This window comes from Zingiber officinale, chromosome 8A (assembly GCF_018446385.1).
Source record: "Zingiber officinale cultivar Zhangliang chromosome 8A, Zo_v1.1, whole genome shotgun sequence".
Taxonomy (NCBI): Eukaryota; Viridiplantae; Streptophyta; class Magnoliopsida; order Zingiberales; family Zingiberaceae; genus Zingiber; species Zingiber officinale.
The window spans coordinates 19098561-19169377 of NC_056000.1; the positions used below are offsets into that span (position 1 = coordinate 19098561).

A 70817-nucleotide genomic window follows, 5' to 3' on the forward strand; every position below is an offset into this window, starting at 1 on the left:
CACTCGGGCAAGACAGAAGACACTAAGCGACAACAAGGTCAGGGAATCGTAACCGCTTGTCAGAGAATAACTGCTATATGTCATAGACTATTCCAATTGTCTCCGGTCATCTGCGAATGAAATCTTCTTCCAGTCCATGGGAGGGTGCTACGCGTCCTCCATCACTTGACATGTCCTGACACCTGACATTCTCTGACATCAGTCAGACTCCAGAGGTACGCACGGTCATATAAAAAGGGAGGTCCTCTCCCTTGAATAAGTACGCTCTTTCGCACTTGTCTTCTACAGTTCTTTTTCCTTCGTATAATATTCTTATGGGGGAAAAGTACCTGACTTGAATGTCGGAGGACCTGCGCCGAGGATTTTTTTTTTCTCTGGTGTCCGGTCTCTAACATTCTGTGTGCTTGTTTGAGTGTGCGCAGAGCTTAAAGTACCGAAGGTCCATTCTTTTTTCTCTAGCATCGTCGGCTCAGTGATCGCCGTTTGTCAGTGCCACATGAGGGTCCATTCTCTGGGACACGTATAATAAGACTATCCTAATCATTTCTTTGTTAATATCAGTAACAATTCATCTAACTTTCGTCTAACTCATATTCCGAATATGATTATATATATATATATATATATATATATATATATATATATATATATATATATATAAAAGTTCGTTATATAATAAACGTTATATAGAAGAGATATCCTAATACAAATCATGGGCAAAAGAGATTTCTACAGAATATGTATTCTTGTAGCTCAGTCTCCTCCGTAGTACTCTGGCCAACTATCAATGGCCATGCATCCCATCACAAATAGCATCAAAGAACCCCACCAAAATCAGCGACTTTGAATACAACCACTAATTTGAAGTAGTGCCACAGTTTCTGGGTAGATTATTTTTAATGGGAACCTTTTAAGGCCATTTTTTTTTAAATATTGTATTTTTATCAAGAGTGCAATTTAAAAATATTTTAACAGCATTCAAATATATTTTTCATTTTAAAGGTACTAAAAAATTATTCTAACTTATTTAAAATTATTATAAATATATAATAGGGTTATACTAAAATATTCTTTAATAAATCATGCTAACTGTAGCATATCACGGTTTGTCCGAGCATATCTTTTTTATGTTTTATCATTGTAATGGTAGTAGTCATGATTAATTCCTCTAAGACGAATTGACGAAAGGAATTGATTTTTGCTACATTTTGTAAGAAAAAAAAATGCTTCCTAGCACCGAGAGATCAAATAAAATTCCCATCTCGTGGAGGACCATGCTCGCCTTCCAAACATACAGCCATTGTTGAATCGGCTGCATGGCGTTGATTCAGCTTTATCACCTTATCCTCCTCTGCTTATTGCTCCCCTTCTCCGCCTACGCCGACAACCCCATCGGCTACTACTGTGCCAACCCCTTCAACGCCGGCGGCACCCAGGCCCGCATCAACACTGTGCTATCCGACATCGTCGCCCACGCCTCAATCGGCGGCTTCGCCACCTCCTCCTCAGGTCGTGCCCCCGCCACGACAATCTACGGCCTCGCCCAGTGCAGAGCCGACGTCAGCTCGCAGGACTGCTCGGCGTGCCTCCAAGACGCCGCCAAGGCCCTCCCGGCGGCGTGCCCGCACCAAGCCGACGCCCGAATCTGGTACTGTTGAACTTTGTACTCCGGTATATATATCATTTTAAAATTAATTGACGAATTAATTAAATTGTTGTTAAGAAAGAAAATAAATTTATGGATTTGTGTTCTCAACAGGTACGACTACTGCTTCCTGAGGTACGACGATGAGAATTTCATCGGGGAGTCAGACACCGGCTACTCGCTCATCCTGTACAACGTGGAAAATGTGACGGGCGACGGCGACGCGTTCGACGCGGCGGTAGGGGAAGTGATGAGGAAGGCGCGGGCGGCGGCGGTGGCGCCGGGGAGCGGAGGGCTGGGGAGGGAGACGACGGGGTTCTCGCCGTACGTGACCATCTACGGGCTTGCGCAGTGCACGCGGGACATCGGGGAATTGGCGTGCGGGCAGTGCACGGCGTCAGCGGTGGAGAGGTTTGCCGACTTCTGCGTGCATCGGAAGGGATGCCGTGTGTTGTACAGCAGCTGCATTGTGCGCTACGAGATCTACCCCTTCTTCTTCCCCATCGACTCCAGAAGAAGCAGTAGCAGCGGCAGCAACAGCATCAAAAGCGAAGATGAAGTTGGAAGCTATTCCATGGTCATTTTGTCACCATAAAAATAGTTTATCGGTTCTAACTCCTCTGGTCATCTTCTTGGCTTAATTCTTCTTCGATGATTTTCATCACTACGAAGAGTGAACAGGGGTCAAATAATCCTTGTAACTTTGTCATGTTGTTTACTGGATCATCCTTTTTTATTAAAACCATAAAAAAAACATTTATTTTTAAGTTTTCATCAAAAGAAAAATCCCTATTTTACCCTAAAAATTTAACACATTAATCAATTCATCCGTTTCTTCACCAAACATGCATGCTCCTCAGACCTCAGTCAACGCATCCATCACAATGATGCAGCGACATCTTTTTTTTATTAGACGAGCACAAATTAAATTGTTAGTTCACGAAAAATGAACGCCGGATAGATAATTTTGAATTGTTAACTGTAAGAAGACTCCTAAGGAGAAACACTTCAAAAGGGGGTCATCTGTAAGATCACAAGATGGTGGAGCAAAAAAACAGGAGTGTTAGCCAGCATGCTAGGGGATCTCTTGGCACCATCAGTGAAATAGAGAAAAACATGTGGAAGATGGATAGTAGAATAATACAACATGCGTGCGAAACACATGTACATGTGCCACCTATGCGGGTGGGACTTTTTTTATATTTTCGCATTAATTAAATGTCATATTAGAGTAAGGGATAGATCATATCTTTATTGTATTGTGTAATCTCATTGCCCATACTAGATAAAGATATGGTTTCACGTGCCTTTGACAATTCTACGCGTAATATTAATTATGGAATGAACTCTTGAGTTGAAAGATTCATTGGACCTTCTAGCCCGATCTAAATAGTGGGATAATGAATCAGTAAAAAACGAGTCTAATATTTGATCATAGACTGATGGGTCTACTTATAGGCATGCCCATCTTATAGAGAGTTGAAAGGTATTGAGCCCTGGGAGTCGGAGTTCCGATCGGGACAATGAGAGGGAGCATAGCCCATGCGGTCAGGATGGTCCAATCGAGAGGATAAGGGGGAGCATAGCCTCTGCGATCAGGATGGTCCAATCGAGAGGATAAGGGGGAGCATAGCCCCTGGTATCAGAATAGTTCAACCGAGAGTATGAGGGGGAGCAAAGCCCCTGTGGTCGGAATGGTCCAACTGGGAGGATGAAGGGATGCAGAGTCCTTGGTATCTGGATGGTCCGACCGGGAGGATGAGGGGGAGCAAAGCCCTTGTATCAAGATGGTCCCGTCGGGAGGATGAAGGGGAGTAGAGCCCATGCGATCAAGATGATCCGTCCGAGAGAATGAAGGGGAGTAGAGTCCTTGTGGTCGGGATGATCTGACTGAGAGGATGAAGGGGATAAGAGCCCCTGGTATCAGGATTGTCCAACCAGGAGGATGAAGGGTAGCAAAGCCCATGCGGTCGGGATGCCGGGAGGATGAAGGGAAGTAGACACCCTGCGATCGAGATGATCCAACTGAGAGGATAAAGGGGAGCAAAGCCCCTGCGGTTGGGATGGTCCTACCGGGAGGATGAAGGGGACCAAAGCCCCTGGTATCAGGACAGTCCGATCGAATATATCTCTCAGATGGTCCGATTGGAAGACCACTCAAGTGGACCCATTTAGACGTTGACCTCCACCTTAGCGGAAAACTTGACCCTTTCATTCTAAGTGGGGTTCCTATATCATCCGTGCTAGTTTCCATGAGGTTTTTAAACCTTAATTGAGGGAAGTATATATCTTCTTCGTTTGGCACATCCTCAACTTCCTCGATATCCTCCTTCCCAGCCAACGTGGTTGTGTCTTCACCACATATAGAGTTCTCCCTAAAATAGTGATGGCTGCAAATCTACAATTGATATAACGAATAAAGTAGGGCCCCCCGAGTCTGGTCAAAGTCTAGGAGACCGGCTGACATGGCAATTAAAGTCAAGGAGGGGTCAGCACTCGGGCCAGCGTAGTCAATCATCTAGCCAAGAGGTTATCCGACCGGACCTTTGTGTCGGTCGGACATTGAGTCACTCAGTATTGATGAAACTCTAAGTCGAGTCAGTACCATCCAGAGCTAGGTCCTCTTCATCACCCAAAGATAGCGCGATTAACTATTTCAGCTGAGTAATCTAGCTAATCGAACCTATGGTCCAATCGGACAAACTGGACACTTGGTTTGACTGGGGCGCCTGAGCGAAGGACGAGTCCTCGAAAACATTCCTCAAATCTGACCTGATCGTTCCTGTGAGCGACAGTCAATCGAACTATGGAAGGGGCTCCGTTGGTTTGCTAACTAAGCATGTTAAGGGCCCCTTAACTCAACGGTCTCACATTCCTTTTAGACGCTTTATGTCACAGATGACATAGAATATTCCATATATAAATTGTACTCTAAAAGCTTCCACTTTGCCAAATACAGAGATTGCAAGTCTATTTTAGGAAAGATGTCAAAGCATCTTTATGATTTTTCCCCTTTTCAAAAATACTTTGAGATTTGTGCACAAATAAACAGTAATACTATAAAAGGGTTTTCCATCTACATGTGCATGTACGACTTACACATCCACTATACATTACGCAAATGTTATACACAGGCTACATTACGCATCCACTGTTCATCTATTGTTTATGACTTCGATCGGTTACTGACTTGAAAATTGGAGTGCCTATGTTGGAAACCCATTCTTTGGCCTGGTTGCTGACATTATTTTTGACACACAAGGCTACTTAGAGTTATTTTTTGCTAGGTTAGAGTCTTTACACGGTTAGAATCATAGCCACCTACCCCGCGTATCATCTTCTTTGCTTTTAGACAAGATAAAATTTGGCATCGTTTGTAGGAACTCTGTTTGCATCTGAAACGTGAAGATAGATGAGACTAGATGACTCACTACAATAACTTTATCACAAGAAGATTTGGAACTACTCATAGCCGCCCGAGCGGCTAAATTGGTGCAACAACAATAAACATTGATCGGATATCCTCTTTCCAATGACCCGGTTGTATCTATGACTAGCCCTCAGGCCGAGCGCGGGACCCAAGTGGAGGGCCCGACCATATTCCAACCGATTCATCCTCCCCCTGGCTAGGTACAAAGACAAATGGATTGTACCCATTTTTTGATTTGTACAACCTGGTTCAGTTGACTGATCCTGGTGTTCAGTCTACCAATAACTTCAGTTCTTGTAAAATAGAGTTAAAACAAATACTTCTGTAAAACAAAGTTAGTACAGTGATATATGATGTATGAGTAGTAATTGACAGTAAAACTTGTTAGCATCGATTTGTGCTAGGGGGGGTGAATAGCTCGTTGTGCTTTGGTTGCTTGCTTTGTGATGATGATGTGCAGCAAAAAGAACACGAAACAACAATACAACGCTAACATGTAGGTTTACTTGGTATCCACCTCAAAATGAGGTGACTAATCCAAGGATCCACACATACGATGCTCACTCCATTATGAAAAAACTCCTTCTTGGTAACTACTGGAGGTGGAAAAACCTCGTACAAGCTCACACAATAAGATACAACTCTAAGAAAGAAGTAAATACAAAAGTGTACAAAGAAAAAACCTCTTCTTACTTGATCTCTTGTTGATGAAGATGTCTCTAGACTAGCTGGAAAGTGTAACAACACTTATCTTCCACACTCGAAGTCCGGCGAACAGTAGTAGTGAAGAATCGTGTAAACGCTGAGGAGAAGAAGCACGCCAACAACTATATACCTCATGCTTCTAGGGCTCTCAATTGATTGGGTATACTCCCAATCGATTACCACGTCTGATCCGCGCCATCCCAACTGTTCATCGCTTGCTACATGTGCAACGGTCACTTCCCAATCGATCGGCTAATCGATTGGGAGGCTTGAATCGATCAACCGATCGACTCAACCTCTCTCGCGTCCATGCGCGAGAAACACCACCCAATCGATCGACTGATCGATTGGGAAAGCTTCTGTGCCCGCGATAATTGCTCCCAAACAATCGGCTGATTGATTGGGAAAACTTCTGTGTCCGCGACAATTGCTCTCAATCGATCGGCAGATCGATTGGGCTGCCATTTGTTGCAACACTGTGCCTAATCGATTGGATGATCGATTGGACTTCGGTTTAATCGATCGGCTGATCGATTGACCTCCCTTTGACTTGCTTAACTCAAGTCTAGGGTCTTCAAATCCAACATCCGATCAACCGTGACCTATTGAAACTCCTCATGCCTAGCATCCGGTCAACCTTAACCTGCTGGAACTTCTTCGCCAAGTGTACGGTCAACCCTTTGACCCACTTGGACTTTTCTCCTCGTGCCAAGTGTCCGGTCAACCTTGACCCACTTGGACTTACCGTCTCGTGCCAAGTGTCCGGTCCTCCATGACCCACTTGAACTTCCACCAGATGTTTGGTCACCCTTGACCCATTTAGATTTCCTCGTGCCAAGTATCCAATCAATCTTTTGACCTACTTGGGTTTCCCAACACCAGGTGTCCGGTCAACTTTGATCCACCTGGATCTCCACGTGCCTAGCTTCACTCACCAGGTCTTTCCATCTGCATAGCTTCACTCACTAGGACTTTTCATCTGCTTGGCTTCACTCACACTCACCAGGTCTTTTCATCTGTCTGGTTTCACTCACCAGGATTTTTCATCTACCTGGCTTCACTCACCAGGATTTTTCATCTGCCTGGCTTCACTCACCAGGACTTTCACCTAGCTTCACTCACTAGGGGTTTCACCTGACTTCACTCATTAGGATTTTTCCACTGTTAGGCTTCACTCACCAGGACTTTCACCTGCATAGCTTCACTCACTAGGTCTTTTACCTGACTTCACTCATCAGGATTTTTCCTTGCCTAACCTCCAGTTAAGGCTTTCTCAGTCAAGTATCCGGTCAAACCTTTGACCTACTTGACTCTTTTTTACATCTAACTGTCCAGTACTTGACCAAAGGGGAATTGTATCAATAATCTTCTCAATCGAACGATTGCATCTGTAATCTCCATGTATTGTCAAACATCGAAACCCAAATATCAAGACTCAATCTTGAGCCAACTCAAGCTTAGTCACCAGGTCAACCTTGACCTAGGGATATTGCACGAACAAAACTGTCTTAATCTCAACTTGGAAACATTTCCAGTTTCTTCAGTTGGATTAGTGACCTAAGGTTTGTCTCTTCCCAGGATATGACCTCCCTATCGCTCCACTCCAGTTTCTTAAACTTAACTTACCTACCAAACATTTGGTCCTCCAAATCTGTTTAGACTTTCTCTGCTCAGTGTCTGATCAATTGACCCGCTAAGACTTTTTCTGTAATACTAAATTAGCTAACAATAATAATGGTAATACAAAATACTATAGTAAAACTAAACCTAGATTTACCTAGATTTGCTGGTCTGATCTACCGTGTGCGGTTGACCGAAAAACATCCAATCAACTTTGCTTGGAGTTCACTTCTCCAAGACTTCTCTTTACCTAAGGTTACCTCCTCCTAGGATTTTCTTCATATGGCTTCACTCACCAGAACCTAGAGTTATCTCCCTCTAGGGTTTTCTCCACCTGGCTTCACTTACCAGGACTCAACATTGGATCGACCCACCAAGGATTAGATATCGGGTCCTCCAGACTTACCAAATTCTTTTACATGACTTCCACTATCCGCTGAGATTTTCCTTGCCTAATCGCAACTAGGACTTCCCTTGTCAAATCTAAGTTAGGACTAGTCACTCAATTGACTTCTCACCCTTGTCTAGCCGCGACTAGGACTTTCCTTGATCAAGCTCTATTAAACATATTTGTCGGACATTAAAATCTGAGAGGTTGATTGCACCAACAACTCCAACTTCTGAAAAGATAGGGATAGAAGCCTCTCCTCACTCGGATGACTAGAGAGCAGATGGAGTTTTAGTGGGCATTTGTTATGCGGGTGTAGCCGATCAATGTCTCTTATGTCGCTGGCGGTGAATCAAAGGCCCATCAAAAGTAGCAGACTCAGAGGGGATCACCATTGGCAATAAAGACAATCGAGGGGGTGGTAACTCCTTAGTGTTCGTGGTTGCATCACTCTCCGTAACTCGGCAAACTTCGTCTTTGCCGATCGACTCCTTGTCCTGGTCAATTGGCATAAGCCCATGGCTCTCCAGCTCAGCTTCTCAACGAGCGTTCATCTCCTCATCTACTAGCTTCATGGAGTTACTCAATAAAGCTTTCCACATAGTTTTGGTTGTAAAACAGAAAAGGAAATCAGTTAGATTCAACAACCAAAGGAGGTTGAATTCCTTACGAAAGCTATCGAACAATCGGACTCGGATTGGAATCAATCTAAACATGTACAATACACCCTCAGTTAGCAACTTGTGGATGTGGTATTTCAGATCAGATAGCTGAGTGGACGCTGTGAGGTAGACCAGCTCCCATCGATACATAGCCAACTTGGGAGGGTTGAGCAATTCCATTTGACACCTGGTTGGGAAGGGCATTGGAGGGGCCGATCGAAGATAGAAGTAGTGAGACTTTCATCCTTTATTGGATGAAGACATCTTATGGAAAAACATCGCACCCACTCGAGTTTGGAAGATGAAGATGCCCGGCTCGGACTTCTTCGGGTAATAAAAATAGTGGAAAACTTGGGGTGTAGTGGGACTTGATACAGATGGAACAGTACAATAATCTCGTATAGTAACCTAATGAAATTAGATGCTAGTTGTTGCAAAGGGATATGAAAGTAAGAATAAACTTTTGAGAAAAAATAGTGAAAGGAAAAAACCAAGGCCGGTAAAGAGCTGGTCTTTAAAGAAAGTAAGATAGTCAGCCAGAGGAAGATTAGGGAGGTCATGCCAAGATGGGATAATGATGTGATGGTCGGGAGGGAAGTGATAGATGAGATGCATCTGGTCCACCTCACCGCCATTGAAGTTAGAGGCGGTAGAGGTGTAGAGCCCATGAATAATGATAAGGGGATTGGAAGCCATGAAAGAGGAAGAAATTTAAATGAAGGACGGAAGAAAATGAACTTATGATGAGAATAGAAAGCTTGGAGAATCACCGACGATAGCAGAAAGGAGAAGGCGAAGAAGAAGATGATTGAGAAAACTTTAAAATGGGTGAACCTTAAAAATTCTAGTGATGGCCACTCACAACCGTGCGATCAAGAAGATGGAGGAGAGAGGTTCAATCTATATCGTTGAATTTAAACTGCCAACAGTTACATCAAATCTCAATAGTCACCTATCACATCAGATATTCCTTATCACAAGTATGTGACACATGACAACAAGGCATAGGTTGTATTTATGAGGATGTGAGACAATAAGTAAGCTTATGATAAAAGGCATGCTCATCATATCAAATATTAATTATTAAATGACGTGTTAAGATTCAATTAAAGTCCTATATTGGAAAGATTTAGAAAAGATCATGAGTTTAAAAGGATATTCATATATCTCCATAATGACATGATATTGCCCACTTTGGGTCTGAACCCTCATGACTTTGCTCTTGGGCTCTACCCAAAAGGTCTCATTCCAATGAAAATATCTTACATCCTTTTAAATCTATGATCTTTTTCAAAATTTTCTAATGTGAGACTTTGATTGAATTCCAACAATCCTTCTCTCAAATGAAAGATCACTATTACTCTTATAGTGTAAGCCTCCCCATGAGCATTTGGTCAGTCTCGCACTGCTCTAGATCTCCCCGCGAGTATCCAGTCACCCTGACTTCCATCTAGTGTCCTCGATCCTAGGATTTCATCCGATGTCCTCAACTTGCCAAGACTTTGCTCAGTCTCATGGACCAGGACTTTATTAACTAGTCACAACTAAGACTTTTCTCCTGCCTAATGCCCAATAGGACTTCTTTGTCTAGCCTCAACTAGGATTTTCACCTTATCTAAGATCACTTAGAATTTTTCTGCACACTTAGTTAGACTTATTAGATCACAACACAACTTAACTTTGAACCTTTGCCAAGTATCAAAATATAAGTTTGATTAGCTAGTGTTTCCATCACCAACATAACGTGCCCATGTTTCCTAGGTGTCAGAGCAACGTCAGCTCAAGCCAAGCAATGGTACAAAGAATGAGCGTCCGATCAGGAAATACGAGATGCGAGAAACACCATCAACTAAGTATAACATTAGTTAGTGTCAGGAGTCGGAACAAAAGAGTGGGCGTCTAATTATAGGATAAAGAACACAAACAAACACAAGTGTCTAGTCAGTCAAACCTGCGCCTCTTTCGACTAGATTTGAAGGGGAGACTTGTGATATGACGAATAAGATAGGACCCTCGAGTCGGGTCAAAGTCCAGGAGGCTAGCTGACATAGTAGTTAAAGTTAAGGAGTGGTCAACACTCAAGCTAGTGCAGTCGATCATTTAGGCCAAGAGGTTATTTGATCGGACCTTTGTATCGGTTGGACACTGAGTCCCTCAGTATTGATGAAACTCTAAGCCAAGTCAGTACCATCCAGAGCCAGGTCCTCTTCATCAACTAGGGATAGCGCGGTTAACTATTTCGACTGAGTAATCTAGTCGATTGTACCTATGGTCCGATCAAACAAACTGGACACTTGGTCTGACTGGCACGGTTGAATGAAGGATGAGTCCCCGACAACATTTATCAAATCTAACCTAGTCGTTCCTATGAGCGACAGTCGATCAGACTATGGAAGGGGCTCGTCGGTTTGCCAGCTAACCATATTAAAGGCCCTCAACCCAACGACCTGACATTCCTTTTTAGCATTTTGTGTCATGGATGATAGAGAATATTCCATATGTAAGCTGTACTTTGAAGCTTCCACTTTGTCAAACACAAAGTTTGTGGGTCCATTTTGGGAAAGGTGTCAAAGCAACTTTATGATTTGTCCTTTTTCAGAAACGCTTTGAGATTCATGCATAGACAAACAATCACTATAAAAGAGAGTCTCCATTTACAGGTACATGTACGCTTACATAAGCAAACGCTATACACAAGCTACATTACGCATTCACTGTTTACTACTATTTACAGCTTAAATCGATCACTAACTTGAGCGTCGGAGTACCTACGCCGAGAATCCCCTCCCTGGCCCGGTTGCTAACATTTTTTTTGACACGTAGGATTGCTCAGAGTCATTTTTTGCCAGCTTAGAGTCTTTACACGGTCAACATTAGAGTCACCTACCCAGCATGTCATCTTCTCCACCTTCAGATAGGATCAACAATAATATTGTCCAAACGAGCATGACTGTAATGACATGACTCGTTGTTAAAATTATATCAATTTACCCATCTTCCTGATTGGACTTTCAATTTCATCGCCTTATAAATAGTATATGATAGTAATATGTAAAATTCATCATCCAACGATCCCATATGATCGATCATGACCATTTATAAGGAGGAAAATTGAAAATCTATAATTGACTAGTATAAAAAAACTTTTTTTTTTCACTTTACTGATATTCAAACTCTTATCCTATAATAATAATAATAATAATAACTTTACCTCACCCAAACCAACTTAATCTTACTCCGAGAGTTGCCTTGTAAATCGTACAGAACATTATGCATGAGGTTTGACTTGTCTCAATTGTCCCGAAGGCTGAAGAACTACATGCAGTCGCCTAGACAAAGATCCTTGGACCTCTTTTCGAATGCCAAAATATTCTTGTGATTAACCAGATGCCTTTGGCCAAAAGGCATCCACATGCTATGTCCTCGCTTCTCTTCCCCAACCATATCTCCACAATGCATCGTCCAAGTTGTGGTCAACTCCCTCTGTCATGGAGTCTCCATGAATCGAAAGCTCTCCATATTATAAGGTATAACTTGCACTCTGCTACAAGAGTCAACGTCAGCCAAACTGCATCGCATGCAGACGGAGGATAGTTCAAACCAACTCACTGTTTCAAATGAGACCTGGCCTCCACTTCTGACAAAGTCCAACGCAGTTTTGGAACCTTGTAAGCTCTGGCATCCAAAGTTGGGGATAAAATGATGAATTTCAGCCTCTGATATATTTAGATCCATCAAGATAGTATCACCAAATCACCTTAATAACTCTAGTGATTTTTTGTTTGAAAAAAGGTGTCTTCTAAAAATTTTACTTTAGGTTTTTTTGTGGTGCAACTTTAAGAAGTTAGTTAGCTGCAGTAGCTTTCTGCTAAAAGATGTTAGCTTGGACTACTGATGCAATGAACCAGGCCTCCTTCAACAAAATCTAGTACAATAGATTTGATATCTAGATGCCTCAGCTCAATCTCGTGATGCTACTTAATCATGGCCATCACTTTAGATTTTATACAGATGAAACCAAATGGCCCACGTCATTCCCTGTTCATTCTCCTCCCTTTTAATCAAGTTGAACTAGTTGCTGAGTAGGTCCACAGCTTCTGCTATTAATTAAGCCTCTCCCTCTCTTTGGCCACTGTTATATTGTCACTAAGTCAGATTAAAAAGAGCTGAGTAACTTGACAGAGCTCAGAGATCTTCATGGGAAATTGCTGGGCTAAACAAATCAAGGCGGAGAGCCCCGCCGATGCAGCCTTCAGTTCCGGTACTAAACTTCACCTTTTTTCTGGCTTCTGAGCATTTGAGAAAATTCTTGTAGGATCATAATGTCTTTTCTTGTAGGTGACTTAAAACATGGCACTAGGAAAGCTAATGTGTCGAGCAGTTCCAGCAGCAGGATCATCTCTGCTTCCTCTTTGTCTCGGACCGAGGGCGAGATCTTGTCGTCTTCGAACCTGAAGAGCTTCAGCTTCAATGATCTCAGAACCGCAACGAGGAACTTCCGGCCGGACAGTGTTCTCGGAGAGGGAGGCTTTGGCTCTGTGTTCAAGGGTTGGATTGATGAGAACACGCTTGCAGCAGCCAAGCCTGGGACTGGAATGGTCATTGCCGTGAAGAAACTGAACCAGGAAGGGTTTCAGGGTCACAGGGAGTGGTTGGTGAGTGGCAGTTCCTTCCTTCAAACTTCATTAACACTGAACATGGTGGTTGGATTTTAACTGCGACGTAAATTAAAAACAAATTCAACGTAACTCTTGTAGGCTGAGATTAATTTCTTGGGTCAGCTGTCGCACCCAAACCTCGTAAAGCTTATCGGATACTGCCTGGAGGATGAACAAAGGCTTCTGGTGTATGAGTTTATGCCGAGAGGCAGCTTGGAGAATCATTTTTTCCGGAGTAAGTCTCTGTCTCTGTGATCTATGCTATTGCAATTCTAGTCTCATTCCTCATGCTTGTGTTCCTGAAGTCTTGTGCCTGCTTGTTTTTGTTTTGTTCGTAGAAATAGCTATTCCTGCAGTGGCAATGTTCTTTCGCAATCCTTCTTTTAGCTTTTCCTCCTTTCAAACTCATCAATAGTCTCAGAATGTTGTTCCTTTTTTCGAACGGAGCAATACAAGAGTCTCATTTGTCGGAATTGTTACTCACGGGTTGGAGTTATATCGGTCGGTTACTGAATCAAGCCAGTGTTTGGTGTTCTATCGCAGTGAGCCACAGTGTTCTGCAATTCGACCTTGAGTTTGGATTCACCTATGAGCCTGCCTCATCGTCCAATATCCGGACTTGAAAGTGATCTTTTGGTGTAGATAAAGGTTCATGGCTCGTTTTACATCATTTTTTGATGATGAATCAATGATAAAATCCCACTTTTTTTATTGGATAAATCTCATTTCCATTGCTTTTTTTTTTCTGACTGTTTCCTAAGAGTAAATTAAGTACAAGAGGTTAAAAACTCTCTTCTACAATACAGGGAGTTCATACTATCAGCCACTCTCATGGAATCTTCGCATGAAGGTCGCTCTTGGAGCTGCAAAAGGACTTGCTTTTCTGCATAGTGACAAAGGCAAGGCGGAAGTCATTTACCGCGATTTTAAAACCTCCAATGTGCTTCTTGATTCGGTGTGTAGTTCATTACGGTCCCTTCCATTTGAATGTGTTTTCACTCACTTTGAATGCTAATCTTTGTGCCTTGTATTGTTGTGCAGAAGTACAACGCAAAGCTTTCTGATTTTGGATTGGCGAAAGATGGTCCGACCGGGGACAAAAGCCATGTATCTACGAGGGTGATGGGTACATATGGTTATGCTGCGCCGGAGTATCTAGCAACTGGTAGTTTGCTTCACCTTTGTTATCTTAAATTTTTGCAGAACTAGTCACAATACTTTCAATCAGTTTAAGAATTTCCGACATATCTTGTTCCTCACCGTCCCTATTCTTAAGAGATGTTCATGCTTGAGTATGTTCTTAAGAGATGTTCCAACTTATTGATTCACTCTTCTTCTAACAGGTCACTTGACTTCTAGGAGCGATGTGTTTAGCTTCGGAGTTGTTCTTCTCGAAATGCTGACGGGACGGCGTGCAATCGACAAGAACCGGCCGGCAGGACAACACTATTTGGTAGAGTGGGCGAAGCCTTTGCTTGCGAGCAAGCGAAGTACTATGAACATCTTGGATCCCAAATTGGAAGGGCAGTACTCGCCGTCAGGAGCTCGGAAAACGGCACTTCTTGCGCTCCAGTGCCTATCCATGGAAGCAAAGCAAAGGCCAACGATGGATCAAGTTGTCACTGCTTTAGAGCAGTTTCAGGATGCTAAAGACATAGGGAGGAGTCCTAAAACCAAACAGAAGTTGAGCAGCTATAGAGGAAGCACAAAAATGCCTCACGGGAAGTGAAAAGATGGAACTCATACAGTGTTTTACATTTAGCAACTTACGAGTGTGTTGTGTGTTGTACATTGTGTTGTTGTTGTTCATCCCTTTCTGTTCTAGAATGGATTCATTCTAAGAATTTTAGTGTGTATATTTATTATTTTTCATTCTCAAGTTGTGTTCTAGTCTAGCTTGCATCAAGTTAAGCTTGTTGAGCACATTGGTGTCTAGCATCTTGACCTTCACTGGCCTTTCTGCTCGCACTCCAGTGTTTGCAACGCCATTGAAACGGAACTGCTTGAGCATTACAGAAAAATGTACTTTGGTCTCACTTCCTCTCAGCAGATTGATTATTGAATTAGCTCGTGGACTCCAACACGTTTTTTTTTTATGGGGCAATTCAAGGAAATTGATGACCTGAAAGGGAGCGCTGATTTTTCAGAGACAGACTAAGACGTGCACTCCAATGGGCTGTTTATCAATTAATTAATCCAACTTTGATTTGACTATAATTGTTGTTCTTTGGTCCATTAAGATCGGAGCATTTCTCTCTTTATTTTAATTGTTTTCAACTCTCATTCTTCCCTTTGAAGTCAAGCAAAATGTTAATGGCTTCACCAAACATTATTTTCAGGAAGGCTCAAGAGGAGAATACTCTGAAGTTTCTGATGAAAATGATCGTGGAATATTGCAGGCATTGTAGGAAATACATGATCGTGGAATAAGAGCCATCTAACAAGAAAGAAAAGGAAATATATGAACAAAGCCAACGACAAGGTAGAAGAATTAGCTTAGGCAGTCACAGAGGTCTCCATAGTGACATTGTTCGACGGTCGAATGTTGCTGGATTTCTCGGCCTCCTCCCAGAGCTCAGGCAATGCTTCCCTTACGTTGTGGATGCTTTCTAAAGCATGGTCTGCGCCTTTGACTCTCTGTGAAGTGCCAACCTAAATCCACCAATGGCTCATTGATATCATAAACTGTTTGCTTGATATAGTCCACAACAAGAAGCAAATTTTTGAATATTTACCAAGACAGTGTGGAGTCCGATTGCTTTTGCAGATTGAATATTCCGCGCGCTGTCATCAAAGAAAACCTGCAAAAGATTTTTATTTTAGCACAATTAACTAAATTCATGCTGAAGATGAGAGATCATGGCATCCAGCTTGTGTATCTCACAGTTCTTTGGGGGTCAATATTTGCTATTCTGAGAGCTTGCTCCATGGCTTCTACGGATGGTTTGCACAGCATTGGTGTTTTTGGTTGATCAACTGCAGGGTCAGGTTTCGATAAGTAACCGACTATGTCAAAGATGTTGCTTGAGGTCTCTTCCCCAGAGGAAGAGGATGGCTGGTTCAGTGTCTCAAAGCAAATAACTCCCTCAAAACAATCCTCTAGACCAAGCCGCTTGAGAACTCTGGCAGCATGATCTCGATCAGCATTCGTAAATATCTATGTGTGAGCAAATTGATAGATGAACTTGTTAGTGAAATGAAAAAGGATAATTAGCTGCGAACAGAGTTTTTGAATAACTTAGTCTTGCAAACTTACGGCTTTGCGAATTGGAAGGCTCAACAAGAGTTGCCTTAGAACAGGATCTGGCTTTAATGTTTCATAAGGTAATCTTCCATGAACAAAGCTGTTAAACCACAAGATATCAAAACAGTCTTTGATTTATAAACACTATCAGACAAGAATCAAGTCAAATTCAAACCTGTGGTAATCATCATAATTGAAGTTGTAGCCAATGGCCTGAGAAGAAAGAAGCAAAGTTTGCATTAGCACAAGCTTACACCTACTAAGCAAAACTTGAACAAAACAACTTTGTGAAAGTACCCTTAGACCAGCCATTGTTGTTCCATATTTCTGGTACAGTACACTACACAAGTCTGGTATCTTGCTCTCTTCAATCCCAAGCTTTTCAAGCATATACTCTGTAAAAAATGAAGAAATGATCTTCTTAAAAAAGAATGAGAGAAGAAGGAAAACTCCATAGAGACAATGAATTAAAGATACATCAGTTTGCTCTACCTCCGATGTTCTTGCAGCACTCTGCGGCCATGCCAGAACTCAATGGATATAGTGTGTCATCAAGATCTGCATTAATAAAGCTTGATCTCAGAGGAAAAATTACAAACATCTCATTTGCATTCAGAGGTTACAAAAAGAAAACTCCAAGCAGGCAAATGCGAAGACTCACCAAAGAGAAGGCAATCAAATCGACCACCCTGAGATTGAACCTTCTTGTACCTACCCTCAAATTCCATATCGATACCTCACAAGCTTGAAAAATTATAAAACCAAAATCAGCAAAAACTCAACTTTGACAAAAAGGAAGCTAAAACATCAAATCTTTCATCTTTTTTTAGGCCGATCATCACTTTCCAAGCATAACACAACATACATTCCCAATATCTTCACAGACTGTCAATAAAAAAACGAAATCGAAATCCTGCTAAGAAAGAGCCAATTTTTGACCCGATTACCGAAGCGGAGGAAGGAAACTTACAGAAATCAAGGGGCGGACGACGCGAAGAAGCAATGCGAAGTTTAGCGACCAACAAAGAGGAGAAGAAAGCAAGTATTTTGATCCTCTGCGAAGCAGCTTGATCGAAGGAGAAGGCGAAGGGGAAGGAAAAGAGTCGGCAATGCATCGACTAATATAGCCCGAGGCATCGTCGTTCCTAACCCGCCATTAACAACCGCGTCAATCCCTTCATTTAGATAATTCGATCAAAATTGACAACGATTAACTGAGAATAAGATACGCAATTAAGCCGCGGAGACCAAGTAAGCTGCGTTGTAGATTCTCGATTCAACCACGTGTCTAGATGCGGTAGGATCACCCGTAAGGATCTAGATTACGACAAGTCACGGGACCATCCGCGGTGCAACGTGGAGGCGCATCGAGACGTTGAGGTCAAATTGGACAGACAGTATTGCGATGTTTAAACAGCTCTCTGGAAAAACAAGAAGGTCGCTGAACGGCACGAGGGCGACGTACTTTTGACGTCGACCGTCCAAATTGTGCGCCAGGTTGGTGGCAAGTTTCGTCATGCCTGTTCTCACCACACACACATCCACAAACTGTGAAGAAAATATTAAATTTTGGAGTTCGAGTCGCCTCATTGAAAATGTTTTATTTCAAAGTTATTTTATTATAAATTTACTCAAGCTACCAGCTACAATTTACAAGCAACAAGTTGTTCGAGGAAAATAATTTAAGAGGCCCTGCACCATCCTCCAATTATACTATGCATTAATTGTATTTGTAGACAAGAGTCGCCTTCTCCATGTGTACCTTCCCCTTTTGTGAACCTTGTGCTTTCTTGGTTCCTCTCTTTAAGTCAGATCACGATAATTGAAGCTTGCAGCTGCACCAACGATCAATGATATGATGGCATTAATCAGTGAAGAGCTTACAATAATGATCCAAGAGTTCACATTTGGCCACATTCGCACGTGATATTCACGTGAGACTCACGAAGGACCACAATCGAGGGACAACTTCAATCGAGGTCCTCAACACGTGATATTTTACTTTTCTGATATTAATATAAATTTAACTTTGTGCACTTGCAGGATCTTTTGAATTAATGCTTGATATGCCATCTTCTAGAACCATTTATTTGTCAGTGACAAATCTGTCCTGGCTTGATCCTGTGCCACGATAACCAAAAGATGTTTTATATCAGAGAGGGTTTGAATAATACTGAACACTAGCAGAACGAGTGGTACTGATAAAATGGGATCCTAGTTTTTGTTCTGTAATTTGCTCTCTGCGTGCGACATGGCTTAATCGATTAATTAATATGTTGATAATGCAGCATTAAGTGTATTTTGTAAAAGAAACACATGGCTTGATTATTTAATGAAATCAATTGATGAGGAATTATTGCGTAAAGTTGATCTCAAGCTCTCTCTTCATGTCACTTGTTGTGTTCTCTGTGTCTCTTCTCTGGAAGGTATCGTATAGATAAAGCGACAGCGCAGCGCTCCTGTCGCGGAATAAAATATGTATTCATCATTGATCACAAAGTGAGCTGACATTGAAGAATTCTTCCAATTATTGGTGCCTATTAATTGTCTGTAGAGTGTATTTTCATACGTGTCTTGTATTGTTTTTAAAGGATTTGTATATTATGATTTCCAAAATTAATTATGTACTGCAAATGGTATTTGTGATAACTTAACAATTTTTTTTATGATTTCTAAATTTGATGCAGCGACACGTTTGTTCTCCTTGGTTCAAATTTTGGGACATGAAAATGTTCATTTCTTTGTAATATGGGAGAGAGGAGCTAAATTGAGACTTTAGGCCCGTGAACGTGGTTATCTCGGCCCGTCAGGTTTGGTAGGCCTTTAGGACTATAATTAATTTTCCAAATATTAAAAAAATTTACAAAATTTCTTATAGATTCTTATGATCCATAATCGTATTTTGTAGTGTGAACTTAATAAATGATTGCTTTAACATCCAAAACTATATTTTACATGTTATTTATCCTGATTTTAATTAACTAATCAATGGTTCATTTTTGAAGTAGGGTTATTCTGAAAGTAGGGATGTAAATGAGTCGAACCGAACCGAACAGTATTAAGCTCGAGCTCGGCTCGTTTAAGTTATATTCGGGCTCGAGCTCGGCTCGAGCTTGAATCGAACTTTTATCACAAGGTTCGAGCTCGGCTCGTTTTAGAATTATCAAGCTCGCAAAGAGTTCGAGCTCGGCTCGTTATAAGCTCGATTATCAAAGTTAACGAGTCTAACTCATTAAGCGAGCTCAGACTCGTTTTCGGGCTCGTTTAGAGCTCGTTTTTTGGCTCATTTTAAAGCTCATTTTAAGACTAGTTTTAGAGCTCATTTTTTGGCTCGGTTTAAGGCTCGTTTTTTGGCTCGATTTAAGGCTCGTTTTAAGGTTTATTTTTTGGCTCGCGAGTCTATAAACGAACATGTTCGTGAGCTCACGAGTCGAATATCCTTAAACTCGAGTTAGGCTCGATAAAACTGTCAAGCTCGAAATCGAGCTCGAGCTCGGCTCGATAAGATAAACGAACGAACTCGAATGAGTTTTTTATCGAATCGAGCTCCGAATAACTCGCGAACCATTTGGTTCATTTACATCCCTATCTGAAAATAATACTACAGTGAAGGAAGAATTAGGATATGATATTCACTTAAAATTGAATTAAACTAAATTGAATTATCGAATAAATTAAGAATTTTAAATTAATCTAACTGCTTGAATTTTTTAATAAAAAATAAATACATCAAACCAACAAATAACAATTAATTTAATCGAAAATTAAGTTAATTGAAATTTTTTAAAGATTTAACTGAAATTAATTAATTTTTGTATTTAACATAATGAATTATTTTTTTTAAAAAAAATATATCGAAATAATTCTTCCAGTCGATTTGTTCGACTTAATTATTAACTCCAGTAACAGAACGCACTAATTGCATGTCCACCCACCGCCTCTTCCCTGTTTCTCTCTAAATCTGACCTCCATCTGCCTTCGCAGTCACGTTGTACCCTAATTCCTTCTCCATATCGACACGTAAGGTAGGGGTCTGGTTGCCTTCCTATATCTTTTAATGGCCTCCTTCAACTTCTTCAGAACCTGGTCCATTCCACCAGTGATGGTTCCTCAGACCATGCAACACTCGGTAGCTGTAACCTTTTGGAGTCTTACGTACGGCACTCGTCTAAATCTAGATCTGGTATCGGACCCCTACACCCACTACTCCTGTGATCCTGTCCCTGTAATTACTTTACTATACACTTCGAACGTTGCATTTATCGATCTCAGCTCGCATGCGAGGTCGCGATAATTAGTGGAAGCTGCACTGAGAAAACGCGACGCCAGCGATGACAGCGGTGGCGGCAACAGGCGAAGGAGCAGAGCGGACGCGGCGGTGGCCATCGATGGCGGGGCTGGCGAAGAAGCAACGCGGCAAGTTCTACATCGTGCGTCGCTGCATCATAATGCTCGTCTGCTGGCGAGATTACCCTTAAAGTGTGTGTATTGTGTACATCCTTGTATGCATAATATATCATTAAAATAGCAATATGTGAGCGGTGGCAACAACAAGCGTAGGAGCAGAGCGGACGCGGCGGCGGTCATCGATGGCGGGGCTGGTGATGAAGCAACGCAGCAACTTCTACGTATATCATAATAGTAACATTAAAATAGCAATATGTGAGTGAATTCTCTAGCAGAAATCTTATTCATCGCATCTATATTTATTGTTCTATTTCTCTAAGGAATATATATAGAGAGATTTCATATGCTAAGCGACCTTTGTGCACGACTCTGAGCGACGCGTAGTCGTGATGTTGTCAACCCAATTTCTTTACAAAAAAAAATTTCATTTATTCTCTCTTTCCTTCGGCCTTCTTTTCAAAACATCAACGAGTGAAATTTTTCAATTTCTAAATTTCTCTTGCCGCTCTTTCTCTTGTGCTTTTCTTCTTCGTCATCTGTCGGACCTCGCGCTTCTGCCGAGAAAGTAAAGCAAAGGCGCTGCAAGCTCTCATCTCTTCCTTCACCGGCAACGCCATGTCTAATAGTTGCTGTTGTGCTTACCACCTCTCTCCAATTTCGATCGTAAGGACGACATCTTTAATTCCTTCTATTTCATACCCAATAGTAATTCGTTTCATTTTAATTTGTTATTCTCCACCGTGATCCGAACATATATTAGAAGGATTAATGTTATAACGTGTAAGGACGGTGCCTGCTACAAATGCCTGCAGGCTGCAACCACTTGGAAAGGTAGCTGCTACACGTTGTAGCAGCTACTTCAACAGTTAACTGCTACACCTTGTAGCATCTAACTGTCCATGTAGTTGCTATAATGTGTAGCAGTCATTTGCTAAGTCGTTTTTGTAGCAACTACATTTTCTAACAGATATTACCCCTAAAAATATTTAAGTTGATATATATCAACTTGGTAAAAAATTATTTAAAATTATTTTTGCTGATGCAGCACCTTTGCTTTGCTACTAAACATTACAATAGTAACTTCGCAGCTAACTATCCATATAACTGCTACAACTTGTAGTAGCCAACTTGGAATGATGGTCGTAGATGGAAGGAAGGATTTATACTACGCCGTGCAAAGCCGACACCTGCTACAAACGCCTGCAGCCACTTGTGCATCGAATGCTGCTACAAGTTGTAGCAATTATTTCGATAGTTAACTGTTACACCTTGTAGCAACTAACTGTCCATGTAAAGGTAGATCCGCTACCTTAGCGGTCCCCCTAGTGCCGTCCCCACAGATATGGAGGGAGGTTCATGCAGGTACACAGGCCATAGGCGCATGGCGGGGTAAACCCCAGGTCGTCAGTTCCTGAGAATCGACCACTGGCCATTACGCCAGAGATACCATGCGCCGACCGTCTGCGCTACGCCCTGGGGGCAGCTAACTGTCCATGTAGCTGCTACAACATGTAGCAGTCACTTGGTAAGTCATTATTTTAGTAGATACATTTTCTAGCAGATATTACTCCTAAAAATATTTTTGTAGCTATATATCAATTTGGTAAAAAATTGTTTATAATTATTTTTGTTGCTGCAACATCTTTGCTTTGCTGCTACGCGTTGTAGCAGCTACTTCGACAAATAACTGTTACACCTTGTAGCAGCTAACTATCCATGTAGCTGCTACAACTTGTAGCAGCTAATTTGGAATGTTAACTGCTACAACGTTGTACTAGATCTTTCTTCATTTACGCTCAACAAGATGTTACTCTGCATTTTCGACCATTAATAGATCAAAGCAATCTCAGTTTTTATTTAGATCAATTAAAAGAGGTTATACACGTTGTATCAGTTAATGTATAAATAGTTAGAAGTTGCTACACGTTGTAGCAGCTACTGTAGCACGTTGAAGTAGCTAATCGTCAGAAGCTGCTACACGTTATAGCAGCTACTGTAGCACATCGAAGCAGCTAGTCGTCAGAAGCTACTACAGCTGTAGCAGCTTCTCAAAAGTAGCTGCTACACTGTGTAGCAGTTGGTACAGATTAGTTGCTACACATTGTAGCAGCTACTTCAGAATAATTCCTACAACGCCTAGTAACTACTGCTGATCTCCAAATAACTTTTTCTTACCAATTATAATTTTACAATTATTGTGCACAAACATACTGTGTAATTACCTTTTTACCCTCATCGGCCAAAGTTGTACTCCGAAACTCACCGTGTAATAAATATTTCAAAAGAATTTCAATCATAGTAGATCGGTGCCTACACGGTGTCTTTTTCAACCAATCTCACCGCGAAGACTTGTTTCTCATCCAAATATTTGCCTCCATTGTAAGTATGGTTTTAGGTTTAAAGATTTGATTCTTCTTGTTTTGTTTAAGGGTTTAAATTTTTAGAGTTTTGATTCGTCTCCTAGCTGCTACAATGGGGTTTAATGATTTTAGGGCTGAGGATTAAAGATTTTGTTTGAGGGAATAGAGTGTTTAAAAAAAGTTTATCTTTATTGTAGCAGCTACCATCACGTAGCTGCTATAACGTAGTTAAATCCTAATGATTGATACAACATGATTAAACCCTATAGTCGCTATTGACTTCTCATTATTGTAACAGCTACTTGACTCCAACTGGTACAATATGATTAGTAGTCATGTTGTAGCAGCAATTAATCACATTGTACTACCTAGGATAAATTATAGACATTGTAATGTCTCATATTACGTTTACAAAATAACAGTATAATGTATCATAGTATGGATGAAAACAACTGCATTGCAATGAAGGAAACTGAGTATCACTAAGATCTTATGTATTTGTTTGACATAATTAAATGGCAAGCCAGAGAACTTCTGCTTCTCGTGCATATCGTAAGAAAGTGCATTGGAAAACTAATTACCCCTACTTCAAGGGTTTTTTTATCATCACTACACATAAATGACCGGCAGATGGAGTTGATTAATGGAAGCTCATTTGTTTGGGCAGTAGTCATGCCTGAAATTGCAAATATCCGAAACCTTATACAAAATATGTTTGACAATTGGGACGTTGAAGCCAGATGTTTCATCTCCAATATGGCAAATTCCAAAATATACTCTGTTTCATCCATTTATGTGTACTTTCAATTCATATGTTGAACCATATGAATCTTTAATAACAGATAAAAAACTAAACACTCTAAACCAAATCTATTTACTTGTTAATCTCAATGACAGAGGTGTTCTTTATAGTTTATTCTTAGTAAATTGATCTTTATTTTTTCTAAAATTATGATTTAGTGGTAAAAATTATCAATGACAATCAAAATAACTTGGCTTCTTCTCATGTTTTAATCTGATGGACTTTGATCTCTCCATATATATCGGGCATCCTAAAATTCCAGCAGTACTCCAATTTGATAACATACCATAAGCTGAAAAATCATTTATGGTCCAAAGAATAACATCCTTCATTACAAACATCTGATTACTATAAACATGGTATGTAGGAAAATATTCATCCTATAATTATTTTAGTTCTGTAATCAGTGATTGCATATAAATATCTATTAACTTCTTCAAATTTTATGGGTCAGACATAACCAATATTAAAAATATATAAGATATTTTCATGCACATCGTAGGTGGAAGATTATATGGAGTTAAAATAACTGACCAACATCAATGATTTCTTCCTGATTTACCAAATAGAGCAAATCTATTAGTACAGAGACCTAGTTTAATATTTCGAGTCTCCTTTGCAAATTTTGAATATGTTCTATCAAATTTTTCCACGCCTCTTCATCTGATGGATGACACATTAGACCATCTTCTGTTCGATGGTTTACATGTCAAGCTATATGTTCAACAGTTGCTTTTAATGCATAAAGTCTTTGTAACATAAGAGTTAAAAGTAAATAAAATAATTAAATGTATGATTTATGTCGTGGTTGCCTTCTTCTAGTACTCTTGTACCTAGATTGATTTTAGAATTTACAAACATCTACATTTGCATCATCTCCCCAATATAGAATACAACTATCTCTGTAAATATCAATTATTTCCACCTGGAAGACCTAATTCTTTCACAAATTTTTTTATACTGAAAAATCATTGGGTAGTATGTGATCACTTGATAATGCCTCTTTAATATTTTAAATAAAATCATTAAAATAATTTTATGACACATTATGCTCTGCCTTAACATTCAAAAGTCTTATAGTGAGAGATAATTTATTATGAATGTCACAACCTTCCCATAATGGTTCATCTGTAGCACTTAACACTTTTTGAAATTGATGATATGTTTTATTAACACATGGTACTTCTACCTCCTCCAAGGGTGATATATAAGTAGTAAATATTTATTCAACTATTGGAGGGCAACTATAACTTATACCATATGGTTCGGGAATGAAATTCTGACCCACTACATCAATTTTCATCCTCTGATATGGATTTAATTGATTATAATAACTCTGATCTCACTAATCTATTTTATCCATAATTCTCATAAGATATGAACGATTTACCATGACATGTTCAATTATAATAATTTGATGTGAAACTAAATCTTCAAAGATGTTTTTCAACTTTTTCACAATATAAAAATTTACCATTGTAACACTTTCTGCATGAATACCTTATCTTATTTCCATCCATATATTCAACATTACTAGATATAAAATTTAAAAATTGGGTCAACTTAGTCATTAACTCATCAGTTATACTCCGACGGCTAAGTAAATTCTTTTTATACATCCAACTTTTTTCATTCTATATTTTGTTAGTTTCTAATAAATTATATTAATAAAAACTCCTATACAACATACTAATGGTCAATATATACTTAGTTCACATACAAATGAAAATAAAATATAACAAAAAAATGAGATAATACGATAGGAAATTTGGTATGATTATTAAAATGATGGCGGGTAGTATTACCTAACAAACGTAAACAAGGACAGAAGGAGGCCTCAACGGTCGATATGGGCCAGCGGCGTCCGCCCGCGGCAGGCAAGGGCGAGCGACGTCCTCCCTCTATCATTGCTACACTAATGCTATCATTATTAAAATATATCATGTTGGGGTTGCAAGGTTGAAATATAGTCCCAATATAAAAATAAATGGAAAAAATCATAGATTTATAAGAAAAAGATATGTCTATTGGTATGAGACATTTTGGGTAGAACTAAAAATAAAACTACAAGGACTTAAACTCAAAGTGGACAATATCATACTATTACGGAAATATCTTAATTCTTTTGGTCCTGACAATTGGTATCAGAGTTCGGACTACCAGAATGTTTAACCGCCAATTGTGCACAAGAGTTATGCTCTAATCGAGCCATGTGAGTAAAATATTAACCTCGAATAAAGGAAGTGAGGGCTCCCATGTCCAGATCAAGAGGACTAGACACCAGGCAGAAAGTCCTAGTTGTGGCTAGGCAAGGAAATCCTAGTAAGTCAGCTGGACTAAGGGACATGAAGACCTGGTGGGTCGAGAATTGGATGCCAAATGGATAGACTTTCTGCTTGAGGGGGACCATGTGGTCATTCATTTGAGGGGGGATTTTTTGGGATTGTAAGGTTGTAAACACAGTTTCACATTGAAAATACATGGAAAATATCATAGATCTATAAAGAAAGATATCTTTATTGGTATGAGACACTTTTGAGTAGACCCCAAAAATAAAACCATGAGAATTTAGGTCCAAAGTAGACAATATCATGTCATTATGGAGATATCTTAATTTTTTTGGTCCTAACATATCATTCCTACACTAATGCTATTATTATTAAAATAACATATCTAGATATATATATCTAACAAAGGTGAACAAAGCTGAGCGTCTCTCCAAGACACTTCAAATGCAACCATGTACAAACAATAATACAAAGTTTACAATTAAATATAAGGGTCCAAATATAGTCTTACGACCATCAACATACCACATCTTGAGACCAGCTTGTAGATATAGGGACTAGCAAAGGATAGTCGGGGACAACCTCATACACCCGTGGAGAGCCAAGGCCAAGCGCGGATGGGCACGGCTAGCCAAGGAGGGATGATGATGACAGCGACCCCCCAAGGCTAGCTAAGGTTGGCCTCGACCCCTCGATCAGCCATGCAAGGCTAGTTGCGGTGACAAGGCACGACCACCCACGGTCCGTCGCACCCACTGGAGAGGAGAGAAGATAGGTAGTTTACTTACCAGAGATTGTGGCCAAAGAAGAGGAATCACACCACCATCGTCGTTGCTGTCGCCGCTGTCGAGATGAGAAGAGAAACTTTGGGTTAGGGGGGATCGAGTAGGGAAATTTTAGGGTAAATTTGGCAACAAAAATATTTTCATCGCCAAATTTGTCCTAAACTAATAAGAAAATAAATATTAAATAAAAGTGTCTGGAACTGTTAATGGATCTAAAGAGCTTGGAATGAGATGAAACTAGTTTCTGTGTATTCGTCTAGTTCCTCTAGTCAGAACCAAATTCCTATAGTTCCGAACACATAGGAACCAAATTAGCAACAAATTTCAAGATTTGTTGCAAAATTTTAATTTTTTAAAAATACAAATAAATGCATCTTAAATATAGAAGATAGACATTGAGATCTCAGAATGACATTAAATAAGTTCCTATATGTTCATATCAACCTTATGATAATATAAATTGCCTCAAATATCAATTCCTCTCAATATATTGAGATCCATAATTTTTTTTAACACGAATGAGTTAAAACAACTTGTAATTCCAAGATCTCTATGTTCATATTTCAAATTTTGGACACATTTATTTTTTTACTTTTAATTTTTATACCAATCTATGACAAATCTAAAGATTCATCCACAATTTGTGATGAATTGATGAATCTATTGATTTGTGCCAATTTATGACAAATTTAGGGTTTCATTGCAGCATTTGTTGCATCATGTCTCAAGCTTCTGCGACGAACACTGTTTTCGTCACAGAGTTTACAAATATTGCAACGAATTTGAAATCTCGATGCTGATTGGCAACGTACACTACAAGAATGCTCATAGACATCGGTGGAACAACAACAATTTTAAATAATTTTCGATGTCTTTGAGTATTTTAAATCGGGTTTTTCAAAAAATGATGTCTATGAGTGCATATTTGCGCTCATAGACACCGATTTTTTTAGTCGGTGTCTATGAATACCTTTTTTTTTATAATAGACACCGATTTTAAAAATTCTTTTTAAAATCTAATGTATATTCCTTGTCTATCTAAGAAATCATATAGCAAAAAAGGCTATTAAAATTGATGTTAATTAACAAAAGTCATTTAACTTTCCCCCCAAGTTTCCCACACCTTAACTCCCATCCTCCTATTTCTTTGGCGACGATGAGTGCTCCCCCTCTCTCTTTGGCAACGACGAGTGCTCCCCCTCCCTCTTTGGTGACGATGATGATTAGCTGATCCGCTCCAACCGCCTTCGGCCCGCGAAGTTCTGTTAAGGCATAACCTACTCTCTCTCCCCTCTCATTTTCCCTCCTGTCACCGGTCTGATCTATGACGTGACGAGGTGCGACGGCCGCCAGCCATGTCGGCGAGGCTAGATGCAACCTCAGGCATCGCCTCATGCTGGCGGCGAGGTTGGTCATGATCAAAAGAGAGCGAGAGAGGAGCATTAGATGCAGGTGGGTCTTCAATCTTCGATTAGGGTTTTCGGATAGAAGAATAGTAGTTAGTATAAGGAAGAGGTGCGTGTGGCTTCGGACTCGGAAAGGATGGTTTCCACCCCAAGATTTTGTTTTCCTTTTGATGATTAGGGAGGGAGGAGATGCTGTCTGGAGGTACTATGCGGATATTGTTTAAGGACTCGCTGAAAGTTCTTGAAGCCGAGATCCAACATGCAAGCACTTTGTATATTGTTGTTGTTTTCCCCCAAATCTAGTTTTTCTCCATGTTAACTGGTGCGTCTGATCTTTTATGTATCAAAGTAGTATTTTGAGACTTCTATCCGTTTCTGATGTTTTCCCTAAAGTTTGTAAGTGAAATTTCTTGATTTTAGCGTGTTTTTTAAGTGATTATACCAAACTAAAAGAGTGAGGATTGTAGATGGATCTTCTTTCTGATGATTTCTTAATGTGAATATCGAAAAAAAAAAAATACTTTTTTCTCTGTATTCTAAGTTCATAATGTTAAAACAAGGAAAACTGAGCTGAAGTTGTTCTTGTATATTAGAATGGTGGGATTGCTTTTGGGACTCTCTAGGAGTAGACATTTGTCAAAATAAAAATTTTGTTTTCAATATTATCTATGGATAGAAAACTTGAATTTCTCATAAATATTATCAATAGCTCATAAATCTTATTCTCTCTCCATGTCGATTAATGTTCAGTTTCCTTTATGTTGCTCTATCTCTATTATAATGCTTAATCCTTTTATATTTGCCAATTTTTTCTTACGTGGGGACATAAAATACCTACAAAGGAAAATAAACTGTATTACTTATTCACACTGCATATGTCTTCTAATGTTTCTTTCGATTTGCAGGGCTTCAGGCTTTCCCATACAGTATGATGGTGTATGCCTTCAAATGTGTATGTCCTATAGTCTAGCCGCACACTTATTTCTTTTACTAGTGACTTGGACAGATTGCAATTTGGCCGGGGTGCTTGGACTCTTAGGAATTATGATATATAAGGTCTCTAATTCAGCTGCATTATTTCACAAAATTTCAAAACAATTTCATCTTCCAAATTAGTTGCCACACTATTTTACCTATATTGTTCATATAAGGACTCACATTATACAGGTTCATGCTGATGGCTCCACAACCATGTCAACCTGTGAAAAAAAAACTACTATTAGAGAGTTTTATGGTGAGTGCCTTTCTGTATCTTGCAGAAGTTTGAGTGATATTGTTCTATTCTACATGAATTCTTAGTTTTTTTTTAAAAAAAAATGATATTTATTTGTAGCTGTGATATTCCCTTCTTTGCTTCAACTACAAAATGGTTGAACAAGGTTTTTCTTATCACTGGCATATAAGACTTGGTGACTGTTGGGACCGAAAATGGAGCTAGATGGTGGGGGGGGTGAATAGCTCCCGCGATCTCGTGCTCGTCGTTGCTTGCTTCTTCAAAGATATGCAGCGGAAAATACAAAGAAACAACCACACAACGCTAACTCTAGGATTTACTTGGTATCCACCTCAAGAAGAGGTGACTAATCCAAGGATCCACACACTCACACACCCTTCACTATATAAACACTCCTTTTCGGTAACTACCGAAGGCGGAGAAGCCTACAATACTCTCAATACAACAAGAAAGTAAGGGAAGATAAATACAAGAAATATCTTACAAGATATGCAATGAAAACCCTAACCCTAGCTTCTTCTTCTTGTTGTAGTCACGCCTCTTGACTTGGATGTCTCTCCAAGATCCTTCAAGACCTGGCGGTGAGAGTGGAAGAACGCTGTGGAGATGTGTTGTGATCGCCCATGGAGAAGAATGGAAGAGCTCTCTACCGAAGAAACGCTCGCCAACGGCTTTATCTGCACCAACGATCGAATCCCAATCGATTGGGGAGGCTTTGGATCGATCGGTCGATTGATCCAGAGTGCCTCTGTGCTCTTGGGAATAGCCTGGATCGATTGGTCGATCAATCCAGGGCTTATCGCACAAAATCGCGACCCCCAATCGATCGGCCGATCGATTGGGGGCTCTAGATCGATCGACCGATCGATCCAGAGTCATTCTGTGCAATAGCGGACTTCTCCCAATCGATCCACCGATTGATTTGGAGGGAGCTTGTCGCGGTGACTCACCCAATCGATCAGCTGATTGATTGGGCATGAGCCAATCGATCGGTTGTTCGATCCAGCTCAAGATTTTTGCTCAAAACCATGTCTAAAGTCCCCTAAACCAACATCCGGTCAACCATGACCTGTTGGTACATCATGCTTAGCATCCGGTCACCCTTGACCTGCTAGGACTCCCTCACCAAGTGTCCGGTCAATCCCTTTGACCCACTTGGACTTCCACCAGATGTCTGGTCAACTTTGACCCATCTGGGTTTCCTCGTGCCAAGTATCCGGTCAATCCCTTTGACCTACTTGGACTTCGCAATACCAGATGTCCAATCAACCTTGATCCATCTGGATTTCCTGTGCCTGGCTTCACTCACCAGGACTTCCCTTTTGCCTAGCTTCACTCATTAGGTCTTTCACCTGGCTTCACTCACCAGGATTTCCAACTACCCGGCTTCACTCACTGAAACTTTCCTTCTGCCTAGCTTCACTCACTAGAACTTCTCATCTGCCTGACTTCACTCACCAGGACTTTCCATCTGCCTGGCTTCACTCACCAGGATTTCTCATACTGCCTAACTTCACTCACTAGGTCTTTCACCTGGCTTCACTCATCAGGATTTTCCATCTGTCTGGCTTCACTCACCAGGACTTCCCATACTGCCTAGCTTCACTCACTAGGTCTTTCACCTGGCTTCACTCACCAGGATTTCTAGTCAAGTATCCAATCAACCTTGACCTACTTGACTCTCTTTCACAATCTTCTCACATGGCAATTGCACCTGCAATCTCCATGTATTATTTACATGTATTGTCAAACATCGAAATCCAAACATCAAGACTCGAGCTTGAACCAATTCAAGCTCAGTCAATCAAGTCAACCTTGACCTAGGGAATATTGCACCAACAATCTTCCCCTTTTTAATGTTTGACAATACCTCCTTTAAGTTAGGCTAATCTCATAGTCTCAACTCCCTTCATGCCAATATGAATGAGGATTTCCTTCATTCTCCTCTTTTTCTAGAGGGCAACCTCCCTCTTAGGTAATCAAGGTCTAACTTAACCCTACATTCTCCCCCTATTGACACTCATCAAAAACTCTCCCCCTGAAGAGTTACCCAACGTTGTTCACAACTTCACTCGTTGTTCACAACATAATAACGAAGGTCCCATACCCTTCATTATTCTGGACGCTCATACTTGAGTATATACCACTTGGTATATTCATACACGATTCAAATGAAGGTCCCATACCCTTCATTGTCAACAAATGCTCATCCGTGAGCATACACCACATGAATAATGAAGATATCCACTCTCCATTATATTCAAATGCTCAACCTTGAGCATATTCACTAAAGAAGGTTAACCACCTTCCAAGATGTATGAAAAATAGATTTTCATGTCCTTAAAGAGTAGCTCTCCCTAAAGACATGGTCGTAACTTCTGTCATTGCACCAACAATGACTTAGAGTCCCTAAACATATAGGAAACCCAAATTTAGAAGTTTTGAGGTTCAAAAATTTAATAATGAAACCAAACCTCAACCTAAACCTCTATTTGGTCTCCCTTAACCAATCCACTCTTGTTTTTATTATGAAAACTCCCCCTAAATGTATACAAATGTGTTTTGAGGGGTTAGGAATGGTTTTATAGACTAAAAATGGTTTAGAATGCTGAACATAGGCTTTCCCAGCCAAAATCAGCATCCCCAATCGATTGGAGTTGGGTCCCAATTGATTGAACCTGCTTGAATCGATCCACTGATCGATTCAAGGGTGGTGGATCGATCGGCTGATCGATCCAGCGAGCTTCTGTTCACGGGAAAACTCCCCTCAATCGATCGCTCGATCGATCGAGATACTCCAATCGATCGAGGTACTCCAATCGATCGGATGATTGATTGGAGCTCTGAAAAACTGAAAATTGATTTTAGTGAATTTCAGAAACTCCCCTAAAATTCTACAAAAATCGAAAAATCATGAAAATTCATGTAGACATTCCTTAGGGCATATACTATCAAGGAAAAATAGCTTTCTATGAAAATACTTCATATTTTCAAAGATTGACAAAAACTTGAAAACTTATAAAAATTTTAGTGTTTTTTTTTCAAGTTTGTGCTTAACTCTTCAATGATGATTACTATCAAAAGATAGTCTTCATCAAGGTTTTCCAAAAGCATTTTAAAATCATTTTCAAAATCAATATCCAACCATGTTCTTTGGGCTCAATGCACATGACTTGTACACTAGCTTTCTTAATGATTGGAAAGCACATAACTATGTGTTTTGATGAATTTAAAACTCAAAAGAATGCACTAAATCAACATCTTGAGTTTTGTTCATCATCCTAACTTCTCACTTGTATTTAATGTGTACGAAAACATATGCAAGTCACCTTATAATCCTTTTGTGAGATGCAAAGTTCAGTTTTGACCTAAACTAGGGATCATGCATATCTATCTAGGTATTTTGAAATATAAACATCCACTAAGGATGTTACTTGTTAGTAAATGTCATTTAGTCCTTAATTGTAAGGAATTAAACATAATGCATGATATGTTATGGCATACATCAAAATGAAATAATTTTCAAAAGAAAATTTCCTATAACTATATGATGTATGTATGACATGACATGATATTTTTGTATTTTTCATAATAAGTCATGAATGCAAAATATGATGTCATGACATATAATGAGCAAACAAAGCATGGTAAATTAGCATAAATAAAATACCTAGATTATCTATCTAAGTATCCTTAACCTTAGCTAACTTAAAATTTTAAAGCCTAAATTGCCCATGTCTTCCCAAGAAAATGCCAACACCCAAATTTGACATTTTGTTTGCTTTTATAAATTTTTGTGTCAATTTAAATTAAATATATTCCTCAAATTTTTGACACAAATTACTCTTCCAAGAGTAACCAAACAAGATAAGGCTTAGATTTGTCTTTAACTTCCTAAGAACATACCACAAACCCAACTTGGTAGTTCTTATGATTTTCCCAAATGTGCCAATTTAATTTTAAAATCAAATTTCTCACATTATGGCATACTTTACTCATTTCAAGAGTAAATGAAACTCCACTTCATTTTCAAAGGTTGATAATAACCTTGACAATGCTCTCCGAGTGTCAACTTCATCAAAGTTGGGTTAACTACCCTCCTAATTTGAGTTGACACTCTCTAACCCATCTAAGGGGTAGAGAAAATGCTTTTAGGAACTCAAAATCTATTGGCACTCCTTGGATGCTCTAGGTACTCATTAGGGATAACTTCCCTAGATACCTTACTAGTGACCTTGTTAGGCTTCTTAGAAGCCTTGGTCATCTTTTCTAGGTCAACTCTAGGAGTTTCTTCCCTTGTGACCTTCTTAGTGACTTTCTTAGACTTCTTAGAAGTCTTAGTCACATTTGTGATTTCAAAAATACTTCTAGGGGTAACTTCTCTTGTATTCTTGACTTGATCCTTAGACCTATGGTTTGTTCCATAGCTATATGGAACCCTATGGTAAGAAATTACATCCTTCTTGGTTTTAGGTTTGTATCCCAACCCCTTACGACCATTGGATGACTTTTGTACTCCTAGACCTAAGTTATGATTTTTGGACCCTTGTGTTTCATTTGTGATTTTCTTAAGGATCCTTTCCATTTTATTAAGTCTTGATCTCAAGACTTGATTTTCCTTCCATAACTCCTCAACTTTGGATTTTTCATTTTCACTTTGAATTTTCTTTTTCTTAGGTAAATACCTAAAATCCTTAGGGTTATTTCCTAGTTGGTTATTTACCTTCCTAGCCTTAGGTTGAGTGGTTTTGGCATGAAAAGCTACATGTTTTTCCTTAATACTATCATACTTCCTATTTTTATGGTAAATAGTATTAAAATGATATAAATTAGAACTAGCGTGCTTTTTACCATTACTTAACGGGGTAAACTCAATAAATGATACCTTTCGTTTTACCTTGGAGGCTCCCCCTTGATCCATGCTTCCTCCCTTAGGCTTGACCGCTTTCTTCCCCTTAGGACATTGGCTCCGATAATGTCCTTTTTGATTGCAAGAAAAACACACTATGTGCTCCTTGCTCTTCTTTGTTCCGGGAGCGATCTTCTTGGGCTTTTCCTTGTCCTTAGGTGCCACTTAGCCCTTCTTCTTGGCCAATTTAGGGCACTTGCTTTTGTAGTGCCCATGTTCCCTATACTCAAAACATATAATGTGATTTTTATTTTTAATTGACATATTTATAAATTCACGTGTAGAGATGACACTTGATCCTCCATTTGATGTCTCTTGATTTTTGGAGGATACATCATCTTCTTCTCCTTTTGACTCGGATGTAGAAGCTTCTCCTTCTTCTTGATCCGACGTCACCAAAAGTCGCTCCCCCTCAATCCTAGAGATGGAGGCTTCTTCATCTTCATCTTGTATATGGAACAAAGAGTATGCTCCCTCCTTGCCCTTTTCATTGTATTCCTTTGAAGATGAAGCTTCTTGGACTTCTTCTTCTTTGGAAGTTGAACATCTCTCAACTTCGGAGTCCTCTTGCTCTTGGTCTTGCTCCAATGAGTCGCCCTCTTTGGATTCTTCATTGTTTTGTACAGTGGAGGGGACTTCATGAAGTTTGGCCAACTTGCTTCACAATTCCTTTGCATCTTCAAATTCTCCAATTTTGCAAAGGATGGTGTTTGACAATAAATTAACCAATAATTTGGTTACCTTGTCATTCGCCTCGCACCTTTGAATTTGTTCTTGGTTCTATTTGCTCTTTTTGAGGATTTTGCCGTTTGAATTTCTTGGAGCCTTGAAGCCTTCTATGAGAGCAAACCATTACTCTATCTCCATCATAAGAAAATTCTCGATTCTTGATTTCCAAGAATCAAAGCTTGTCATTGTGAACGGTTGAGGCACCCTTGTATCGAATCCAAGCCCATCTTGGAATTCCATCTTGAAGTTGAGCCTTTTGATGAAGTCTTTGACTTTGATAAATTTGCTCCAACTTCTTCACCCTCTAGCTTGTTGGCCTTTCCGGCGATGATTCCGGTGAAGAGCGGCCTTGCTCTGATACCACTTGTTGGGACCAAAAATGGAGCTAGAGGGGGGGGGGGGTGAATAGCTCTGCGTGATTTCATGCTCGTCGTTGCTTGTTTCTTCAAAGATATGCAGTGAAAAATACAAAGAAACAACCACACAACGCTAACTCTAGGATTTACTTGGTATCCACCTCAAGAAGAGGTGACTAATCCAAGGATCCACACACTCACACACCCTCCACTATATAAACACTCATTTTCGGTAACTACCAAAGGCGGAGAAGCCCTACAATACTCTCAATACAATAAGAAAGCAAGGGAAGACAAATACAAGAAATATCTTACAAGATATGCAATGAAAACCCTAACCCTCGCTTCTTCTTCTTGTTATAGTCACGCCTCTTGACTTGGATGTCTCTCCAAGATCCTTCAAGAACTGGCGATGAGAGTGGAAGAATGTTGTGGAGATGTGCTGTGATCGCCCGTGGAGAAGAATGGAAGAGCTCTCTACCGAAGAAACGCTCGCCAACGGCTTTATCTGCGCCAACGGTCGAATCCCAATCGATTGGATTGCTCCCAATCGATTGGGGAGGCTTTGGATCGATCGGTCGATCGATCCAGAGCGCCTCTGTGCTCTCGGGAATAGTTTGGATCGATTGGTTGATCGATCCAGGGCTTATCGCATAAAATCGCGACCCCCAATCGATCGGCCGATCGATTGGGGGCTCTTGATCGATCGGCCGATCGATCCAGAGTCATTCTATGCAATCGCGGACTTCTCCCAATCGATCCACTGATCGATTTGGAGGGAGCTTGTCGCGGTGACTCACCCAATCGATCAGCCGATCGATTGGGCATGAGCCAATCGATCGGCTGATCGACCCATCTCAAGATTTTTGCCCAAAACCAAGTCCAAAGTCCCCTAAACCAGCATCCGGTCAACCATGACCTGTTGGTACATCATGCCTAGCATCCGGTCACCCTTGACCTGTTAGGACTCTCTCACCAAGTGTCCGGTTAATCCCTTTGACCCACTTGGACTTTCACCAGATGTCTGGTCAACCTTGACCCATCTGGGTTTCCTCGTGCCAAGTATCCGGTCAATCCCTTTGACCTACTTGGACTTCGCAATACCAGATGTCCGATCAACCTTGATCCATCTGGATTTCCTGTGCCTGGCTTCACTCACCAGGACTTCCCTTTTGCCTAGCTTCACTCACTAGGACTTTCACCTGGCTTTACTCACCAGGATTTCCAACTGTCCGGCTTCACTCACCGGAACTTTCCTTCTGCCTAGCTTCACTCACTAGGACTTCTCATCTGCCTCGCTTCACTCACCAGGACTTCTCATCTGCCTGGCTTCACTCACCAGGACTTTCCATACTGCCTAGCTTCACTCACTAGGTCTTTCACCTGATTTCACTCATCAGGATTTCCCATCTGCTTGGCTTCACTCACCAGGACTTCCCATACTGCTTAGCTTCACTCACTTGGTCTTTCACCTGGCTTCACTCATCAGGATTTCCAGTCAAGTATCCAGTCAACCTTGACCTACTTGACTCTCCTTCACAATCTCTTCACATGGACAATTGCACCTGCAATCTCCATGTATTGTTTACATGTATTGTCAAACATCAAAATCTAAACATTAAGACTCGAGCTTAAACCAATTCAAGCTCAATCAATTAAGTCAACCTTGACCTAGGGAATATTACACTAACAGTGACAAAATTTTACATATTTCTGATATTTATGTGCAGGGCATTGTGAAACTAATTATTCAAAGATATAATAGAGAAATTGGTGTCCATAATCTTGAAAGGAACTTAGCTGCTATGGCTATTAATTCAGTACCTGTTAAAATTGTGCATTGGATGGTGTGTGTGAGATTTATTATAATGCATATATGTATGTGTATAATACTTGGGTATTCATTAGTATTAACAAATGTGATGAATATATTTCAAGACCAGGAACGTGGAGTCAAAGAGAGTATCAAATGTAAACAAATTAAAGCAAAATAGTAGTCACATTATTTTTCATGTGTGTTTAGGTATGCTAGTAATAAGCCTGCAAGGATAAAATTGGTTTGGTGTTTATCACGTGAACGGTGTTTATCATGTGAACATTATCACTTAATTATACCATGTCTTTGTACTAATTAATTAATACTAATTAGTATGTTTGTTTCTTATATGATCAATTTCAAATTGAGTTTGATAAATTTATCTTTCACCAGTAATGGAGCTAGCAATGGTGTTAGTGACTTGAGTATTTAATTTCCCTATTTTTGTTTGTTTTAGTCTTGAAAATTTCCTTGATTTTCATGTCATAATTCAGTCAACTATTACCTTTTGAATTTGTGGAATTATCATTTATGAATATGGAAGGATGTTATGAAGCACTAAAGTCAGTTGGTACATTCAAAATATCTCTTTACAAAGTAATTAGTACTTGTTTTACTAATATATTATTTATTTATTTTTACAATTTACAAATCTCAAGTACTATACCGTAGAAATTAATAAAGTATGGTTCGAATAGGCTGAATACATATTAGATTACATTTGAATAGGAAATATATTCGATTTTTGAAAGCTTTGGAGGATGCATGTATTTTTATTGAATGTAATCTGTGGATATTGACTTGATGTGTATCTCTACAATATCTATTAGTTTTTTATATTGTAAGAAAAATATTTATATTGGCTACATTGGTGGATATTGACTTGGTGTGTTTAAATACATCGGTGCATTTTTATTTGTGTTGCTCAGTAAATTTATAATATTAACTTAATTTTATACTATTGGGAATCATATCAATTTCATATTCTTGCTCGATCACAATTTACAAATAGCAAGAAAAAAGGTATTATTACAGCAATTTTAGCTTAAATGATATCGATTTTGAAATGTTGTCATTAATTAAGTGATATTATATCAATCAAAGACCATTGTCAAAACTGATGTTATTAACAGATATTACATTGGTCTTATACCGTTACTAAAAATAGTGTCTTTAAATGATACTACATCGGTTAATAACCGATTTCGAAATCGATGTCGTTAAGTGATACTATACTGGTTACAAATTGATGTCTAAAATGTTAGACCTTTTACAACGCCTTCATAGACATCGATCGATTTTATTATAGACACCGGTGGAAAACCGCTATCTATGAGTATTTTTCTTGTAGTGGTAATTTGTGACGAAATGTTATTTATTACTATTCTGTGATGATTTTATTTTGTTGTCAATTAGCAACAAATTCTGTTTTCGTCGCTAAGTATGTTGTAGATTTAGGAAGGATATTTTTTGTCCCAAAATTTTATCCCTAAATTCAAGTTTTTTATAGAGGATGTTGGATAAAAAGTCAAATAAGTCAAGATTAATTGAATAATTGACAATGAAAAAGTTTAAGTAAGTCACGGTTGATTAGACATTTGATGATCAAAATTCTAACAGGGAGTTGACAAGTAGAATAGTCTAAGAGAGTCATAATTGCTGGGAATAAAATTAAAATTCCATATTGAAAATATATATAAAAGATAATAGATTTAAAAGATGGAAGATATCTACACTAGTATGAGGTATTTTGAGCAGAACTCAAAAATAAATTCATGAGAGTTTAGGCTCAAAGTGAATAATAATATCATACAATTATCAAGATATGTGAATTCTTTAAATGCTAACAAGTGGTATAAGAGTTATGGTCTAGATAGAGCTATATGGGTGGAATAGTGGCCTTAAATGAAAGAGGTGAGGTCCCAAAGGAGTGAACTCTAAGCGAAAAGTCCAAGCAAGTCAAGGTTGATTGGATATTTGACGAAAATCCTGGGGGAGTGAACCGTAGGTGGTGAAAAATCTAAGTAGATCAAGAGTGACTAGATGCTTGGTGAATCTTAGGGAAGTAAACCCTAGGCGGTGAAAATGTCTTAGAGGACCAAACAAGTCAATGGTGGCCGGATACTTGAAGGGAGGCCCGGAACAGGTCAATGGTGACCGAATACTTGAAGGGAGGCCCATAATAGGTTAATGGTGACCGAATACTTAAGGAGAGGCCCGGAATAAGTCAAGAGTGATCAGATGCTTGAGGGGAGGCTAGGAATAGATTAATAATGATCGAATACTTGAGGGGAGGCCCAGAGCAGGCCAAGAGTAATCAGATACTTGAGGGGAGGTCCGTAGCAGGTTAATAGGAATTGAATATTTGAGGGGAGGCCCGTACTATGAGAATAATGTTGATCCATCATTTGAGAGAAGGATTATTGGGAATACAATCAAATTTTTATATTGAAAATATATGAAAAAGATCACGAATTTAAAAGATGAAAGATATCTCCATTGGTATGAGACATTTTGGGTGGAGCCTAAAAATAAATCTATGAAGGCTTAGATCTAAAATGGATAATATCATACTATTATGGAGATATATGAATTATGTTGGTGATCTTGTGACTGGCTAGAAGAGGGGTTGAATAGACTAGGTCACCCCCAACTTGGTTTCTTCTCTACAAGGTTAGTGTGTAAGCAGAAATACTACTAACTAAAGAAAATAATAAGAATAGAACATAAACTCTAACACGATCGATGTAACGTGACTTATATACCAAGATGAGTGTGAGTTTGTAACCAGGACCAATCGACTGATGGAAATTACTGTCGACTGGTCCAGTCGACTGAGAGTGAATAGAAGCATTCTGTTTGCTCAGCCAGCAGTGACCAGTCGACTCGTACTTTCACCAGTCGACTAGTAAGTGATCGTTGACAACCATTGGTAGAAACTCTGATTCTACTAAGTAGTCATTGGCTGTGTCCAATAGTTGCACCAGTCGATTGATGGAAGTGTTAGTCGACTGGTGTGCAGGGAATGAGTTGTCTTGTGATCAACTCTTTCCTCTCTATATATTGGAATCTTGGGGTATTAAAGGAGGTTACTGATCTTGTTGATACACTCCTAGTGTTGACCTCCAAGCTTCCAAAGGTTAACATTCTTCTTCCAATTCTTATCCTCAATCTTGTAAAGAAGAAGAGTGTCTTGTGACAGGTTTGCTCCACTGAGAAGGAGAAAGATTTAGTCGGAGATTGTCGGGGACTAATCCACCGACGGATTGAGGGATCATCTACCTCAAGAACAAGATGTGGAGTAGAAGCAAGCAATCTCCGAATCACGTTACATCAATCGTGTTAGAGTTTGTGTTCTATTCTTATTGTTTTCTTTAGTTAGTAGTATTTCCGCTCGCGCACTAACCTTGTAGAGAAGAAACCAAGTTGGGGGTGACGTAGTCTATTCAACCCCCCCTTTCAGCCGGTCACGAGATGACCAACAAATTATTTGGTCCTAATAATGATTGACGCGATACTTAGCTATTAAAAGTTCAATAGAAAGTTGACAAAAGTTAAGTCCAAGTTTATCATAGAGAACCAGACATTTGAAAAAGTAAAATTCAAGTGGATTAAGTTTGATCGGACACTTGATAATAATGGAAGTTCTAACATATCATGAAGGACGAGATATTAGGCTTGAGAAAAAAAGTTCAAATAGATCGAAGAACACGAAATGTTTGATAATGACAAAGTTCTAAGATGTCAAGGTAGATTGGATGTTATGCATGAAATGAAAAGTTCTAAATGGTCAAGATTGATCGGATGATAGACAGATAAAATCCTTGTAGATTGTATTAGTGCAATCGTCCTCAGGTCATAGTTGACCAGTTTGACTAAGCTCTGGTTGACTCGAGCTTGGGTTTTAAAAGTCAACCTAAGATTGACTAGTTTAACTAAGCTCGATTTTGATAATATGTAAGAGAGAAGTCAAGTATGTCAAAGAGGACCGGATACTTGATTTCGAAAGTCCAATAGGAAGTTGGCAAGGAAAAAGTCCAAGTAGGTCATAAAGGACCAGAAACAATTGGTGATTGGAAGTCTAACGAGAAGTTGGTAAAGGAAAAGTCTAAGTAGGTTATGAAGGACCAGACAGTTAGTGATCAGAAGTCCAACGAGAAGTTAGCAAGAGAAAAGTCTAAGTAGGTCATGGAGGGCCAGAAAAGTCTAAGTAGGTCCAATAGAAAGTTGACAAGGGAAAAGTCTAAATAGATCACGGAGGAACCAATACTTGGTAATTGGAAGTCCAACAGGGAGTTAGCGAGAGGAAAGTCTGAGTGGGTCACAAAGGACTTAACACTTAGCACAAGATGAGAAAGTCCAAGTGGGTCATAGGTTGACCAAACACTTGCTGAAGAAGCTCAGGTAGGTCAAGGTTGACTGAATTCTAGACAACGGGAAGTTCCAACAGGTCATGAATAACTAGATGTTGGGCAAAGAACCCTAAACTCAGGCAATCAACTGAGGGCTTATTTTGGGAGCACAATAAGGTCCGAAATCATTTGGGGCAATCAATTGGGCAATATGTTCTCCATGAACATAAGCTTGTTGAATTAATTGGCCTAATTGATTGAGCCTTATTAATTGATTGGGCTAATCGATTGACAATATTTTCTTCGTGAAGAGAAAATTTTTGAATCAATTAAGGCAATCGATTGGAAACTATTCTCTCTGCGAATAGAAAGTTTCAAAATTAATTGGTTCAATCGATTATAAGTTATCAATCGATTGGTATGGTTCACTAATCCGTTGATCAGCTGAAAAAGAGGGTTCTATGGGGTTGAACAGTCGGATCTGACATATCAATGGATTGAGGGTAAGGTCAATCAATTAGGAGGTGTTTTCCAGCCCAAAAAAAATCCTAGAAAAGGTGATTTCGTGATATTTTGAAACTGTCAATTTTTGGAGATTTTGAATCGAAGTGCTATTGCATTTTCGAGTCAACAATAGATATTTCCAAGCAATAAGAGATCAAGCAAGTAATATATTCATTGTATTTGTATTTACTTTCTTATTTCTTATTGTGTTCTTATAAAAACAAGTTTATATGAGGTTTCTTCGTCTTCGAAAAGCTTTTGAGAAGAGTATTTATAGTGGACATGATAGCTAGTGTGGACCCTTGAAATAATCATCCCTAGGAGGTGGACATCAAGTAAATTAACATATTGTGTATGTAAAGTTGAGTTTAAAGTAAGATTCTATTGTGCATTCAATGATAAATACAAAGTAACTACGAGGGAGATAGAAATTATTCACCCTTTAACTTATAGGAGTCCTAATAGATTAAAATCAATTTGATACTAAGTAATGAAAAAACCTTAGTAAGGATTCTTGGCACCAACGAATTCGGTGTGAATAAATTTTCATGAAGACTATATCAATTACAATAATAGTTGAAAGTATCAATTATTTCTGCTACACTGTCAGCCAAATGTTGCACTGTTTCTGCTACAATATCCACCAAAAGTACGACAGTGTTTGTGTTATAGTATCAGACAAAAGTGCTATACTATGTCTGCTATAATACTAGACAAAGTGCTACAACGAGTTTGTATTATAGTAAAAATGATGACACTGTAGCAGTAAATAAAAAAAATTGGAACGTGATTGATTTAGAATAGGTCGATTAATTAATCAATAGTAAAAATTGATTATAGTTATTGTTGTAGTGTATATTAAGTTTCCAAATCAACTATGATATTCGATTTAATATCAGTCGATTGTTTATGATCAAGAGCCGACTTGGTAAAAGCCGTTCTGTAATTGTAACCATCAAATTTAATGGAATAATTGACTGAGGGTGATAATGAATTGACTAATAGGCGAAAATAAGTCCTGACATGAAGACTATATAAAGGAAGAGTTTTGTGGAGATTTTCTGACCTGATTGTTAGGGGTTTTTGGAGGATAGTATTGTACTTTAAGAGGTAAACCAAAACTAGAAACAAGGATCAAAACAAAACTTCTTCATTTTGTTTATATGAAGGTAAATCATGAATGACTACTAATCTTTGGAATAATGACTAATATATAAGGGAGACATTTAATTTGATTTTGTCGAGAATCGAACCCCAAACCTTATGATAGCAATATTTCATGTTAGTCACTAGACCGTCTCGAGAGGACAAGATCTCCAGCACAAAGAATGATATGATGGCTATAGCCAAGACTAGGCCGCGTGTAAAGTAGGAACTAGAGTCTAAACCGCATAAAATCTTGCTTTGTTATGTATGTGTTTTACTTTATAATTTATCCTTTTGTTTTCCCTCCGTGTTGACATATTGTGAACGAGTACGACCCGAAAGAATCATGAATTAGCAGTATTCACCCCTCTAACGATGACGTCATCGATGCCAACATTAACCAGATGGTATAATTTTATTTTAACAGTGCCCCTACTTGAGTCGAGCTTAACATATGTTTAACGACATGTTCAAATAGAACTGAAACATTTAGCATAATTGAATTGTGCACGAAAAAGGATTTTATATAAGTTCTATCACACAATAAAAAAGTATTATAAGCAGGAATGTTGGTTGGTTGGTCTAGTCAGGGCAAACATATCAATCAGATTTGAATGGCTAGTTGAGTAGGGCTAATTGAATTGTATGCATTAGTTGGACTAATCGAACTACATGCATGGTTTAGCTAAGTTGGTTGGGTCAGTCATGCTTATTAATTAAGCTAATTAGGGATGGTTGAATAGGTCAATTGGATAATTAAGTAAAAAAAAAAATTGATAATCTCAATTAGCCTCATTGATTATCCCTGGAGGTGATTGACCTGGTCCCATGAAAGTTTTCCACCGGCCACCAGGATAAATCGAGAAGCGCGCGCGTCAGTCAACCCAGACGCCCAACATCCTTTGATTGTGTTCCCCATTTGGAGAAAAATTCCTACAAATACGTCGTAGCTGGGGATCAAATCGCGGGTGCCTGGGTGACAACCTAAATGTCCTACCACGACACCATGCGCCGGGGACAATTGGATAATTAAGTAAGCCAGAAGAGTTGGTGGATCAAAACGAGCTTAATTATCTATATCTTGCTCGGTCAACTAATTGCACATGCTAATTGTCAATATTCAAGCATATATAGATGCATTTATGTTCAAATACTATAACTTGATTATGATTAAAACACACAAGGGATCCAAGGTCGATCTATCACAAAACACAAACATATAATTAGGCTGCAACATCCTCAGTCACTACTATATCCTGAGAATTTAGCTGCCATCATTTCCCTTTATTCAATACACGCTTACCACACTACGTATCACCCACACACACAAACATTCATGCCTTCGTATATAAATTATGGGAAACTTAAACTTTCACCGACCCTGTCACCGACGAAGTGACACTTTAACAGTTGCAAGGGTTGCAGTTGCAGTTGGATCCACACTTGCACCCTTCATTCTCATCGGTCTTTGCCGCCGTGACCATCTCAAATCCTTCCAAGTCACTGCATACAAGAGGACCATCTATCATTGAAGAACTTAAAATTAACCTTTCTTTTAAGGTCTATAGAGGGGGATCTATCAAGGGGAAGTTACATTTGGATGCCTAATTGATTGTGATAACAAGTCGCAATTAACTACCAACCTACCTCTTCTCGGGTGCAACCCCTAGAATTAGGGTTTGAGAGGTGGTTGACTTCTCTTCCAAATCAGGATACATCTTGCATCTACACCGCAACTTAAAGGTCATAATTGTTTTCACAATTAAAAAAGAAATATATCCAAATTAAATTAACTTTATGCAAAGAAGTTATATTCCCTCCGCCGCAGTTGCAGTTGGATCCACAGTTGCAATTTCCACCGCAAGACATTTTGGTAGTAAATCTATGAGAATACTTGGCTTATGCTTGGATTGCAAAGAGGATGTGTGAAGAAATTTCATAGAGAAATGATAGTATTTATAGAGAGCAATTCATGGTTATCTCATCTAACTGCGTATTAAACTTTATTTCCTTTCGTTATCTAACATCACATCGTATTTATTAATCTATACCATTTGCCTTGAAATATATGTCTTTATTTGGATTTCTTTCTTGTAATTTAAGTCTACTCTTGGTGTCATAAATTAATCTTATCTGCGTGCACGATACGTGCATTCTTGGCAGATGAGACAATCGGATTAATTAACATGAATATTTAATGGTAATTATTAATATATTGTCAAATATCAAAATTAAAGTTCAAGGTAATTCAAGGTTAATCAAATTAATCAATTAACGATTGCACCAATAATCTCACTTGTTTTGATGTTTGACAATATATATAAATTAGACAAACCCATATTAGCCTACTCCCTTCTTCATCCCATACCAAAGCATAAATGAGGGATTTCTAACTTGAGCTCCACATTTTTCTCCCCTTTTGGCACGTATCAAAAATCTTCTCCCCATGATTCATCCTTATATCATTTAAGCTTTACAATAAATGTCTCATGTCCTTCCATTGTCTTTCAATGCTCAACTTTGAGCATTTATTCCATATCCTTCAAAAATTCTCCTTCCATGCACAAATCGTATCTTTAAAGTGGATCTCACTCAAAACATGCTCCAGTTTGTATCATTGTACTAACAATGATTTGGAGTTTCTAAATCTTTAGGAAATTCCAAAATTGAAGTTATGAAGTTAAAAAATCACCTTTGAATCTAAATCTCCTCCTTAAATCCAAATTAATCCCTTTTAACAATTTCTTTCAAATGTTCATCAAGAAAATGACCCTCAAATGTTTACCTAAGCACTTCATGGGGTTAGAAATAGTTAAATTGACTAAACGTGACTTAATAGACTAAAATTAGACCATTTCAGCCAAAACATAACATACTAATCGATTGGTTTCAGCTACTAATCGATTATAGCTCATGTGAATCGATTGGTACCCATTGCCAATCGAAGATAGTATGTCCCAATCGATTAGCAATAGTGTTTAATCGATTAGGATTTCTGATTTTCAAAAGCAAATTCAGATTGAATTTTAGAAACTCTTAAATAATTCTATAATATTTCAAACATGTAGACATTATTTATATCATATATTATCATGAAAAATTAATTTTCTATGAAAATATATATCATTTTCAAATATTGACATAAAATTAGAAACCATTGAAAACTTTAATGTTTTACTCTAACTTTATATTTAACTAAGCAAGGGTGCTTCATATCAACAAATAGATTTCGCCAAGGTTTTCCAAAATGATTATAAAATAATTTTCAAACATGATCTTTGGGCTAAATACACATGACTTGCATATTAACTTTCTCCATGATTAGACTTCACATATATAATTCATGTATTTTGATGAAACTAAAACTCAAATATATATACTAAATCAACATCTTAAGTTTTATTCATCCTCTTAACATCTCACTTGTATCTCAATATACATATAAGTCAACTCTATAGTCTTTGTGAGATATAAAATAGATTTTTCCTAAACTAAGGGATCATACATCTCTAACTGGACATTTTAACTTTGATCATCTTACCTAGGATGTCAACTTATGTCATTGTCTTTCATTATAAGAAATTGAAACAATACATGATAATGATGATGACATACTTCAGAAGAGTATTTTTTTAAAGAAAAACTATCATAGCTAAATGATATTTGTATAACATGACATATAACATTTCTTATGACAATATGGATGCAAAGTGTGATGTCATGACATATGATGGATCACACAAAATATGACAATTATAACACAAAAATTACCTAGATTTTCATCTAAGTGCTATTCCTTAACTCTTATGCTAAAAATAAACATAAGTTGCCCCCCATCTCCATAGTAAATGTCAGAGTCCCAACTTGACATGTCTTTGAATTCTATTTTATTTGTGCCAATTTGATTAACTTCAATACTTCAAAAAAATTTATTGACACACTTTTACTCTTCAAGAGTAAAAGTTCAACTTCTCCTTTTCAATGTGTCACAATACATTGAAAATATCTTAAAGTATCAACTTTATTATGGTTGGATTAACTATCCTTCCAATTAGAGTTGACACACTCTAAACTTATTTAGGGTGTAGAGAACACATATTTAGGAACCCAAAATGTGCTCCTTAGGTGTTTTACGTACTTACTAGGAATAACTTCCCTAGAAACCTTCCTTATGACTTTCCTAGGCTTCTTATAAGCCTTAGTCACATTAGTCTCCTCAAAGTCAACTCTAGAGATAGCTTCCCTTGTAAGCTTGACTTGATTTCCAGACCTAGAGTTAGTTCCATAGCTATACGAAACTCTATAATATTAAGACACTTTGTCCATTGACTTGATTTTTTACCCCAAACTCTTCTTGTCCATAAATAACCCTTATTTTCTTAAACCTAGGTTTTTCTTCTTAGACCCTTTTTCTTCCCTTGTGATTTTTCTAAGGGTCTTTTTTAATTCATCGAGCCTTAACCTTAACACTTGATTCTCGATCCTTAATTCCTCAAATTTGAATTTTTCATGAATGCCTTGGGTATTTTTCTTTTTAGGCATAAATCTAATTTGTTTAGGTTCTTGCATAAATTCTTCCTATCTATGAATTTTGTAGGTGTATCATTAAACACCCTAGACTTTTCACCATGTTCATGAGACGTTTTATTTTCTATTTTCATGGCGATTAGTATCAAGATGATAAAATATATTTCTACCATGATGTGGCACATAATTATCCTTAGAGTTATCATGCTTCTTATTTTCATGATAAAAAATGTTAAAATCATTAAACTTATTTCTAACATGTTTTTTATCATGATATGAAAAATTACCATTAACTAATGGTTCCTTAGTTTTGCTCATGGAAGTTCTCCTTTGACTTGAGCTTTCTCCTTTATTCTTGGTCAGATTCCTCCTCCTTGGACATTGATTCCGATAATATCCCTTTTGGTTGTAAGAAAAGTACACAATGTGCTCCATGCTCTTTCGTATCATGGGGCCAACCTTTTTTGGCTTCTCCTTCACCTTGGGTGCAAATTTAATCTTTTCTTTCTTCAACTTAGGACACTTTCTCTTATAGTGTCTTTTTTATCTACACTAAAAATAAATTATATAATCTTTATTTTAAATATATAAATTTGTTATACCTATATGAGTTGAGCTCATAGAGGTGGCATATTTTTCTTCATTTGATCCGGAGGTAAAGACATTCTCTTGGTCCAGTGTTAATGGCATCTCCCCCTCAATTCTTGAAGTGAATGCTTCTTCAATTTTCTCCTCGGATGTTGAGCATCTCACAACCTCCGAGTCCTCATTCTCTTGATCCAAAGAGTCTCCCTTTTTAGATTCATTTTCACTTGACGTTGAGGTTGGAGTTTCATGAAGCTTGGTTGACTTGCTCCATAAATCCTTAGTATCTTGAAATGAACCTATCTTGCATAAAATACTATAGGAAAAATATTAACTAATAATTTAGTTATCTTATCATTTGTCTCAGATTTTTGGATTTGCTCCTTAGACCATTTACTCCTCCAGAGAGGTTTTCTTTTGCTATTCATTGGGACTTCAAATCTTTCCATTAGAGTAAACCATTGCTCTATGTTCATTATAAAAAAAACTCTCCATTCTTGATTTCTAAATGTCGAAGCTTCCCATTTGGAATGATGGAGGTGCTTGGATATCATATCCAAATTCATCTCAGAAGTCCATTTTGAAGTTTAGCTACTTTGATGATAAGTCCTTTGACTTGTTGAAATTTAGGGCTTCAAACTTCCAACTTCTTCTTCTTCCTATAACTCGTTGCTCCTTCCGGCGATTAGTCTAAAGAAGAGTAGCCTCATTCTGATACCACTTGTTAGGACATGTAGAGAGCTAATGGGGTGGAGGGTGAATAGCTGTGTTCACTTCTTTAATGATGATTTGCAGCGAAAACTTGAAGTGAAGACTACACAATGCTAACACCTTCGATTTTACTTGGTATTCACTTCCTTGGGGTGATTAATCCAAGGGTCAACTCCTCACTAACAACTTCAATATGAAAACTTCCTTCCTGGAGGCGAAGAAGGCTCGTACAAGCACAAATACAAGAATACAAACAAGAAACACAAATAAGATTACACAATAAAATAAAAATTATTTTACAATAATGAACATTGCTTTGGTTGCTCTTTTCTTGCTTTGATTAGCCTTTTGATGTTTGGAAAGTGCAGTAACACTTGTTCCCCAAACCTCAAGAATCGACATGAACAGCTATGCTTTAAATCTTTGTGGAAACCCTTTTGTAGAGTTACCTAGACACCTCTTAATCGATTAGGTTTACTCCTAATCGATTGTCACGTCAGATAACTATTCAAACACTTATAGAACAATTTTTTTTTTGCTTGTCTAATCGATTTATGAGTCATATCAATCGATTACCAACTTTTAATGGATTAATCAAATCAATTCTGAAGCTTCTGCTCTCGCAAGAAAACACTCCTAATTGATTAGTCTAATCGATTAACTCATGCTGAATCAATTAGCCCAATCAATTCAGCAATCTTCTGTTTGCTCGTGAAAAACCTCCCCACTTATCCTTAATTGATTGATGTGCTCAATCGATTAGCCAATCGATCCTAGTACTTTCTGTGCTCTCGCGAAGAACACTTTAATCGATTGTCTTAAGCCCAATTGATTTGGACCCTTATTGTGCTCTCGCGAAGAGCTTTCCAATAGGGGTCAATCAGTTACCATAATTAATTACCCAACTCTAATTCTCTTAATCAGAATCTAGGGTTCTCTTGCCCAACATTCAGTCAACCTTGACCTATTAGGATTTCTTGTTGTATTGCATCTGATCAACTTTGACCTGCCAAGACTTCCTCACCAAGTGTCTAGTCAACTTTTGACTCATTTAGACTTTCTCATTACCTAACTCCATTAGGATTTCTGATCACCAAATATCTAGTTAACCTTTGACCCACTTAAATTTTTTTCCTTAGCTAGCTTCGCTAGGACTGTCGTTGCCTAGTTCCTAACTAGGTCTTCCATTGCTTAGCCTCGCTAGAACTTTCATTACCTAGTTCTCAACTAGGTCTTTACTGCCTAACTTTGCTAGGACTTCCACTACTCAGTTCCCAATTAGGTCTTCACTGCCTAGCCCCACTAGAACTTCCACTATCTAGTTCTCAATTAGGTCTTTACTTCCTAGTCCGACTAGGACTTCTCGTTACCTAACCTTTAGTTAGGACTTTCATTGTCTAACCTACAGTCAAGAATTTTTGTTGTCTAACTTTGAGTTAGAACTTCTCTAGATAAGTATCCGGTTCTCCTTTGACCTAACTGACTTATCTCTCACATATTATCAAACATTGAAACTCAAACTCAAGCTAACTCGAGCTCAATCAAACTAATCAACCTTGACTTGAGGATAATTGCACCAATTATAAATATTCAAGCATATATGGATGCATTTATGTTCATATACTATAACTTGATTATGATTAAAACACACAAGGGATCCATATGGTCGATCTATCACACAACACTAACATATAATTAGGCAGCAACATCCTCAGTCACTACTATATATTGAGAATTTAGCTGCCATCTTTTCCCTTTATTCAATACACGCGTACCACACTATATGTATCTCCCACACACACACAACATTCATGCCTTCGTATATAAATTATGGGAAACTTAAACTTTCACCGACCATATCACCGACGAAGCGACACTTTAACAATTGCAAGGGTCGCAGTCGCAGTTGGATCCACACTTGCAGCCTCCATTCTCAGCGGTCTTTGCCGCAGTGACCATCTCAAATCCTTCCAAGTCACTGCATACAAGAGGATCTATATATCATTGAAGAACTTAAAATTAACCTTTCTTTTAAGGTCTATAGAGGGGCATCTATCAAGGGGAAGTTACATTTGAATGCCTAATTGATTGTGATAACAAGTCGCGATTAACTACCAACCTACCTCTTCTCGGGTGCAACCCCAAGAATTAGGGTTTGAGAGGTGGTTGACTTCTCTTCCAAATCAGGATACATCTTGCATCTACACCACAACTTAAAGGTCATATTTTTTTCACAATTAAAAAAGAAATATATCCAAATTAAATTAACTTTATGCAAAGAAGTTACATACCCTCCGCCGCAGTTGCAGTTGGATCCACAGTTGCAATTTCCACCGCAAGACATTTTGGTAGTAAATCTATGAGAATACTTGGCTTGTGCTTGGATTGCAAAGAGGATGTGTGAAGAAATTTCATAGAGAAATGGCAGTATTTATAGAGAGCAATTCATGGTTATCTCATCTAACTACGTATTAAACTTTATTTCCTTTCGTTATCTAACTTCACATCGTATTTATTAATCTATACCATTTGCCTTGAAGTATATGTCTTTATTTGGATTTCTTGTAATCTAAGTCTACTCTTGGTGTCATAAATTAATCTTATCTGCGTACGTGCATCATATGTGCATTCTTGGCCGATTGAGACAATAAACATGAATATTTAATGACAATTATTATAATTAGATGGATTGAGGGAGAAGTTATCTGATTGATTCTCACTTGAATTATTTATATAATTTGATAAAATAAATAAGATGCTTGCATCGTTTGTGTAAAATAATTCTGCACGAATCGTAAATCTTCATCCTTGGGACGACAGAACAAACACATTTATCGCAACTAAATAAAACATTTAATATAACCAAATAAAAATATCTAAAATTTTTGTTAATTTCTATTGCCAAACACCTATTACAACTACATAAACATATTTTTTCTGGAGTCATTAAATGACACCTGTTTTTTTTTTTACTCATTAAATAGAAACCAGATTCTCTAGTGTGCATAAAACTAGAACATATGATGAGTTATTTCTAATTATGGTTGAATCGTAATTATAATTTAATTATAATTAGTTATGATTATTCTTTGAGTTCATCATCTTTCAGATTATAATTTAGATCGGGATGTATGACTGTAGGCCACCAGTCGTGGACAAATGATCAAGTTATCGGGCGCTGAACGAGGAACGACCTTCGACCATCCATCCGAATTCAAACTATAATTTATGGGATGATGAATCCAGAGAGGAATCGCTATAATAAAAATGAAAAAACATATTCACCTTATTAAAAAATTAATAAAAATATTTTAAGATTAGGAATAATACAAGTATTCTTCCCAAAGTCGTCCTTGAAATTGTCTTCGCTTAAACTTTGTCCAATTATTCAAAGGGTTATATTTTCTTGCACGTTCTTCTTAAATAAAAAAAATAGTTAATCTAGTAAAGGAGAAATTAATTGGTCATAATCCTGCAACGTCACTGCTGGGAATACTGGTGAAGTAAAATATGTCATCACTTAGGTCATCTAAACATTTTACTAGTTCTTAATCAAGGCCGGCTTTAAATATCAATTTACCTAAACAAAGATTATCGGTGAAAGGTAAAAAACAAACGCATAAAATACATCATTTAGGACAGACCAAGGCAGGCCAGACATGAACCAGCCTGGGCTTGGTTGGGCCGGGTAAGGGTGGCCATCCGATTAATACATATTTTCTCTATGAAAAACGTAATAAATAATTAGAATGTTTCGTCATAAGCAAATATGTTTAACTAAAATAAGAAAATTACTTTATACGTTTCAGTGTATTTCATGGATAGAAAGGTCTAATCGCTGCTTTTAATCTTGAGCGCCGAGTGCCCATTTATTGTGTACGAATGGTCCAGATCTGATCAGAGCTGGTAGGGGTCGCCATGTAATTAATGTAAGGGTATATATAAAAATTTAAAATTTAAAAGGGGGGAGATATCATTACAAAGAGCGACCGAACAGCAAAGTCTAGTTTAGGGTTCTTCCGCAGCGCAACTCGACTTCTCCTGGATCTCGCTGTTCGAACACGGATTCCCTCAATCGATTAGCCGCAGCAGCAATTGGTAGGAAGCACGGCATCCTAAAAACCCTTGCGCTCTTCATGCATGGAAACCCTGTTGCGTTTCGCGGCGGGAGACGCCGCCGACTCTCTGCTGTGGCAGCCGAAGCCCGCAGTTTGGTGCACTCCTCAACCGAAGAGGAAGAGGACGTTATTGAAGAACCCTCCTCGTCAGAAGAATCCCATCAGGATCCCACCTTTGCTGGTGAAATACTCCAAGTGAACTTCTTTAATGCAGAAAAAACCACCCAGGATCCCTTCTTTGTCGATGAATCTCTGCATTTGAAGTTCTGTAAGGCAGTGCTTAGGTTCTCCAGGTCCAGCGGCCGCGCTTCAGTCCAGGAGCTCAGAGCGAGACCCGCCCGATGCCGCACCGCATCGTACAACATGCTTATGACGGCCATTGCGGAAATCGGTGATGTGGAGGATCTTCTCAGGTTGTTCCAAGAGATGAAACGGGGCAAATGCAAACCTAACGTTCTCTGCTACAACACCGTGATCAATGCTTTGGTAGAAGCAGGTCGCTTGGAAGAAGCACGGGCTACCTACGAGGAGATGTTCTGTTTAGGAATCAGATGCAATTTATCCTCCTACAATATCCTGATGAGGATGCACGCTTGCTGCAGCAAAGACTTTGATTCGGCATACAAAGTCATTCTTATAATGAAGAAAGATGGAATTTGTCCTGATGTCACCACCTACTCGATATTGATCACAGGGCTTTGCTCCGATGGGAGGATTGAAGAGGCATGGGGAGTATTGGACAGGATGCTTGAGGAGAAATGTCAACCCACCATCCGTACATTTATACCTATTGTACAAGGTTACTGTTCTGAAGGTAAAATTAAAGAGGCTAAAAGATTGATGGCTACTATGGAGAATGTTGGATGCTCTCCAGAAACAATGACCTATAACATACTGATTCATGCTCTTTGCAAGGCATCAAAGTTTGATGAGGTTGAGGAGATTTTGGTAGAGAGTGACTGCAAAGGTTGGAGGCCTAGTGAAATAACTTACAACACATACATGGATGGACTCTGCAAGAGTGGCAAGACCAAGGAAGCATTCAAGCAATTGGAAAACATGTTGATGATTGGGTTATATCCAACAGAGTACACTTTGAATATCCTTCTCAATTGCCTTTGTTATGATTCTAAGGAGGTTTTGGTGGCAAAGTGTTTAATAGAGAGGAGCTTTGAGTTGAAATGGGATGTCACTGTTGTTGACTACAATACTGTGATGAGTAGACTCTGTGATGCAGGGTACTGGGTTGGTGTACTTAAGCTCTTTAATGACATGATAAAAAAGGGCATTACGCCTAATCTTCGAACATTCAACATTGTGATACATAGCCTGTGCATTGGAGGAAAATTTCACAAAGCTAGCTGTCTTATGAACAGTGGAGATTTTATTGGAAACGTGGTGACTTATAATACTCTAATTCATTGGTTTTATCTTGATGGAAATATAAATGAGGCTCAACATGCTATTGCTTCTATGAGTGCTAAAAATATTATGCTTGATGAAATTACCTACGGTACCATTGTTGATGGGCTTTGTAGATCAGGGAAGTTTTTAGAGGCTATTGATTTCTTTCACATGTCTCTGGAACATAAATTCTCATCTGATCTTCTTCTCCGTCTAATTTATAGGCTAGTTAAGAATAGAGGGCTGAAGGAATTGCTAAAGTTATTTACAGGAATTGAGAAAAGAGGGCTGTTTCTTGATGGTCTCATTTTTGATTCATTGATCAAAGCCTTTTGCAATCAAGGTGTTTGTCAAAGCATTGATATGCCAAGTGTCTGCATTATTCTGGATAAAATGCTTGTTAGGAGATAATTTGATCCCAGCTGATGCTTTGGCAAACTTGAGCAGTGATGATCTTCAAGACCTGAACTCAAGTCAGGTAACTGTTAGTTTATTCTTCTATAAAACATAGCATCCAGTTTACCTTTCTATTTTGTATGCAATAATATTTACTACTATTCTATGATTTTGGTATCGTTGATAAGCATTTAGTGTTTTTTGTTGAACAACTTGCCTGGATGTGTACAGATAGTACCTGACTATCTTTATGCACCTTAAACCTCACATTAATCTTTCTAACATTTTGACACATGCTTGTCTTTTAAATTGAGCAGAAGATGAGGGTTGTGGAGATAAGGATGTTAAGAGGGATGTGTCTGAGAATGGACAAAATAAGAAATGAGAGTATTAAATAAAAAATCAGAGTTATATTTATTGAGAATAAATTATGAGAGACACGTTTAAGATGGTACGAGCATGTACTTCGACAACCAATAAATACTCCAGTTAGGCGATGTGAAACTATGACAAATATGGAAGAGGTACATCAAAAAAGACTTGGTTAGCCATAATAAAATAAGATAAAATTTATTTAAGTATAGATAATAATATAGTTGAGGATAAAGTCCAATGGTGTAAAATTGAAAAAATGAATGGACAAAAGAGATCATTCCAAGCTATGTCCAAAATTAGATGGGAAAAATATGAGTAACTTTACTGTTGTATGGTTCTAACATCAAAGAGTACTTGTCTTTCAACACCGAGTTGTGAGGTCAATCAACATATAGTCTCCTCGCCATCAGAGCATGATGCGTTCAATTCTCTCGAGACTATCTAGTGGTTAGTACATGAGGTGTTGGCACCATGAGATTTGAGGTTCGAATCTCGGTAAAATTGAGGTAAATGTCTTCCTTATGTGCTAGTCATTATTCCAAAGACTAGTAGCCGTCCGTGATTTATCTCCTCCGTGTTGATTTTGAGACGGATTGATGGAAGCGCTAGGGGCGAACGTCTTCGCCTTTTACCATCATGATACGTTCAAATCCATCGCCCTCGTTGGCATATTCTTGTTTCCTTAGTTAATGCAGGCGGCTCAGTAGCAGAGCATCAAGGGGGTGCAAAGCATGGAGCTAGCGAAGGTAAAAATTCATGCATCCGCTCTTCCCGCTCAAGTAAAGAATTTGACTAATGAGGCCTTCCCTCTCCTCTCCCTCCCTCTTCCTTTTGGTTTCCTAATAAAATGAAGCAATTGATGAATACCACTGAACATGACATGAAGTCACTGTTTTTATGGTTTTGTAGATGACAAATGGCTTGTGTGAGGATGCGATAAGCAAGTATACAGTGCAGAAAGGATTAAAATTTGTATAGTTTCTTACTCTCTGCCGAGGAAATGTGTATTCTGGTCATAGTACACAAAGTATAAACAATGATTTATAACTCCATGATTCTCACATTAACTTTCTATGCTTCATCTTTTGGGAAGCTTGAAAATCATTTTAAGTTCCAGTTAAAGCCGGCAAAAGGCTATCACAAACTTGCTGCAAACATTTCTAGCATTTATTCGCTCGAGGCAAAAAATGAGATGCCGCATGGCTTAATATGATTGATTGATGGAATATGTAGTTTTATTCATCATTTTTTTTCAGAAAAAAAAAGGAAAATAAAATAATATGAGGAAGGCCTTATAAAATGTAAAAAGTATTGTATTAACCAAGATGGTTAATTCCCAGAGTAAAAAATAATGGTGGTGCTTAAATCATATCTCAATCTGTTTGATGAATATTTTTAATTTGCTTCAATTATTATGCATTGACAATTAACTGTAGAAAATTAAATTTAAAATTTTGCTTGTATGATAAGAGAATATTTTCATTTTAGTACTTTTGTTTGTTTAATAGCGACATTATCAAGCAAATAAAAAAAAACAGTTTTTAGTCAATAAAAAATGAAACTAGCAAATATAGTTATTTCTATCCGGGATTTGCCATCCCCGTATATGATTTTTTTGGTTCCCTAAATAAAATAAAATTCCATAATGTTTAAAGAAAGGGTTTAATGTGAAATAATTAATGATTTGCCATCAACACCTAGGCGAAGGTGCACAAGTCCCCGTAAATTTGCTCCCGGGGTTATGGTACAGTGATAAAATATCTAAGTTGTTATTTAGATATTTCGCGATCTCTAGTTATAGTGAATTTGTATAAATTTTTCCTCAATAGAACGCGCAATCAAATGATGTCGAACTTTTTTATCATTCGTTGTGAGCGTTTCTCGATTTATTACGATGATTAATGGAAAATTTTCATAAGATCGTGTCAAACCGATCACCTCTAAAGCTAGTCAACAGCACTAACTAAATTTATTATTTTTTTTCAATCCTTGAAGTTCATGGCAAATAGAGTTGTTTCAACAATTCCGATGGTTTTAAGGCCATGTATATATAATTAATTAATTTTGAAAAATAAATTTATACATATAAATAATTTTATACATTACAAAAATTATTTTCACAATTAAAAATTATAATCAAGTACGTCACACAGTAACAATTTCATGCTCACTTCTTTATTAGAAATTTTTAAATCTTTTAATTAAAATCTCAAGTATAATTTATAAAAAAATAATATATTTATCTAATAAATATTTTAAATTAAATAAATAAAGTTAAATTTCATAAATAAAATATTAAAATGCTATCTAATTAGACAACTTAGTAATAAATTATTATAATACTATTAATATATTTTAATTATTATTTTAAATTTATTTTGATAAATTTAACTTCTATGAAAGGATGGTTGACGTATAATAAAAAATTTCTTATACCAAACTACCTTTTATCAATTTTTACTTAGATAAATCAATATTATTTAATCAAAAATATTTAGCCTATAAATATTGGAAATAAATTATATAAAAAAAAAGAGTGTCATAATAATTGGTAGAGGAGCCCGATAGAATAATAATGGTTTAAAAATGATAACGATTTAAAAAATAAAATTTAGAGAAAAATAATAATACAATATTAATATGCTTCTACAATATTAATATGCTTCTAATTTTAAAAATATTTTTTTTCTAAAAATATCACTTATATAATCAGTAAATATTTTTAATTTATTAATCAAATTTAATTTTGATTCATAAATTATTTTTTTATCAATAAAAAAATTAAAATTATGAATCAGATTTTAATTAAAAAAATAATCAACAAAATCTAACTTTAATAATAAAAAATTAAAATTATGGATACTAATGTAACTAAAAATAATAACAATAAAAAATTAAAATTATCAATCAAATTGACTAATAAAATTTTAAAAATAATCAAATGGTGGTCTATTAAATATTATAAAAATATTGATGATTTGATTAGTTTAAAATTAAAATTATCTATTAAAATAAATATCTACTAAAATTTATTTTAACCACCTATAAACAAGTACCATTCAAATTCCTATATTTTTAAAATAATAATCATATTTTATTTAATAAATAGTATAATATAATATAAAATTTTGATGAATCTAACATAACATGCCTTCGGCATATGTGTTTAATAGCTCATCCGGGGGCGGGGAGGGGTCTCATTATCTAAAAGTGAAATTAGATAATAATTTTGATTTTTTTTTTCTTTAAGCTGGATTCCTTTTTTTTCAATCCAAGTATTTAGGGTTGTAGCGACTTGACTTTCGACTACCGATGGCGTCCGTCATGTCCATGTCCTTACTCGGTCTATCTCGCACCGCCCACAGATCTTATTCCTTTCTCCTTCCTCCTCAGTCACCCCACCCCCGCCGCCGATGCTCCCTCTCCTTCAATCTCGAAACCTCCTCACCCCATGCCGCCCTCAAGCTATCTCTCCTCCCTCGCCCCTTTCGCCCAAACCCCAGCGCCGCCCGATCGCGACCCCCAATCACCGCCATTTTCACCGGCATCGTCGAGGAGATGGGGCGCGTCGACCGAATTGGCCCCTCAGGCGACGCTGACGGTGGATTCCAGATTCGCATAGCCGCTAGCACCGTCCTCGGCGGCGTCAACCTCGGCGACAGCATCTCCGTCAACGGCACCTGCCTCACCGTCTCCGCCTTTGACCTCGCCGCCTCCCACTTCACCGTCGGCCTCTCGCCCGAGACCCTCCGCCGGACCGCCCTTTCCGATCTCGCCTCCGGATCCCCCGTCAATCTGGAGCGCGCCTTGCAGCCGGTGTCGCGGATGGGCGGCCACTTCGTCCAGGGCCACGTGGATGGCACCGGCGAGATCACGTCGTTTGTCCCCGAGGGCGACTCGTTGTGGGTGAAGGTGCGCGTCGCGCCGGAGTTGCTGCACTACGTGGTGCCCAAGGGTTTCATCGCGGTGGACGGGGTGAGCTTGACGGTGGTGGGAGTGTACGAGGATGAGTCCTGCTTCGACTTCATGCTGGTAGCCTACACACAGCAGAAGGTGGTGATCCCGTTGAAGAAGGTGGCAGATAAGGTGAACTTGGAGGTGGATATAGTAGGAAAGTACGTGGAGAAGCTTCTTAACAATAGATTCGGTGATGCAAACCCTACTTCTTCTTCTTCTTTCTGGTAAGATAATCTCCCCCTCGTTTGGAATTTTTTTTTGATGGATTGTTTTGGTACATTTAGAGATTGTTGTATTCATGCAGATACACAAGTGCTGTGAACCTTGTCATCCTGTCCAACTCTTTGATTGAAATAATCTTTTTTACAACTCTGATAGAGGTCTTGTAGTTGACTGCTCCTTCATCCAAGTATTAAATTTAGTATGGTTCCAAAAAGACATTTCTTTGCCTATTATTTTCCATTCTTGGAGGGCGGTGCGAGAGATACCGACAGGGCAGTGCGAGGAGGAAGGCGAAAGGAGCTGGGTGGGGTGGTTGAGGAGGAAGGAGAAAGGAGTAGGGTTGGATTCTGGTGTGAGAGATACCGAGTAGAGACAGGGCAGCGACCCTCTGGCAAGACGAAAGTCGCATCAACCCTAAAGGCTTGAGGTGTGGATTGAGGAAAGAAAGAGATCCAACTCTAAAAAAAATAGCAATTTTTATTGAATTACACTGGTAGATTTTGAGATTTCTCATTTCAAGCAACTTTGACAATACTAAACCACATAGCCAAACTTCAGAATACCCAAATAATGAAGGTAAGTTTCAAAATTACCAATTCACGTATCCAATTTCCCTTTTACCCCTCGTCCCGTCACGTGGTTGATCGAGAGCAAGGCGAAGAAGTAGATGATGTCGGTTATCAACAAGCTGATGTGGGTGGCGTACGTGTTCATCAGCGTGGATTGAGAAAAGAAAGGAATCCAACTTTAAAAAAAATTCAAAATTATTTTCTAATTTCACTTTTACCTCTGATCCCGTCGTCTGTCTCAATTTGATCCACTAAAATAATGAGACCCTCCAGGACAATTCGAATCTCTTGAACTCTAAATCTTGGTCTCCTCCAAAGTGACACACTTCAGATACTGTTTCATTTACGCTCATAGCCTAAATTCCAGCAAAGAACGCCATACTGAACATACTTAAACTTAAAACAACACCAATTTGAAAAGAAAATAAATTCAATCAAAGCTTGTAAATTTTGACAAAAAGCTAAAAACAACCCCCTCTAACGTTTATAAAATGTCTATATTTTGTCAAATAACGCCACACTGAACATACCTAAGCTTAAAACAACACCAATTTTTATTGAATTACACATGTAGATTTTGAGATTTCTCATTTCATTAAACTTTCATAATACTGAACCACGTAGCTAAAGTTTTGGAATACCTAAATCACATTGAAAATTTTCAAAATTACAAAATCATATCCAATTTCCCTTTTACCCCTTGTCCCCGTCGCATGCTTGATCAAGAGCAAGGCAAAGAAGCAAATAATGTCGGTGATCAACAAGCTAATGTGGGTGGCATGTGTGTTCATCAACATGTTGATCACCGACATCATCTGCTTCTTCGCCTTACTCTCGATCAAGCATGTGACGGGGACGAGGGGTAAAAGGGGAATTAGATAAGTTAATTGGTAATTTTGAAATTTACCTATGTGATTTGGGTATTTCGGAACTTTGGCTACATGGTTTAGAATTATGAAAGTTACGCAAAATGAGAAATCTCAAAATCTACATGCGTAATTCAGTAAAAATTGCTACATTTTTTCAACTTGGTCTCTTTCTTTCCTAAGTACACACCTCTAAGCCTCTAGGGTTGCTGCAACTTTTGTCTTGCTTGATGGTTGCTGCCTGTCCTTGCTCTGTATCTCTCGCACCACCCTCCAACCCTACTCCTTTCTCCTTCCTCCTCAGCCACCCTAGCTCCTTCCTCCTTGCACCGCCTTGTCCTTGCTCAGTATCTCTTGCACTGCCCTCCAACCCTACTCCTTCCTCTAAAATAAAAAAAATTAATTAGTAAATTCCCAAGTTAGTGAACTTGTAAATCCCTAACTAATTAGTAAATCTCCTATGATATCATCATTGTTAAAAAATTTGGTTAATTCAGTGAAAAATTGAATTAACTGATATTTTATCAGTTCAGTTTTTCTTGAAAAATTTAGTCGGTTCGATTAGTTTAAAAAAATTCAGTGTATTCATAGATGAAGAAGAGAGAAGCAATATATGTTGCATCTATAAGATCCCTTGGATAATGTACCTTTGGATCTATATTTGATCCTGCCCCGAAGTTGAGGAGATGGCAATCGGGAAGTAACGCTGAGGTGACTCTTCGTCTTCATTGATGATCCTATACTCCTGCAATCACAAGTCGTTAGTGCCGAGTTGGGAGGGGTTCTCGGCGACGACCCTCCGACGCCCAAGTCACACACTGACAAATAAAGATAGGAGCAAAAAGAAAGTGATGAATAGTGGCTTCAAGAGATGTATCCTGCGTACCTCCGCGGAGGGCGATCTCCCTTCTTATATAGAGCTTCGATGGGTAGATTGCACGCTTCCCGAGTGGACACGCTTCCCCAAGCTTTCCCCAAAAACTAGCATCGAGAAGGTGTCCCTGACATCTTACCATAACGGGGCGAGCATATCTCTGCAAAGGTGGCGGAAGCTTCTCCCGTACGATTCTCTGTCTTGCCGTTCGATTTTCTGTCCATCTGCGCCGATCGTCAACGACACTAACTCCCAAAAGGATGTAGGCACGTGCCCCCCTGTCCTGTTTGTCGGCTACTAGTCTGACTGGGCTCTCCTCGATTGGTTCGGTCAGCCGCTTCTTTAATCTTATATGCCTGTGCTGCGGTTGATCGGCTAGAGTATCCTTTGCCTTTGTGCGCTGCAAGCTCGGCCATCTCTCGTCGAACTCTTTCGGCCGATCAAGGATGGAGAGCTTTCCGATCTGCTGGTCACTTAGTTGACCCCCACTAACCTTGACGCCTACCGAAACCCTGAACTTCCTCGGAGGTGGGCCCTCCTGAGTCATCACTGAGTCATCACCGTATCACCCCACTGAGTCATCACCGGATCAATATCCATAGGAATGATCCCTTGGATAATGTACCTTTGGATATATATCCATAGGAATGCTCACAACTCGTAGGTGAAGAAGTATGTATGGTTAGTATGGGACTAACACAGACAAGCAGTTGCTCGAGTTCACATTGATATCTATTGATTGAGCGTGTATGCCGGCTTTGATAAACCTAAAATGGTTGTGCATCTTCTGCCATGTGGCTAGACATTATGTCAATTTTCTTGCTTTTCAATCACCTAGTGGACCACTACATCTCCAGAATTCAGGTATAGTGCTAAATATGTAAAAGTTCGCATTCCAATGTCCGACTGTAACATATCGGCAAGGACTGCTACATTTCCATGAGAACTTGGGTGTAGTGTTAAATAAGCAAGAGTTCTCACACCATATGTTGAATAAAAATAAATATAATCAGAAAACTAATAATCTAAGATTTGAAACATGGAACATAGGAACCCTCACGGGTAAATCAATGGAAGTAGTAGATACGATGATTAAGAAAAGAATTATTTTGTATACAAGAGACAAAATGGGTAGGAGAAAAAGCAAAACTGATAGAGAAAGTTATGGTACACAAGAAAGAGTAAAGCAAGAAATGGAATGGGTATTATTGTAGATAGTTCGTTAAAGGATAAAGTTGTAGGAATAGTTAAAAAAGTGGATAGAATTATAACTCTTAAGATAATAGTGGTGAAAGAAACTATGAACATAATTAGCGTATATGCATCGTAAGTAGAATTAGATGCAGCTATCAAATCAAAGTTTTGGGACGACTTAGATCAATATTACAAAACATTCCGCCAAATGAAATAGTTTTAATAGGAGGTGTCTAAATGTACATGTCGGAGTGAAAATGCGGAATATGAGAGGGTACATAGGGGTTATGGGTTTGGAACGAAAATGAGGAAGGGAAAATTATATTAGATTTTGTAATAGCATATGACCTTATATTAGCTAATATATTTTTTAAGAAAAGAGAAGAACACTTAGTCACGTTTAAAAGTGAGAATAATAAATTGTAAATTGACTTTCTTTTGGTTAAGAAAAAGGATAGAAAGATTTGTAAAGATTGTAAGTCATCTCTTGAGAAAGCTTAACTACTCAACATAGGTTAGTATTGTTAGATATACGCCTCAAGTATAATATCAATAGAAAGAAAATATATATGACTCATTGAATTAAGTGGTGGCAGTTAAAGGATGGGAAACAAAATATATTCAAGGAGAAAGTAGGAGTACAAACATTAGATGAAATATGCAGTGATTATAACATGGGATAAGATGATATCAAAGTTGAAAATAATAGCTAAGAGTGTACTCAGTGAGTTAAAGGGACATGCACCACTAAGTAAGGAATCTTTGTGGTAGAATGAGAAAGTACAAGAGAAAGTGAATGAAAAACTAATAGCATATAAGGAATTGTATATTTGTAAGAACAAGGAAAACTTAAAAAAATATACAATAGTCAAGAAAGAAGCTAAAAGAGTAGTGAATGAAGCAAAGAATGAAACTTTTGAACCATTATATCAAAAATTGGATAGAAAAGAAGAGGAAAGAGACATTTATAGAATAGCTAAAGTGGGAGAAAGGAAGACAAGAGATCATATCCAAATAAAATGTATTAAAGATGAATGTAATAGAGTACTAGTAAACGAGGGACAAATAAAAGAGCAGTGGAAGAGGTATTTTCGTCAACTTTTTAATGAAGGTTTAGGTGATCAACTTAACTTAGGTAATTTAAGTAGGTCAAATGAGTATAGAAATTTAAATTTTTATCGTAGAGTTCAAACTTCAGAAGTAGAATAATCTTTAAATGGGATGCGCAATGGAAAAGTCGTTGGACTAGATGATATTCCAATAGAGGTATGCAAGTGCCTAGGGAAATAAGGTATTAAATGACTTACAAAATTATTTAACATGATATTTGAAACGAAAAAAATGTCTGATCAATGGAGGATAAGTACTCTAATTTTCTTATATAAGAACAAGAGAGACATACAAAATTGTGCAAACTATAGGGGTATTAAACTAATGAGTCATACCATGAAACTTTAGGAAAAAGTAATATAAAAAAGATTAAGGAAGGAGACCATGGTAATCGAAAATCAATTTGGATTCATGTCTGGAAGGTCGACAATAGAAATTATACATCTTCTTAGACAACTAATTGAAAAATATCGAGAGCAAAAACAAGATCCACACATGACATTCATTGATTTAGAAAAAACTTATGATAGAGTTCCAAGAGAAATTATATGAAAAATTATAGAAAAGAGATGTGTTAGCGTAACATATATGGAGCTAATTAAGGATATGTATAAGGATGTAACGACTAGAGTAAAGATTTCAGGCGGAATAATTGAAGCATTTCCAATGAAGATAGAGTTACATCAAGGATCAGTTTTAAGTCTCTATCTTTTAACATTAATTATGGATGAACTCACTGCATATATTCAACGCACAGCACCGTGGTGCATGTTGTTTGTAGATGATATTGTTTTGGTAGATAAAACACGTGAAGGAGTAAATGCTAAACTAGAATCTTGGCGGAAAACACTAGAAGGGAAAGATTTTAGATTTAGTAGAATAAAGATAGAATATGTGAAATTTAAGTATAGCAATATTAGATATAATGAGATAATTGTTAAGATAGGAGACGACGAGTTGCCCGAAACCAAGAGGTTGAGATATTTAGGATCATTTTTGTAAAATGATAAAGAGATTGAGAGAGATGTTTTACATAGAATACAAGTAGGATGAGCGCTGAATGTTTTATGTGACCATAAAGTACCTCTAAACTTAAGGAAAATTCTACAAACCCACAGTTAAACCTGCTATATTATATGGAGCTAAATGTTGACTATGACTCAAGCACATGAGCAGAAGATGAGAGTTACATAGATGAGGATATTAAGGTAGATGTGTGGACATACGAGAATGAATAGAATAAGAAATGAGAGCATTAGAGAGAAAGTCGGAGTTGCATCTATTGAGGGAAAATTCTGAGAGACACGCTTAAAATGGTACGGGCATGTACTTAGACGACTCCAATTAGGCGATGTGAGACTATGACAAACACGCATATCAAATGAGGAAGAGGAAGAGGAAGATCTAAAAAGACTTGGTTAGCAACGATAAAATAAGATAAATTTTATTTAAATATAGATGATGATGATATAGTTGGAGATAGAGCTCAATAGTGAAAAAGAATCCATATAGTCGACTCCGTCTAGTGGGATAAGGTTTTGTTGTTGTTATACTGTCCAAAGAAATGGTTACACTTTGATAACCATTTGAGTGGCTCTTCGCCATTTTGCCTTTGGGAAGTTGAACATTAGGGTCTGATGTTGAATGCCTAGGTCGGGGTAGCCATTGAGAGAGGCATTCCAAGGATGGAAGTCTTCTTTTCTTGGCCTCTTTTATCAATCCCAATTGGTTATAGTCTTCCTGAACCTAGGGCATCGCCCCCATCATCCTATTGTCTTTTGTCCTGGCTCACCTTATGGCCCCCACGTAATTGCGTTTAATTTGTTGATCTTGTCTGCATGGAATAGAGTTGTGTGTGTGGTTCCCCTCTGTCCTTTCTTCCTTTCTTCTTCTATCCAATGGATGACTGCTTCATTTCTAACAAATTGTCAACACACACATTTGCTAAGGGCTTTAAAGTTGTTCCCTTCTTTGGTTTAAATCCTTCCTTTGTTATTTGGTTCAGTCATTCCTTCATTTCCCTTGAAAGTAATAAAATGAAATGTGTAAAATGGTTCCTTCCATCTTGGAGAGTTGAAATTATTGTATATAGGCCATTACTACGATTGCTTTGGGCACACTATGCTTCTTATTTATTCCCACCTTGATAGTATGGTATAGTGTGGCTAGGAATAAAAGCTAATGATCTGTTTGCATCGACATCAAGGTTTCTTTTTTTTTTTTTTTTTTTTTTGCTAAAGAGATAACAGTCTGAATCATTTCATAAAATTTGAAATAAATAATTAGGGGGAATCAGAAGGGAAAAAACAGTAAAACTAGAAAGGTAATGCATATAGTAGAATAATAGGAATTTCAAGTGGAAAAACATCTACTTTGCAAAGCAGACATACAGAGGAGAAAGCTAGCCACTGTTTGCCCCAGAATTTAATACTCCAATGAATATGATGGTTTTGAGGTGCCGTATCTTGGAAAATCTGCTGTGTATGTCTGTCGACACTGCTTGGATTGAAGCTGGTGATCCATCACACAGTATGTTTATTGATAAACTGGATTCGTTTAAGTTACCTTTTCTTGCAAGTGTAGCATTGAAAAATCTTTGTTAACGAGTATGTTCTTTTCACTCTGATAGTTCTAAATTATTGTTCAAATGATTTTCAATAATTGTAGTAACTAGTAAGGTGTATCTTAGCTTTGGTGATAAATTTATCTTCTTTTTTATCTGGGATTCATTTAAAACATCATTTGGCATAATAGCTGCATGGATATATTTTGATATAATGTTTATCTTCTCTCATAACCAATGAGTTTTTTCCCCCTCTAATTGAGGCTTCTCTGGTCTCTTTATCTTTACATCTTCATCTCTAATTGAATCCAACTCATTTCAATGTATAATGCCTTCATCACTTTTGAACATGCCCATATTATTTCAACCTATTTGTTCATTTTACCATTTATTACCTACTCCAAATGCTAATATTTTTTTGTCTTTCCACTGCACGTCTATCTTTTAGCATTCCCATGTCCAATATATCCAATATATTAATGGCTTTTTCATGTTCCTATTTGTCCACCTTTCTAATGCATACAAAATTCCTATAGAAAAATTAATCATAGTAGCAAAAAAAGTAATTACGCTCTCTCAGGTGTCCCTCATAGTCCGTTCCAAATTATGTGAAGTGAGGGGTGAGAGGAGTTTTTCTCCAAAGACATGTGTCTGTCGGAATTTGATCCTTGTCCTATTATAGTAAATTTATCTCTTTGGCGACATGTGCCTGTTCGGATACAGAATGAGTAATCATGAAGACTTGAAGTGGGCCTGATAAACTTTGTAACAAGAGTGACTTTCATTCACATTGAAGGCATTAGATATGCTCAGACTAGACTTCACATCTTATACCTCGTCTCTGCACTGTCCGTTTGCATAATTGAACACGTTATTGTTAAAAGACCAAACAGTATTTTGTTACCTCCACCAGCTTACCTAAACCCCGTCCTTAGAGCATCCGTAACGCTAATGCATTAATATCCACCACCTCATCAAAAGATATGCGGCCCACTGCCACATACTCATTATAACAATATATCTCTTTCACTCACATCCCTTTTAACATTAATATGGGTCCTACCATCCACTTATTCATTCTTTTTATTAGTTTTTTAAATAATATTAAAAAAATTATAATTTAAAAAAGAAAAAAAATATTAAAAAAATTAAGAGAGAGGGTGTTCAAAGGTGTTCAAACCTTTGAACACTCTCTCTCCTCTCTCTTGTGAGTAGGTATTATAATGCCTACTCACAATGAAGAGAAGGTGTTAAATAACATTCATTTAACATCCCATTGTGGGTGCTCTTAGCATACAAGAGACTCCAAAGATAGTGGATGTCTGAGTTACTTCACAGGTTTTAAGTGTTATAATTTGTCTAAGTTTCCATGGGTGCATTTGTAATTATGTAATGAAGCAAGATTGTCAATAATGTTGCAAGTGTTAAATCTTACAAAGAAACCTGGATAATATGTAGATAAGATTTCTTATCTGTATTGGGAGAGTTTCTTTTTTGTTGGCTTGTGGATCTTTGCCTTGTGGCATGATGAGCAGTTTGCTACGACTAATTGAGGAGCAACTATGTTTTTTTTTTTTTTGATGAAATGCATAGTTTTGTTGCATCTTGACCATAAGCGAAAAGAATTTTTCGCATATTTATCTTTCAGAAACAGCAAAGAAACAATAGATTTGATCATTTATCCTATAAAATATAATTTAACTCCTTACATTGCTGTCCCATGATTTTAAACTGAACTGTGATGGGCAAAGACTAAATTGTGCTGCCTTCTTGAATCTTATTTAATCTTATGAGGTTATAACAATAAGCTACTGTCTAAGATTGGAGCATCATTGAGAACTAATAAATACCATACTTTGCATTAACTGTCAGGTCCAAACTCTTATCTGATTCAGCTCGAAGTATGGATTTTCTCGTTATGTTTTTTCAGCAGCCAATATGTACTCAAAAAGTGATCACCAATGCTCGAGCTACTTCAGTCACGGCAAGTCAATGAAATCCACCAAATATATTTGATTCCGATAAGCCTTGGCACAAATGCAGTTTTAGCTTCGATAAATTGATAAATGAAGTACTGATGAAACAGTTCCATGTCTGGATGGAAATTATAGCACTTTGCCACAAAAGCTACAGTTTCCATCAAGCATAGCATGACATGAACAAACGAGAAAAGCAAGAAATGTACAAACACCAAACTACACTTCTTAAAACCTACTACTTATCATTCTCTAGGATCTTCACTCCAACTGATTCCACCTTTTCACATGCAATTCCCACAGTTGGCACAGGGCAATCCACCAGAGCCACCTGCACCCGCGACCGGAGCGCAGACCACACGAACATGGTGAAGAACGCTAGCCCAAGGATATGATCTTATCGGATGAACTTGAGCGCTCTCGTCGAATGGCGCCAGGAATGAATTGGGATTTATTAAAAATAATTATGTTAGTGGGACTTGGACTCAGGTCTTTTAAGTGATAGTCACTGATCATAATATAATTAAACTATACCATATTGACATTCTTATATAGTAATTAATTATTTAATAACTACTGTCTATCAACTCGGTTGCATTTCTACTATTGTGATTTTAAAGTAGGAGGGAATGAGTAAAAACAATTTTAACTAATAGATCGATAACTTTATTGTTGAGGGAGAGGGGAAGAACTTTGTTTAATGGTTTAAATTATTTAATCATTTTTTGATTAATAAATTATAATTTAGTGTTTATTTTTCTTCAAATTTTATAAATAAGGAACTCATTTCATCATTTACACATCATCTTTTCTGCTTTTGATTTTTTAATTTCAAAATCTCAATCACTTTCGACTTTAATTCTCTAATTATAATGGAAGGAAGAAGTTTATCCTCTTGATTTCAAAGGGACAAGAGAATTCAAATGAGGATCATGATATTTAATTTACTGATTATAAGCCCGAGCAAATTTTAATACTCGAGATATAAAGAAGTATTGATGACAATGCTTCAAAGGTTTAAAATATTCTTTTAAAAACGTAGAGAATACATAGACAATTTAAATATGTTCAAGTCATTCTTTTATATTTTTTTATAAATTTATAATTTATATTTTTTAAAAAATAATAATAATCTTGAACCATGACATTGTCAACGAAACCGTGAACTAACAATTCCAAATCATAAATTGTAACCGTCTTAGACGGTTAAGGTTAAATGTCGACTTGTTGGGAGTTATTTAACCTATAGTTTCGAATAGTCGAACTATTAATTTTGAACTATCAAACTGTTAGTTCAAAACCATGATAAGTTCTAGCTCATAATGCATCAGAAATGGAGCTCCATGCTTCTGTATGAAATTCCACGAATAGATGTGCCCTACAAAGACCAGCTGCTCCAGGAGCTTAGAACCATCAGCGCCTCCTGCAGCCACAACAGGTACGATAAATCCATCGAGTAAGAAATAGAAAAGTTTATTGGCTTTGATTCCTTTTCGTGGCTTAGTCTCACTTCGATTCTTTTTTATTCACCATTATAATCTATCCAAGAATTGAACTTCCTTCTGCTCTCGAGATCAAGCACAAAATTGTTGCCTGAAAGATTGTTGCTTTCCACATCCATTTCAATTAGGGTTCCAGTTATGTTAGTGATTTAATGTATGATCCTGTCTGAAAACTAGAGATGGAGCGCTGGGTAGGTGACTATGACGTTGGTTGGGCAAAGACCTTTGTCTCGAATCAAGGACTCTTGGCTGATGCGCTAAGCTCCCTGCATAAACTCAAATGAGGCAACAGAACGTCAGCGCCAAAACCAAGGAAGGGGTTCCTGGCGAAAGCCCTCCGACGCTCAAGTTAGTGTCTCGCCCAAGCAGAAAATAGAACAATAGGAATGAATAACAGGATGCACGCATAGTACAATATATGA

The 70817-nt window shown here is 38.0% G+C and overlaps 8 protein-coding genes and 1 long non-coding RNA gene across 9 annotated transcripts; 6 read left to right on the forward strand and 3 right to left on the reverse strand.

Moving 5' to 3' along the window:
- The first annotated feature begins 1293 nt into the window (after nucleotides 1-1293).
- LOC122011824 (cysteine-rich repeat secretory protein 55-like) lies at nucleotides 1294-2382 on the forward strand. The gene is made up of 2 exons (XM_042568216.1): nucleotides 1294-1648; nucleotides 1760-2382. The coding sequence occupies exons 1-2, from the start codon at nucleotides 1317-1319 to the stop codon at nucleotides 2238-2240; spliced, it is 813 nt and encodes a 270-aa protein (XP_042424150.1). The 5' UTR covers nucleotides 1294-1316; the 3' UTR covers nucleotides 2241-2382.
- A 10141-nt stretch (nucleotides 2383-12523) lies between these two features.
- Nucleotides 12524-14987, forward strand: LOC122007778 (receptor-like cytoplasmic kinase 176). The gene is made up of 6 exons (XM_042563307.1): nucleotides 12524-12711; nucleotides 12789-13105; nucleotides 13208-13343; nucleotides 13915-14063; nucleotides 14150-14273; nucleotides 14452-14987. Exons 1-6 carry the CDS (start codon nucleotides 12648-12650, stop codon nucleotides 14835-14837), a joined length of 1176 nt encoding a protein of 391 aa, XP_042419241.1. The 5' UTR covers nucleotides 12524-12647; the 3' UTR covers nucleotides 14838-14987.
- Nucleotides 14988-15465: 478 nt separating this feature from the next.
- LOC122007779 (uncharacterized protein C24B11.05-like) lies at nucleotides 15466-17519 on the reverse strand. The gene is made up of 9 exons (XM_042563308.1): nucleotides 17323-17519; nucleotides 17014-17096; nucleotides 16845-16910; nucleotides 16650-16747; nucleotides 16528-16565; nucleotides 16365-16452; nucleotides 15993-16265; nucleotides 15844-15909; nucleotides 15466-15760 (listed from the first exon to the last, which is right to left on the reverse strand). Exons 2-9 carry the CDS (start codon nucleotides 17078-17080, stop codon nucleotides 15605-15607), a joined length of 852 nt encoding a protein of 283 aa, XP_042419242.1. The 5' UTR covers nucleotides 17081-17096; nucleotides 17323-17519; the 3' UTR covers nucleotides 15466-15604.
- A 2875-nt stretch (nucleotides 17520-20394) lies between these two features.
- LOC122007780 lies at nucleotides 20395-21109 on the forward strand. The gene is made up of 2 exons (XR_006119117.1): nucleotides 20395-20535; nucleotides 20625-21109. It is a non-coding gene; the product is annotated as an uncharacterized LOC122007780 (long non-coding RNA).
- A 7498-nt stretch (nucleotides 21110-28607) lies between these two features.
- Nucleotides 28608-29774, forward strand: LOC122010579 (E3 ubiquitin-protein ligase AIRP2-like). Its single transcript, XM_042567099.1, has 4 exons — nucleotides 28608-28672; nucleotides 29306-29456; nucleotides 29568-29634; nucleotides 29734-29774. The coding sequence occupies exons 1-4, from the start codon at nucleotides 28608-28610 to the stop codon at nucleotides 29772-29774; spliced, it is 324 nt and encodes a 107-aa protein (XP_042423033.1).
- Nucleotides 29775-44631: 14857 nt separating this feature from the next.
- On the reverse strand, nucleotides 44632-45382 carry LOC122007897 (metallothionein-like protein 2A). The gene is made up of 3 exons (XM_042563433.1): nucleotides 45263-45382; nucleotides 45094-45171; nucleotides 44632-44949 (listed from the first exon to the last, which is right to left on the reverse strand). The coding sequence occupies exons 1-3, from the start codon at nucleotides 45313-45315 to the stop codon at nucleotides 44850-44852; spliced, it is 231 nt and encodes a 76-aa protein (XP_042419367.1). The 5' UTR covers nucleotides 45316-45382; the 3' UTR covers nucleotides 44632-44849.
- A 5470-nt stretch (nucleotides 45383-50852) lies between these two features.
- On the reverse strand, nucleotides 50853-51716 carry LOC122007896 (metallothionein-like protein 2A). The gene is made up of 3 exons (XM_042563432.1): nucleotides 51561-51716; nucleotides 51393-51470; nucleotides 50853-51247 (listed from the first exon to the last, which is right to left on the reverse strand). Exons 1-3 carry the CDS (start codon nucleotides 51611-51613, stop codon nucleotides 51148-51150), a joined length of 231 nt encoding a protein of 76 aa, XP_042419366.1. The 5' UTR covers nucleotides 51614-51716; the 3' UTR covers nucleotides 50853-51147.
- A 1525-nt stretch (nucleotides 51717-53241) lies between these two features.
- LOC122007781 (pentatricopeptide repeat-containing protein At1g09900-like) lies at nucleotides 53242-56666 on the forward strand. Its single transcript, XM_042563309.1, has 2 exons — nucleotides 53242-55269; nucleotides 56472-56666. The coding sequence occupies exon 1, from the start codon at nucleotides 53406-53408 to the stop codon at nucleotides 55200-55202; it is 1797 nt and encodes a 598-aa protein (XP_042419243.1). The 5' UTR covers nucleotides 53242-53405; the 3' UTR covers nucleotides 55203-55269; nucleotides 56472-56666.
- A 2174-nt stretch (nucleotides 56667-58840) lies between these two features.
- LOC122007782 (riboflavin synthase-like) lies at nucleotides 58841-59955 on the forward strand. The gene is made up of 2 exons (XM_042563310.1): nucleotides 58841-59743; nucleotides 59824-59955. Coding segments are annotated over exons 1-2 (870 nt in total). The 5' UTR covers nucleotides 58841-58874; the 3' UTR covers nucleotides 59825-59955.
- Nucleotides 59956-70817: the final 10862 nt, after the last annotated feature.

Coding starts and splice junctions, on each gene's coding strand:
- LOC122007896 (XM_042563432.1), bottom strand. CDS start 51,613: ATGTCTTGCGGTGGAAATTGCAACTGTGGATCCAACTGCAACTGCGGC. Junction 51,471..51,560: donor AACTGCAACTGCGGCGGAGG/GTATGTAACTTC, acceptor GTTGTGGTGTAG/ATGCAAGATGTATCCTGATT. Junction 51,248..51,392: donor GGGGTTGCACCCGAGAAGAG/GTAGGTTGGTAG, acceptor TCTTGTATGCAG/TGACTTGGAAGGATTTGAGA.
- LOC122011824 (XM_042568216.1), top strand. CDS start 1,317: ATGGCGTTGATTCAGCTTTATCACCTTATCCTCCTCTGCTTATTGCTC. Junction 1,649..1,759: donor CAAGCCGACGCCCGAATCTG/GTACTGTTGAAC, acceptor TGTTCTCAACAG/GTACGACTACTGCTTCCTGA.
- LOC122010579 (XM_042567099.1), top strand. CDS start 28,608: ATGCGGATATTGTTTAAGGACTCGCTGAAAGTTCTTGAAGCCGAGATC. Junction 29,457..29,567: donor TAGGAATTATGATATATAAG/GTCTCTAATTCA, acceptor CACATTATACAG/GTTCATGCTGATGGCTCCAC. Junction 29,635..29,733: donor TACTATTAGAGAGTTTTATG/GTGAGTGCCTTT, acceptor ATTTATTTGTAG/CTGTGATATTCCCTTCTTTG.
- LOC122007779 (XM_042563308.1), bottom strand. CDS start 17,080: ATGGAATTTGAGGGTAGGTACAAGAAGGTTCAATCTCAGGGTGGTCGA. Junction 16,453..16,527: donor AATTATGATGATTACCACAG/GTTTGAATTTGA, acceptor GTGGTTTAACAG/CTTTGTTCATGGAAGATTAC. Junction 15,910..15,992: donor ATATTGACCCCCAAAGAACT/GTGAGATACACA, acceptor AATCTTTTGCAG/GTTTTCTTTGATGACAGCGC.
- LOC122007897 (XM_042563433.1), bottom strand. CDS start 45,315: ATGTCTTGCGGTGGAAATTGCAACTGTGGATCCAACTGCAACTGCGGC. Junction 45,172..45,262: donor AACTGCAACTGCGGCGGAGG/GAATATAACTTC, acceptor GTTGCGGTGTAG/ATGCAAGATGTATCCTGATT. Junction 44,950..45,093: donor GGGGTTGCACCCGAGAAGAG/GTAGGTTGGTAG, acceptor TCTTGTATGCAG/TGACTTGGAAGGATTTGAGA.
- LOC122007782 (XM_042563310.1), top strand. CDS start 58,875: ATGGCGTCCGTCATGTCCATGTCCTTACTCGGTCTATCTCGCACCGCC.
- LOC122007778 (XM_042563307.1), top strand. CDS start 12,648: ATGGGAAATTGCTGGGCTAAACAAATCAAGGCGGAGAGCCCCGCCGAT. Junction 13,344..13,914: donor GGAGAATCATTTTTTCCGGA/GTAAGTCTCTGT, acceptor TCTACAATACAG/GGAGTTCATACTATCAGCCA. Junction 14,274..14,451: donor GCCGGAGTATCTAGCAACTG/GTAGTTTGCTTC, acceptor TTCTTCTAACAG/GTCACTTGACTTCTAGGAGC.
- LOC122007781 (XM_042563309.1), top strand. CDS start 53,406: ATGCATGGAAACCCTGTTGCGTTTCGCGGCGGGAGACGCCGCCGACTC.